We start from the raw sequence: 72,089 nt of genomic DNA on the forward strand, positions 1-72,089 counted from the left end.
TGTGAAGGACCAACTCCCGATCTCCCTTCAAGAATGGAAAGAGCTAGCAAAGAAACGTCCAGATCTTACTTTTGTCGACGACAGAGCAAAATCCCTGCTTTGGGAATCTCTCATGGTACATTTCACCCTACCAGATAATTTCATAGATGCAGATGCGCAGAAAATCAAGGACGCTGCTCTTAGGAAGATGGAAATTGCATTCAACAACCACAAGAAAACTATATGGACCAAGTACGTCGCAGGAGGAAAGAAGACTCCAGAATTGAAGGGAACACTAGAGAAGCAAAGAGATCACTGGCCTGCTTTTGTGAAATTCAAGGAATCAGAATTATCTAAGGAACGGTCGAGAAAAAACAAGGCCAATGCCGCAAAAAGGAGCAGTTCCATAGGCTGGGGCCCGGTGGCTACGCAGTGGCAATGCCTAAGTGGGATAAGTCTGAGCAAGAGATGTTGGCTGCAGAGGTCACTCCAGTTACATTGAGCTGGCCCCCCAGGTGCAGAACTTGGTTCTATGCGCATGGGGGCGTTAGACCCGAAGACAGGCTAGGTTTCGAAGAAGGCATGTCTTAAAGGAGCCGAAGATAAGTTACTTGAAGCAATAGAAGATGCTCGAAAGGGGGTGTTCACGCCCAATAGAGAGAACAACGAGCTTACGCGCGCCCTGGGAAATCCTGAACACCCGGGAAGAACACGAGGCAAGGGTGTTGTTCCGTGGTATGAGGGCTTTTCGGACTGGAACGCCGACTACAGAAGCCGTGCGGGAAGGAAGATGGAGGAGGAGAAGAAGAGGAAGCTGGAGGAGGAGCAGAGGAAGCAGGAAGTAGAACGCCTTCAAGGCCTAGAATCAGCGCACGCGGACTTGGCACTCAAATTCCAGCGGCAGCAGCAGCAAATCGACTCACTTAGCCAGGAAAGGGGGTCTCAGCAGCGGCAGGAGCTACCGAATGATCCAGCATTGGATAGCACCATCCCATCCATGCTGAGAAGCAGCGTGGGTTCCGCCCGGGCGACGCACTGCTGGATAGATACCCTGTGGATGACATCATGAAGAAAACTAACTGTGAGCTACACTTCAAAACGAAGAACATATCCATGAAGGTGGCGGACCCGGTTGCTTATACAAATCCCCCGAAGCAACCTTCCATTGCAACCCGCTTCCAGCCGGCTATGCTCGTGTCGTGGTTGATGAGGTGGTCGACCAATATTCGGGGCTAGAGCTTGACATTCCTATAGGTGACGAGGAGCACACACTGGGAGAGGCCATACATCGTATCATCCTATGGAGAAAGGATTGCATCATCTTTCGAAGGCCACCGACACCGTGTCAGCCGGCTCCTCGAAGTCCGCCACCGCGTCAGCAGACTCCCGCTCCTCCAAGTCATCAGCCACCGCCTCAGCAGAGTCCAGCTCCTACAAGTCCACCAACGCGTCAGGCCACTCCTCCTCCTCCAAGTCCGGCACAGCGTCAGGCCACTCCTCCTGCTTCAAGTCCACCAACGCGTCAGGCCACTCCTCCTCCAAGTCCGACACCGCGTCAGGCCACTCCTCCTGCTCCAACTCAGCCACGTCAGCCGTCTCCGCTGCCTCAGCAATCGCGGAAGAGAGCCGCCGCAGCTATGGTGCGTAGCGGTACAAGTCGAGGTAGTACAGGAGGTACACACGGAGGCAAGCGATTTCAATATGGTCCAAGCCTCGCGCCTCTTCCGCAGAGGCCTTATGACATGACCGAGGAGCAAAACAAAGCCATAGTGAAGGCCGAAGTGGACGCCCATTTTGGACCGAAACCGCCACCGCCGCCAAGGGAGAAAGTGCCTGAGGATAAGATTCACCACTTTATTCGTATGGCTAAAGCACCAGCTCCCAAGCCTGTTGACTTAGACTATGAGCGCCAAATCAGGAAGGCACATCGAGCACAACAAAAGAAGGAGTCGAGCTCGAGCTCGAGCCAAACAGCTGGCAAAAATGCGGGAAAACCGTTCCCCAGCTGGGAGAACAGGCGGCGCAATCGATCCCCCCGCTTGTTGTACCAACACATGAGAGTACCGACGCCGGTCAGCTGGTAATAACGGACGAGCATAGAAGGCAGGCTGGAGAGCTCGGTATCACTGTTGGACAACTCCTAGAGATTGAGCCCATGTCTCCGCTTAGAGAGGAGGACATAAAACGGAAATATGTCCGCGGCGAACCTTTGGTCAAGCCTGAGGAGGTCAAGAACCTCCCAACGAGAATTGCATGATTGGTACATGAAAATTACCAAGAGTTCCAATCGAGAGTCCCTCATGGTGAAAGTCAAGGAAGAGCATTACTTCCATGCGCTAGCTCTGTCCGTTGAGTATACAGAACTGTTTCAGTTATTCAATCAAGAAGCACTCGAGAGAAAAATCTCTCGTCAGTTGCTATTGTATGTAAGTGATTTCTTTCTATAATTTAAGTCTCAAGCTAGCTGTAGTGCTTATTGGTCGATCATTGCCTGTAATTATCCTCACTATATTCTTTTCTGTGGTATTATGCAGGATGAAGATGTATGAAATGAAAAAAGTTGGACGCTATGGCATTGGGTTCATTGACCCAAATACCATTAATGAAGACACATGGAAATTGCAATGGTATCAAGCAGATGTAGAGAAAAACATGCTAGAGTTCTTGAAGCGCCTCAATACCAATGTAGATATACTACTTCCTTACAACTTCCGGTGAGTCACACTGTCTTGTATTACAAATTCTGTTTTTGCTTACTAGCTAGCTAGGTGCTAATAATTAAGTGTATATGGTTTAGGGTAGTTGATGAGTGTTATGCACATGCCCGCTTAATTAAGACATGCAAACGTGTGTGCATGAATTTACCACTGGATCTTGTAAATCATTAAAGTTAAAGAAGGAACAGTTGAAGTACTGGACTCACTACTTAAAAAACAAAGTGACTACTCAATCTTGAAGGGGATAGTCGACAGGTAATTTCAATCATTATTAACTATATGTCAGCCTCTTTAGTTTGTCATTTCTTGATATCAACTATTTAATAACTCCTTTATTCATTTTCTTTGCTGGCGGGCAGGGCTTGGGAAAAGTTCATCAACGTGACTCCAGGCCAATGGCAAAAAAAAGTTGTATTGGTTTCGACCCAAGGTAAGTAATTAAGTAGTACTACCTAGCTACCATCTTTTTAATTCTTGTTTCAATACCATTAATTATCATGTTTGATTAATTATTATCTGATTAAATTCTATTCTCGTAAAGGCCCTGAAGCAGGCGCCGGGGACTAAAGTGTGTGCATACTGCGTTTGCGAGAACATTCGCATGATGGCGTCCGAAAGGAGCAAGTCTGATAGACAGTTATGGGTACGTTTGTTAGAAAACTATTCACAATTTTTGCATCATTATCGATATCTAATCACACAACTAATACATGCATATTGATCTTCTTCTGAAAAGTTCAATGAGACGATGCGGGATAAGCTCCTATCAATGGAGCGCATAGGAGCACTTCAAGAGGAAATAGCGGGATTTTTGCTCGACCAGGTCATAGATCCCAAAAGAGAATACCATTATCCGCTACCGCCCCCATGAACCACTCCCAGTTGTCATCGTGCTCCGAAGGCACCAAGGCAAATGCCATTGGCTCCGAAGACAACATGTAGGAGAAATTGTATATATATACATGTGTATGTGTGAATGGTGGTCGTGAGACATTTGATATATATATATATATATATATATATATATATATATATATATATATATATATGACAAATGTTTCCTACAAGCAGTGGTAGTTACCACCACTTGCGTTTTGTATGTTGTATGTAGTATCTGTCGAAACCAAGAGTATGTATGTGTAGTATGTAGTATATATCAATGATTAGGTAATATATATACTAATTTTTGGGTAATATGTACCATGTTTTGAGTAAGCTCTTTTTTATGTACAAATATGTACGTATTTCACTAATATAATAAAATCATGGGCCAACTTGCAATTTTTTCATGTAACTCAATTTGGAGTATCTAATATATAGTATATGAACATACTTAAAATGATAAAGTAGAATATATATTACCACATGGTAGTATATGAGACATGTGGGGTAACTACCCCCAGGTGGTAGGATGGATTTTCCCTATATATATATATATATATATATATATATATATAGAGAGAGAGAGAGAGAGAGAGAGAGTAACGTGTACAATATATAGTATCGTAAAATATCAGCAAACGAAAAAGAATTAAATGGAAAACACAAAATTAAAGGAAAAAGAAATCATGAACCCAAAACCCCCCAAACCTTTTAGTATCGGTTGGTGTTACCAACCGGTACTAAAGGGCTCCCCGCCCCCGACGTTGGCTCGTGCCACGTGGTGGCCCTTTAGCAGCGGTTCGTGCATAGCCGGTACTAAAGGGGGGACCTTTAGTCCCCACCCTTTAGAGCATAATTGGTTTGATGCCGACAATTGGCATTGCCAATATTTGGCAAAATCAAAAGTTGCCAAATGTTGACAACTTTTTATGAGGTTGAGAAGAAAAGTTGGTAGCCAAGCAATCACTAGCCAAAATTTGGCATTTGCCAAATATTGGCATGCCAACTTTTGGCATCGAACCAATCATGCTCTTAGTGCCGGTTACAGAACCGACACTAAAGGGCCTTACAAACTGGTGCTATAGCCCGGTTCTGCACTAGTGGAGTCACTCCACCAGAGATGAGGTGGGCACCACCCCTTTGAGGTGTCCAACCATACTGGCTTTGGAAAGCATGGTGGATAGGGGATCGACCACAATGTCAAAGAGGAGGTGTAAAATGGGATCACCTTGAGACATCCCTCGTTTGTTACGCAAGAATGGCCCACTTTCTCCTTTTATACAGATAGCAGTTTGCCCACCCGAGACAAGCTGAAAGATCGTATGGATAAAATCTGCATGGAACCCTTTCCTATGTAGCACTTCATGCAGAAAAGACCTACTAACACGACTATTGAGCCAGTTTAAGCAAGACTGTTGGAAGTTTCTTACATTTGAGTTCGTGGACAATTAACCCGCTTACCTGGCGTCATTAGAGCTAAGCTAATCCCGCCCAGAGACACTGACCCACCCCTTAATTAACCTCGGCCTAATTAACTGCAGCCTAACTAACTAACCTAATGTGCCACTGACATGTGTCCACCCCCACTAGTTAACCCCTGGTTAAAATTAAACCCTCTTTAAACCCCCTGTCAATGACAAGTGGGGCCACCATCGTCTCACCCACCAAGCCTCAATGACCAAGCTCCAAAGCCTCAGGATGTAGCGGCACTTGAACAAAGGATAAGGCCCACATTGGTGCACCAAATGCCCACTTTTTTTAGACAATGGGCAGCTGCATTTTATTCATTCAGAAACTGTCTAGTACAAATGATGGTCCTGATTACATCAGGTACTACATTAAACCAGCATGACCCAGGGTCTTGTTCTACACCTAACAAGAACATGAGCTGCCTCGTTACATGAACGGTTAACATGAATGAACACACAAGATTCAAACATAGGAGCCCTACTTTTAATATCATATATTAGGGCACCTATTTGAGATCTGTCAGCTGTCAAGTTATTCACTTTATTGATCACAGCAGCACAATCAGATGCCGTAATAATGGATTTGAAAGCCAGCAGCGTCGGTGAATAATAAGTATCAAGGCAATGGCGCAGAGCTATTGCTTCATCAAGTTCTGGCTTCTGGGTCTTCAATATGGTCCTTCAGCAAGTTCTGGCTTCTGGGTCTTCAATATGGTCCACATAGCACCTGCAGGCAGCCTGTACCATTCCCAGGTGGTCACGGATGACACGTCCAATACCCATGCGATGTGAATCTGAGAAGATTGCTGCATCGGTGGTATTATGAGAGCCGACCCCGTCGGTGGCGGAGACCACTTTCGGATTGATGCTTCGTCCTTGGCTCCTTGCACCTAGTAAGGCAAGTCGACCTGCAATTATTTAACATAACTAAGTCAACATATGCATTAATCTTTCCAATAACCACAGGTTGTGGATGAATTAGGCTCGCTTGTATTGATCTTCTTTGAAATTTATCGCCTGTAGGTAGACAATTATGTGCCATTCATTCTCCATAAGATAGTTTTCATTTTGTCCAGGCATTGTACCTTCCAAAGCTTCTTCCACATTTTTCTGTCGGCTTCGGTGTTTGAGGAAGAGCCTTTTCCATTTCCATCAGCTTCATTTTGTCCGGACATTGTACCTTCCAAATTCCACTGACAACGCCATTAATCTGCTGCGTCTCTAGTTCCTTTCGCGTGCTACGTCATGTACTCTAAATTTGACCTTGACAACTAACTACCCCCCAGGCTAGATCCCCTTCCTTATTTTGTTTGATATGATGCTCCTCCTCAAGATTCCTATAGCTCCTTCCGAAGCACCACGGCCAAGCCATGGCCTCTCGCCGTCGTCCGACCACCACACTGATATTAGGGAGAAAATTACCTGCACGTTGATATTAGGTAGGATATCAATTACGTGTTAATTATGAGGTTAATATAAATGTTGATATTTGGTATGCTATCAATTACACGCTCAACATGTTGAGAGCTCACCATTGAAGCAATCTATGTCGTTGGATTGACATGACTTGATCGCCGAGATTAATTGGATCTGCCTGTTTGGATCTTTTTATATTGGTATAGATATAGACAATGCTCCTCCTCAAGGTTCCTATAGCTCCTTCCGAAGCACCACGGCCAAGCCATGGCCTCTCCCCGTCGTCCGACCACCACACTAGTCTTTGTGTCGTTGCTATGCCTCTACCAAGCGCCACGCTGGGCCTTCTCGCTCTCCTTCAGCCTCGACTTCTCCGACCTCACTGCCGGCACGTCGATCCTCGTCGCCGGCGACGCCCTCATCAGTCCACCAGCGCTCCAGCTGACGAAAAATAGCTGGGCGTCGTACCGGTACAAAGTGCCTCTATGGAACGGCGCCACGGGCGAGATTGCTAGCTTCGCCACCGCCTTCTCCTTCCGGATCACCCCAGAGAAGGAGGACAGCCCGAACGGGATGGCCTTCTTCCTCGGCCATCTCCCTTCGTTGGACGTCCCCCGCAACAGCAGCGGCAGTGCCGGCGGCGGGACAGGCGAGAGCCGGATCGTGGCGGTGGAGTTCGACGCTTTCCTCAACAATGTCGGCATCGACGTCAGCTCCGCCAACTCCACGGCAGCATCCGCGTACGCGACGGCGACCTGGCCGGGCAAGAACCTCACGTCGTCCAGTGTGATGGAGGCCACCGGGAAGTACCACAATGACACCAAATTGCTGGCCGTCGGTCTCCTCATCGGCGATGCCCTGTACCAGGTCAATGCAACCGTTGACCTGCGCAGAATCCTAATGGAGGAGGTCGCAGTCGGTTTCTCCGCGGCGAATGGCGCCGCCGCCGGGCTGCACAGGATACTGTCGTGGTCGTTCAGTTCCAGTCTGCCCGAATCAAAGCGGGAAGCGCCGCCGCCTGCTGAACCTACTCTCCCAACCAGCAGCTACAGCCACAGGAAGGTAGCATTGGTCCTACTATTCATAGGAACAATCGCCATGAGGTGTGTCCGGATAGGATTTCAGGCTGGATTCAACCCATCACCGGGCCATGTTACCTTAGGCCCCGATTGGGATGCTGCATTTTTGCTACCCCCGTAACCTTTTACACCCAACAAATTCCTGGTGGAGAGTTGTAAAATATTTCAGGTGGTTGTAACATGCGCTTGGCTACCAGGCTGTAATACCAGTGTATTCAACAGATCACAATTCACCAAGCTGCACACTTTTCTTCCTCCCCGTCCCATCGGTTGGACGCGCCATGGAGTCGTTGCCGCTCTACCTGCTGCTCCTCCTGCTCCTGGACAATGGCCATCGTCCCACTCCTCTGCCTCAACCGCAGCGGCTACATATTACAAATATCAACAATTGACCACGTACATACATCAACTCCAAAACTGGGTTATCTACACCTAAATAAACTGGGCTGCCTACTTCTTTATTCTGTAAAGCCGGATAAATGCAACCCTCCACTGCCTGGTGCATCCGGACTTCTGGTGCATATGCCCCCGGTTTAAATTTTCAGAGCATCTCCAACTGACACGCGCAGACGCGGCACGCTAATTTTTTCTACAGCACCGAAATAGCGTTTTTGCGCGCCGAACTAGTTAGAGCATCTCCAATAGCGGTTGCAAAAACGTGCGCGCCGTAAAAGTGGCCTTTAGCACGCGCGGGGCAGTTTCGCGCGCTCCAGCGGGCGCCGGAAAAACAAGCGGGCGGGAAAGCATAGCGCGCGTGAAAAAACTGCCAGGCGCGCGCTAGTTTTTGCGCGCGGCGTCCGGCGCGCGTTATAAAACCCAGCGCTCACGCCGCTCTCTGCGCGCTCTCTCTCGCCTCGCCGCTCTCTCCCCGCGCTTTCTCGCCTCGTCGCCGCCGCGCCGCCGGGGAACGTCGGGCTACCGCGGCGTCCGCGCGCACCCCTCCGGCGCCTTCTCCGCCGAGATCCAGTCCGACGACATGCGCCTCGGCTTGCACCATCGACACCGCCCAAGAGGCCGCCCGCGTGTACGACGCGGCGGAGTGGCACCTCCGGCGGCCTCGTCGGGACCTCAACTTCCCTGACGTGCCGATGCGGGAGCGGGCGCAGGAGCTCGCGCCTCCCCCGCGGCTTATCACGGACGAGGATCGTCGCGACAACCGGGTTTCTCTTTTGCCAGTTTCTCTCCTTGTGGTCTTTTTGGCTTGGAGTAGGCAACCGAGTTTGGTGTAGGGCTCCTCTTGCCGCCATCACTTTGATGCCTCACTGTCATCATCATCCAAATCAAATAGTTGCATTGTGTTTGTCTTCACGTTTTTTCCATTTCTCTTCATCCTTCAACACCTCGTAGCAATGGGGCAACACAAATGCTCTCCCTTTCTTCACGTTGCCTTTCTTGGTATTCTTCTCTTCTCCATGAAACAAGTTTTGTGCAATATTGAGCTACAAAATAAAGAACAAGTCATCACTAGAAACACAAAAGATGAAGCATGAACATAGAAGAAATGATGAGCATGGGATGCATGGGAGGCATGGGAAATGGCACTTGCCCTATCTCTATCATTACTGCCACTTGGGTTTATCTTGTCAACCGCCATCATTGTCGCCGCCCACTTTTGACAATCTTTGTTGATCGTCGACCACCGAGAGCGAAGAAATCTTTCGATGCGCTCAATTCCACTCTTGTTGTGTGTGTCAAAGAACTCCTTCATCCGAAGCCAATATGTATCTCTAGTTTGGTCTGTTCCAACGGTGACATCCATAGACACATTCAACCATGTGTTGCAAAGTAACACGTCTTTGTCGACGGTGTAGTTGGAACCCCATCCTTTCGGTGGATCTATCCAACCCTCACCCTCATCACCCACTTCATATTCATGATCGTCTTCATCAACTGCATTGGTTTGAGACCAATTGTTGGAGCCAACACCCATAGTCGATATAAATGCCTCATCATTGAAACTACAAAGTAGTATGACAAAAGAAAACTAATCAATCTATCATATGTGCACATTTGTCAACAACAACAAAGCAAAAACAGAAAATATACCTTGTGGGCATTTCATTAAACAATATGTGTGCATCGGCCACCGGCGCAACAAATTGCGAGGTTTCCGACGCTTCGGGCGGCAGAGGTGCGGCCGGCCTCACTCCTGCCTTCTTCTTTATCACTGCTTTCCTCTTCTTTTGGGACGTCGTAGCCGTAGCCGTCGCCGTCGTCGTCGTCGTCGCGGTGGCCGCCATGGTTCGTTTGGAGGCGGAGCTCCATGGCTTCACGGCATGCGGTGGCGTGACGCCACCCTGCGCGCTCATCCGGGAAGGCATGAAGAGCCCGCGCGCGAGGCCGGTGTTCGCAGCCGCAGTGGCGCCGGCGGCGCCGGCGGAGGTCAAGCCCACGCTAGGCTTTGCGGCGGCGGCGCAGAGGTCGTGCATGTATGGAGAGGTTAGGAGGATGTCGGTGCCCCCGCCCATGGCTGGAGGTCGGCGGCGGCGGCGCGGGGGGGGGGGGGGGGCGAAAGCGGGCACGGGCAGAGAGTTCTGCGGCGGTTGCTCGCTCGCGTGCGAATTCTTTCTGTCGCGTGCGCGGTAACGGACGCCCGAAAAAAGCAGCGCGCGATGCAGTTATGTTTGGCGTTCGGAGTGGTCTTTAGCGCGCGTGATTTTTGCGCGTCTGCTAGAGCTGCCGATTCAGTCGCGCTCGCGCTAAAAAGCCGTTTTTCCAGGCGCATGGCTTATTTAGCGCCTCTGTTGGAGATGCTCTTAGAGGTTCCAACATGAATCTACTCAAAACTTAATATATAATGCAAAATAAAATGACAAATTGCCATCAATTGGTGATAATGGGCCACATTCAAAGCCCAACTTATATTAGGTACGGTACTCCCTCGGCAGACAAACAGTAATCTAAAACGTCTTATATTTGTTTACAGAGGGAGTATTATTTACTGCTAAACCGTCTATCTTTTTGTCTCGACCCGTGTTATGATTTTTCATTTAATTTATTGCGACATGATAGATACAAGTGTTTCCTATGGGACAGGTTTCCTTTACAAATTTCTAGAACTTTGATTTCCAAAACATTTAAGAAAAGAAAAAAACAAAGATCAGATTTATTTTAAGCCCAAGGAAAATGTGGTTCTTTTTATTATTATATAAATATTGAAAATTTAATAAAAATAAAAACAAAACCAGGAAAATTGAACATCGGACAAAAATAATCGAGTTCAGTTATGTGAGAAGTTCTAGAAAACCCCCAGAAAATCTCTCAAATCATTTAGTCAGAATTATGTAAATTTCGCAGCTGCGCTGCCCCAACTTTTCCAGCTTCTCAACAAACTGTTGACCTAACTTAGCCACTCATACGCTAACAACGTTTCGAGCGATTGAAGCCAGTGAACGAGTAGACAAAGACCCTTGCCGGCTAGAGCGAACGAATAGACCTGGCCCTTCCCGTACATGACACTATGTCTACTCCTAATAGAGCAGTTGATAGCCTGGAACTCCGGTTTTATTTCGTTCGGTTTTATTTACTGCCACCTCCCCCACCCCTCCCATTGATTTTTTCTCTTTCTCATTAAAAAACCAAATCCCATTAAAGGGAGATCCTATTCCTTGCTTACTTTGGCAGGTGTTGATTCATTTTAATCTCTACTCCTAATAGAGCAGTTGGTAGCCTGGTACTCCGGTTTTATTTTCGTCCGATTTTATTTCCTGCCACCTCCCCCACCCCTCCCATTGATTTTTTTCTCTTTCTCATTAAAAACCAAATCCCATTAAAGGGATATCTTATTATGTGCTTGCTTTGGGAGGTGTTGATTCATTTTAATCATGTAAATAATAGGTAATTAAGAATTTAGAAATCGCACCATATATGTGAGATCATCTTCCTAAAATATAGACATAATATTTTCTCGATAACCTTCCAAAACAAAATGAGATATTTCTCAATAAAGAAATCATTAATCTCACGCACTATACCATTTATTATTATCATTATCTCTACTATTAATTGACAATCATAAGTTTCATAATAATTTTTTTTTCTTATGGGCGTACCCATTCACGCGCCCCTACGGAGGGACGCCATGCACGACACATGGAGGACGCCGTAGCCGAGCTTGATGTCGGGGCGATACTCAAGCATGTCAGGGTGTGCATCACGGTGTCGAGGACGGTCGTGGTGGAAGGCGGGTCGTCAGACCGCCACGTACATGCGTTCGTGGACGCGGTCATATTATATTTCTTATCACTCATACAGAGAGACAGTCATGGCAGCTACATTCTCAAATCAAGTGTGACCATTCAAATGTTAAAAAAATTGTTAAGAAAATGTGTGCTACAATACTCGGTAGTCATCGTGGTCGTTCGTAATAGCCATTCGTGCAAAAATATTCTAGAAATCAAGTGCAGAATCAATTTGGAAAGCAAAGGATTAATGCAATTAATTAGCTAGAGAGTTAATTATGTATGCTCTTAATTAGGTCTATTTAAATAGAATTATTTTTCGCACCGAATCAATTTGGAAACCGAGTGATTAATGCAATTAATTAATTAGGTAGACACTTTATTATGCCTATACATAATTAGAAGTAGGGATTTTCCCCAATTAAGAAGATAACTAATTGATTTGGTTGGTAGTTAAGTAAGCGTGCAGATAATTAGGTAGGCTTTTAACTATTTGTGTAATCTGTACTCCTAAAGTCTCAGTATGTACGTCATTCGCTCGTTTCGTTCGTCCTCACCCCTCCCCATCGATCGATAGATGCCCCCTCCCACTGATTTTTCTTTCGCTGACCACCACCACCGGTTTTCACCTCCGGCCCCACCGATTTTCGTTGACTAGATAATTGCTGCTAAATAAGGGATACAAACAGAGTTTGGTAGTTGTGTGATAACTCATACAAACATATTCCAGCAAAATGGAAAGTACTAAAAAGTGTGCCATGACCCTATAGTTTCTCATGATGTGTGTCCGTTTGGTGACATGACTGATAAATATGTACCTTCTTATTTTCTTTGAAGTCAAACATTATGCTTTTCCATATGAAACTCTAAGAATATGTATATACATTTCATATGCGGATTCGATTTATGGCCAAGACAAGCCCAATTGAAATGAAGTTGAGTGCCAATCTGGGCTTAACATCTCACACTTTGTTAGCTATCTACTGTTGAATGTCTAAAATCTTTTCCACTGTAGCTTAAGCGGTGGCAATGGAACAAGTGTGAGCTTAAGCAGTCTTCCTATGCTGCACAAGATGCATATATATACACAATGAAGTCATCACGGGCTGTGAGAAAGGTAAAGCTTGGGAAGTCGTGTGGCTTTACAAACACAAAAACGATGCGATAGGAAGGAGTTGAACTTAAAGTCGAAGCACAAGACCTGTGCAGAGGATGAACCATGTGAAATCATCATGGTTTGTAGTAATTTTACGAAACTTCTCTCCATTCCTCTTATCTTGCATGCTAGCACATATACCCGACATTCTCGTAGATTCAGTGGCACACTTTTTTTTGGGCATGCAACAAAGGGTGATCGCCCACCTAAAATTGTATTAACATTTTAGTTTTGACATGGTTACAGGTTGCTTTACAAGGGATTGCAGCCAGGAATAGACATCAGGTTCAAGCAAGAGAATCACACAGAGGTTTAGGGTGGAGAGATCAACACGATTGGGGGGGGGGGGGGGGTTCTAACCACCGAAGACGTAGGTGGTCTACTATCGTCTGATGCAGCTCAAAGTCGATGAAACGCATAGTGTCAAAGACCATGCTGTTCCGAGACTTCCATATGCACCACAAGATCGCACCGACCACTCAGCCATGAAGTGCAACATCCCATGAACGGTGGCACGAGGAGAAGGCACTCTAGGCATCTTTGAGGTGTTCAAAGTGCGGCAAGCGACTGCGGCCATACATCGATCCAGGAGGCGTGGGCATTCAAAGAACAGGTCTTCCAGACGAGACACGTAATTTTGTTTTGTCAGATCGAAGGCCCCATTCATGGCTTGAACATGATGCTCTATTCAAAGGAAAATAATATGACAAGCAAGGTTGAGCACAAACTCTTCGAGTACTATAAAGCATCCATGAGAATGCAATTACCCCCTATTAGGATAATTTTGTCAGATCGATAGATAGCATTGCTCATGCATTGCAGTACACTGCACTCGGATGATTTTGTCGACGAAAAATTGGAAGCTCCTTGATTTGTCAAGAGGATTTGTGCAAAAAAAATTATGTAAGTATTAAAGTTTTGCATCTCAATTTTAGTACTTGTGTTGGACAGGAGGAAGCTTAAAATTCGCTTCGGAGACGGAACTTGTCAATATAGAAAAGTAATACATAGACATAATCAAATCTGGTTGGAGAAGCCGATTGTACCTTCTTCCCGGTTGCCCAATATAGATGACGATGTGATTCACATGCCTTGTTTTTAAAGAACACATGTGCAACACAACATTGCAAAGAGAATCTCATGAAGGAGGGAGAATAAGACATATTTGTGGAGTTGAAGGAGCACATGAAAGTAGATATGTTAGTGAGGGTGGAAATTGAAATGCATGCTTGGCAAAACATATTTATAGGAAAGCAAGAGATAGACAAGAAGTACTTGTGACAACATAGTCATAAGCATGGGATGTACACACTGCATATGATAATATTTTATATATGTTTGCATAGACAAGTTTCTTGTTTCAGGGCAACACACACGCATTCAACTAGATTTAGCTTCCTTGGATTAGGAATAAATTGGGAAGGTGATGTGGTACGGTCGGGTTGTTTTTTAACCTTTCGAGTCAACAAAACAACAACATGGAAGCTACATGCAGAGTCAAGGGACAATAGATTGAGAAGATGAATGATGTATGGACAAAGAAGATGACGGACGGCAAGTTCAACAAGAAAGACCGGCTAGAGGGGTGCCTGTTGTTTGTAAGAATAGAGAGAAGACGGTGCTTGCATTTGTGTTGTGGTTGAACATTCCATGCAATATGCTTGTTCATAGGGAGGAAAATGAGCATTGGTTATAAATTTATTTGTTGGCCCGTGGCAACGCACGGGCAATCTACTAGTGTATAATAGTCTCTCAAACTCTTGGGGCATTACATACAATTTCTACCAAATCCACAATTTTTATAGTTGCTCCAACCAAACAACCTCCAGCTTTCCTTAATTTTTATAATTGGATGCTTCTTGATCACCGTTTAATTCCTTCTTTCTGGATAGCCGGAAGGTGTATAAATAGCCGGATTTGCTTCCTATTTCACCGCACTGCACCGCTCCGCTACTCGCCTCGTCACCGTGCCCCGCTACGTCGTCGCGTCGAGCCCACAAGCCTCTACACCTCGCTCCTCCCACGGCGACCTGCGAGCACAGCGCGGCGGTCTATGGCGGCCCTCGGTCAGCATGCTGGCGAGACGCCCCTCACGGCCGATGGCCAGATCACCAATGGAGCAGTGTCCCGAGCTCCTCGATCATTCCCCGTCGCAGTGTCGGTGACCACTAGAGCTGACAGGGGTGCGGGCTACGACGCAACATGTACCTCGTCGTTGCCAGCCTCTCCCCTTGCTATATGAATAACACAACATTTACCACTGCGAGTCAGGGAAAATACACCTTGGGTGCTCCTCATTGTATTGCTATGAATATATAGCAGTTGTACATGTACACGGCGCTCAGCGCAAGAGAAAGGGATAGAGGAGGGGACGTGCGATGTGGGCAGGGAGAGTGGGGATCGTGCATGGCATGCAAACCCATGCGTACGTGATCGCTAACTGCTAACACCCCGCCGCAGTTGAAGCGTCCGGTGACCGGATGCACAAGTTGGACTGGAATTCTTGAAACGCTGGCGTCGGAAGCCCTTTCGTCATGACATCGGCGAACTGCTGCTTGGTGGGGAAGTGCAAGACGCGCAGGTGGCCGATGGCAACTTTCTCCCTGACGAAGTGGATGTTGAGCTCTATATGTTCCGTCCGCCGGTGATGTACTGGGTTGGCTGTCATGTAGACGGACTATATGTTATCGCACAAGACCGTGGCCTTGGGCAGGGCGATGCGAAGCTCGCCAAGCAACGGGCTTAGCTAGCAGCACTTGGCGACGGTGTTTGCTATGGCACGGTACTCCGCCTCGGTGCTGGAGCGCGAAACGGTGTCCTGGCGCTTGGAGGACCAGAAAACCAGGGAGTCGCCGAGGTAGACGACGTAGCCGGAGGTGGAGCGCCTAGTGTCGGGGCAGCCCGCCCAGTCCGCGTCCGAGTACGCGGTGAGGTAGAGAGACGCTGAAAACCCCTAAAATAATGCCCAGACATGACACAACGTGCGTTCGGTGTCGGATTTCGTTCATTTTTGGCGTGGGTATCGGGGTAGGGCCCCACACGCGCTGGCAAAAGTTGGGTACATTCCGTGAAAGCGCTCAGGTACTTTATGTGGAAGGCAGTGGTTTCGGTATGGGCGGAAGGGACCCTCCGATGCATGTCTCTCCTTCGGATCCACCAAACGGGCTCAATTTTTTCTCACGGGCTACAATGAGCATGGCAAGCATGCACGCTAAAATTTGTGGCGTTTCGGCGCTGTTTGCATTTTCTATGATTTTCCGGGTCGAAAAACTCTAAAATAATGTCCGGATGTGATGCAACATGCATTCGGTGTCAGATTTCGTCTATTTTTGGCATGGGGTATCAGGGTGGGGCCCCACACGCGCTGGCAAAAATTGGGTATATTCCGTGAAAGCACTCAGGTACTTCATGTGGAACGCAGTGGTTTCGGTATGGGAGGAAGGGACCCTCCGATGCATGTCTCTCCTTCGCATCCGCCAAACGGGCTCAGGTTTTTTCACGGGCTACAATGAGCATGGCAAGCATGCACGCCAAAATTTGTTGCGTTTCGACGCTGTTTGCGTTTTCTACGATTTTCATGTTGGGGAACGCAGTAATTTCAAAAAAAATCCTACGCACACGCAAGATCATGGTGATGCATAGCAACGAGAGGGGAGAGTGTAGCCCACGTACCCTCGTAGACCGTAAGCGGAAGCGTTATGACAACGCGGTTGATGTAGTCGTACGTCTTCACGATCCGACCGATCCTAGTACCGAAAGTACGGCACCTCCGCGATCTGCACACGTTCGGCTCGGTGACGTCCCACGAACTCTCGATCCAGCTGAGTGTCGAGGGAGAGCTTCGTCAGCACGACGGCATGATGACGGTGATGATGAAGCTACCGGCGCAGGGCTTCGCCTAAGCACTGCAACGATATGACCGAGGTGGATTATGGTGGAGGGGGGCACCGCACACGGCTAAGAGATCAATGATCAACTTGTGTGTCTATGGGGTGCCCCCCTCCCCCGTATATAAAGGAGTGGGGGAGGGGGAGGGCCGGCCCTCTATGGCGCGCCCTGGAGGAGTCCTACTCCCACCGGGAGTAGGATTCCCCCCTTCCCTAGTTGGACTAGGAGAGAAGGAAGGGGGAGAGAGGGAGGAAGGAAAGGGGGGCGCCGCCCTCCTTCCTAGTCCAATTCGGACCAGAGGGGGAGGGGGCACGCAGCATGCCCTGGCTGCCCCTCTCTCTCTCCACTAAAGCCCATTAGGGCCCATATACTCCCTGGAGGGTTCCGGTAACCTCCCGGTACTTCGGTATATGCCCGAACTCTCTCGAAACCTTTCCGATATCCAAACATAGTCATCCAATATATCGATCTTTATGTCTCGACCAATTCGAGACTCCTCGTCATGTCCGAGATCATATCCGGGACTCCATGTTGGAAATATGCCCTAGAGGCAATAATAAATGGTTATTATTATATTTCTTTGTTCATGATAATCGTCTATTATTCATGCTATAATTGTATTGTCCGGAAATCGTAATACATGTGTGAATGCATAGACCACAACGTGTCCCTGGTAAGCCTCTAGTTGACTAGCTCGTTGATCAACAGATAGTCATGGTTTCCTGACTATGGACATTGGATGTCATTGATAACGGGATCACATCATTAGGAGAATGATGTGATGGACAAGACCCAATCCTAAGCATAGCATAAAAGATCGTGTAGTTTCGTTTGCTAGAGCTTTTCCAATGTCAAGTATCTTTTCCTTAGACCATGAGATCGTGCAACTCCCGGATACCGTAGGAGTGCTTTGGGTGTGCCAAACGTCACAACGTAACTGGGTGACTATAAAGGTGCACTACGGGTATCTCCGAAAGTGTCTGTTGGGTTGGCATGGATCGAGACTGGGATTTGTCACTCCGTGTGACGAAGAGGTATCTCTGGGCCCACTCGGTAATGCATCATCATAATGAGCTCAATGTGACTAAGGCGTTAGTCACGGGATCATGCATTGCGGTACGAGTAAAGAGACTTGCCGGTAACGAGATTGAACAAGGTATTGGGATACCGACGATCGAATCTCAGGCAAGTAACATACCGATTGACAAAGGGAATTGCATACGGATTGATTGAATCCTCGACACCGTGGTTCATCCGATGAGATCATCGTGGAACATGTGGGAGCCAACATGGGTATCCAGATCCCGTTGTTGGTTATTGACCGGAGAGGCGTCTCGGTCATGTCTGCATGTCTCCCGAACCCGTAGGGTCTACACACTTAAGGTTCGGTGACGCTAGGGTTGTAGAGATATATGTATGCGGAAACCCGAAAGTTGTTCGGAGTCCCGGATGAGATCCCGGACGTCACGAGAGGTTCCGGAATGGTCCGGAGGTGAAGAATTATATATAGGAAGTCAAGTTTCGGCCACCGGGAAAGTTTCGGGGGTTACCGGTATTGTACCGGGACCACCGGAAGGGTCCCGGGGGTCCATCGGGTGGGGCCACCTATCCCGGAGGGCCCCGTGGGCTGAAAGTGGAAGGGAACCAGCCCCTAGTGAGCTGGGCGCCCCCCCTTGGGCCTCCCCCCATGCGCCTAGGGTTGGGAACCCTAGGGGGGAGCTTCCCCCTTGCCGTGGGGGGCAAGGCAACCCCTTCCCCCCTTGGCCGCCCCCCCCCCCCCTTGGAGATCCCATCTCCTAGGGCTGGCGCACCCCCCCAGGGGCCTATATAAAGGGGGAGGGAGGGCAGCAACTACAGCCTTGGGCGCCTCCCTCCTCCCCTGCAACACCTCTCTCTCTCGCAGAAGCTCGGCGAAGCCCTGCCGGAGACCCGCTACATCCACCACCACGCCGTCGTGCTGCTGGATCTCCATCAACCTCTCCTTCCCCCTTGCTGGATCAAGAAGGAGGAGACGTCGCTGCACCGTACGTGTGTTGAACGCGGAGGTGCCGTCCGTTCGGCACTCGGTCATCGGTGATTTGGATCACGGCGAGTACGACTCCGTCATCCACGTTCATTGGAACGCTTCCGCTCACGATCTACAAGGGTATGTAGATGCACTCCTTTCCCCTCGTTGCTAGTAGACTCCATAGATGCATCTTGGTGAGCGTAGGAAAATTTTAAATTATGCTACGATTACCAACACTCCAAACTACCTTCGTTACATCAAAACACATAAACTCATAATACCGATCATCACCGAACGTTAAGCGTGCGGACCCTACGGGTTCGAGAACTATGTAGACATGACCGAGACTCATCCCGGTCAATAACCAATAGCAGAACCTGGATGCTCATATTAGTTCCTACATATTCTACGAAGATCTTTATCGGTCAAACCGCATAACAACATACGTTGTTCCCTTTGTCATCGGTATGTTACTTGCCCGAGATTCGATCGTCGGTATCTCAATACCTAGTTCAATCTCGTTACCGGCAAGTCTCTTTACTCGTTCCGTAATGCATCATCCCACAACTAACTCATTAGTCACATTGCTTGCAAGGCTTATAGTGATGTGCATTACCGAGAGGGCCCAGAGATACCTCTCCGACAATCGGAGTGACAAATCCTAATCTCGATCTATGCCAACTCAACAAGTACCATCGGAGACACCTGTAGAGCACCTTTATAATCACCCAGTTATTTTGTGACGTTTGGTAGCACACTAAGTGTTCCTCCGGTAAACGGGAGTTGCATAATCTCATAGTCATAGGAACATGTATAAGTCATAAAGAAAGCAATAGCAACATACTAAACGATCAAGTGCTAAGCTAACGGAATGAGTCAAGTCAATCACATCATTCTCTAATGATGTGATCCCGTTAATCAAATGACAACTCATGTCTATGGCTAGGAAACTTAACCATCTTTGATTCAACGAGCTATTCAAGTAGAGGCATACTAGAGACACTCTGTTTGTCTATGTATTCACACATGTACTAAGTTTCCGGTTAATACAATTCTAGCATGAATAATAAAAATTTATCATGATATAAGGAAATATAAATAACAACTTTATTATTGCCTCTAGGGCATATTTCCTTCAGTCTCCCACTTGCACTAGAGTCAATAATCTAGATTACATAGATTCTAACACCCATGGAGTCTTGGTGCTGATCATGTTTTGCTTGTGAGAGAGGCTTAGTCAACGGGTCTGCAACATTCAGATCCGTATGTGTCTTGCAAATCTCTATGTCTCCCTCCTTGACTTGATCGCGGATGGAATTGAAGTGTCTTTTGATGTGCTTGGTTCTCTTGTGAAATCTGGATTCCTTTGCCAAGGCAATTGCACCAGTATTGTTACAAAAGATTTTCATTGGACACGATGCACTAGGTATGACACCTAGATCGGATATGAACTCCTTCATCCAGACAGCCCATCAGGCTTTGGGCCATCTTCATTTCCATGCCCTGACCTGCTGAAAAACATATGTGTATAATAGCCTGTTCGAATTTCCACGCCCCGGGCCTGAGCCCTGGGTGCCCGGGGCCCAACTCCGCCCCTGGATGCATGTCTGTCCTTCGCATCCGCCAAACGGGCTCAGTTTTTTTCACGGGATACAAAAGCCCGCGGCCAAGTTACACGTCATTGGAAACATTGAGCCACATGAAAATAACTAGCACAAATGCCCGTGCATTGCACCGGGACAGAGCGCCACGTCCTATGAATCATCGTCAAAGCTAGTGCAACTTCCTAACAGAACCATTCTTCATTTTTTTTATTTGGCAAGCAAAGGCATCCAGTTATGTGAACCTCTAGCACAGACAATGGTGATGAAATTAACGGACAATCTCGTCGATGGTAGCCTGATGGCCTAGTTCCACAAGAGCAGTTAAGAGTGTACCTCTTAACAGTGTATTCAAGTGACCCTCCCCACTCTTGGCACCCCAGCCACCTCACCAACAAGGGACGGGTTGCTGAAAAGCTAGAAGAGACTACACGATAAACTATCCTTCCAGTACAGATTGATAAAAGCAAATACTTACTGTGTGAATTGCTCAAGGAAGTCAAATAGGAACTTCTTCATATTAACCAACTCTTCTGGTGCAGCAATAGCCATCATCTCAAATATGCTCAGGCTTGTCTACAAAGGCAAGAACAAAAACGCTTAGAACAAGATGAAGTTTAGGAGCAACAAAAATTAATAGAATAGGAAGAGAGTAGTGCGTTGATGGCATGTGCAAGCACAGTATACTCAGTCTCACCCTTGTACGCAGCAATCAAATGCAACAACATGACCACCTTCTGTTTACCATCCATACAAAGGGTATGTGTCATCAAGTAAACCTGTATTGATTAGACAGTAATAATGTGAGAATAGTTGAACAGGGAAAGACTTGCAGTTGTAAGAAACCATGCAAAAGTTTTATCTGTCTGCTGCACTCATTGTGTTGGTCTCAACTGCATACCTAACTCGGGATGCAATTTCCTCATCATAACTCACTATATAGAAACCAGTCTGATCGACATTAAGTTTAAACCAGAAATCATCTTTTGACATTCTACGAGCCCTGACAAATTGAAATCCTCGATCCTCTAACTCCCCCAAAACAAAAATTTGCAAAGATAAAGAGCTTATACAACTGAACCCGTTTTGCCCTTTTTCTCTCAAGATAGAAATCATAGCACGAAGGAGATATGCAAAAAGATGGACTAAATGTATATGTAATTGCTATTTTAAGCAAAACAATGGCTAATTGCTTCACAGGAGGGTAGTAGAGATGCCACTATATTTGAAAAATAATATGACAGATAGAACTGAAAATTCCCTACCTGGGCAAAGAGGTGCGTGTGCACGCCACCCGCCTATATTTCAACTTCGATATATGTGCTTTAATAATCATATAATCTTGATTAAAAAAACCACATGCATAACTCAAACTGAATTGTGGATTTATTACACACTTTGAAGGATAGAAATACCATAACTCATGTGAGATCAACCATAGGGACGCTAAGTCAAGAAAAGACACTCACTCCAAATCAAGAAAAGGAAATCAGTACTGAGTTAACTATATATGTAATACAAAACCTATGCAAGGATCCACTTTTCTATACATCACCTTCCAGTAGATATATTCTGTTTATTTAGCTAAACTTCTAAAGTGCTTAAACCTTTACAAGCTACATCTTGTTCTCCTCCAAAAGAACAGAAAAGAAACAAGAAAATACAACTGTTAAATCACGAGATCTCAATCATGAAATCATTGTAAGCAATGTGATTCACGAGAGAGGCTCTGGACATCTTGGGTTCACCCTGCTGCAATTCATGAATCTATGATTGTTTGAGAATCAAGTGTGATTGTACCTCGAGACAATGTATTCTGCAGTTGCCAATGCTTGACGTCAAACCAGGGAATTCTATTCCAGCCCCAGAGATACTATGGAAATCCTCCCCCTGCAGTAGTTTGAGCGTTCAGGTTCAGATATTGACTACTTGAGATTAAAAATAAACTTTGAAGCTGATATAGTATGATGACAACCTGAATAATAACATGTGGCAAGTGAAATTGCATTGGAACCTGCTACATTTATCAGAAGTTTGGAAGCAAAATAATCTGTGGGGATACAGGAGAGTCTAGAGGATGGTTCTCCAGCTCTTTGCTTTCAGAAGTTTTGAAGGCTGTTCGATATATGTAGAACTGAATGTGCAACTTCAGTTGTGCATAAACACTACATCATGTGAGCTTCAACCACACGACCACCACACTCAATCGAACATCATTAACATCCAGAACTGTAACATCAAGCATTGTATAAAACAGCTCTGCCTAGTGCCTACATAGTCGTTGTCCAATTCCTTCGCTCATTTTCTTCAGTTACACGAGACGGCAACGCATAAGACCACTTTGATGGGTCACAACAAACAAAATAGATGGTGTGCACAACAGAAGACCAAATTACCTATAGTAGATTGAACAGTCCACACCAAATATTGACTGCTTTCTCATAGTAATTTTCAGGGACTGGTTTTAAGCTTTGCATAATTCTATTGTCGCAGTTGCATTGCTCTTTGCTACACACATGAATCAACCAATGAAATCAAGTGAAAAAGAAAGCAATGTTATTTATATGTAAAAGAATGACAGCAAAAATTTCAGATGCCTTTGACTGAAAAAAGTGATGCTTGTAATCATCACTAAGCTAATAATAAAGTTGATACCAACAAAAATTTAGCATGCAGCTTCAAGTAGCCCAACTATTATCAAAGAGGAATATAGCCGCTGCAATTCATCATAACAGAAAGGTAAATTTCTCAAGTTCAGTACCCTGTTCAGAACAGAAAAACAAATCTGCTTAATTAGGATGCACCTTATGCAGATGTATAAAAGTTAAGTACCCTGTTCCTCCTTCCCAAATCTGCAGTTCCTTTCTTTCCAAATCTACCAGACTGCTTAATTTTCAAACAAAGAAATTGTGATGCTTGCCATGGAAGAGATGGAGGCGGGGGAAACAAAAACATGTTGTTGTGCTGCTTGCCGTGGAAGCAGGGCCGGCCCTGAGGGGGGGCAGGGGGGGCGGCCGCCCCGGCCCCCCAAGATCGAGGGGCCCCTCCCTAGGTATACACATGTTAGCTATGGTCCAACATATTTCCGGTCATCAAAAAAATTCTGTGGACTAGACGGCTGGGCCTCAGGCAGCACGATGGATCGTACGCACGATGGTCCAACATATTTGCCGCTAGGAAGGAAGCCAGCGATCGATTCGGTCGTTCCTAGTTACTACGTGCACATTAAAAAAATGAACTGATTGATCCTTTCCGATTCTTTCCTTGATTAGTTCGTGCATGTCGATAAAAAAGGAACAGATTGATCCCTTCTTCCATCTCGCACGCAGTTCACGCAGCGATTCCCAATTTCTGAGCGGCCCTTTCCTTCTAAAACAAAATTTCCTCACTAATTCAGATCAACCGCCGATTTCAATTCCCTGCCTCCATGGGGGCCGTCGAAGCCCTGCCTTGCTCTCCGTCCGTCAACGATTCGACCATCCGAGGTATATCTTCTATTCATATTGAGGTTCCTAGTTTATTAGATGAATAGCCGACACATCGGTACTGTTCAACAATTGTCAATTGATGCAATTTATTTATTTATTTTCAGCATTGTGTCTTATATATCCTGTCATCCATAAGAAAGTTGTGGATGAATTAGTACAATCACAGAGTAGAAATATTCATAATTTTTTCTAAGAGAGTTGGCATTCCATAGAGGAAGGGCAACCAACTAATGGCAATTAAGAACTTGATCAGCGAGAAGAAAATATCGACACCAACAGCAACGATAACAACGTAAGGTGCTCTGACCTCTGAGTATGTAGGTAATTCATTGGATGTACATGTACAGTCAGCTAGTGATCATGAACAACCAGTTTATGCTACTGATATTTATGAAAAAATTAGGATAATCTTGATAAAAATACAAGAAACATCTTACTTGAGAAAGGGTCTATGAGAGAGGACAGAAAATGCCATACCATCTACATGATGCAGGAAGATGTTTTTCATATGGTCATTATCATAGGAAATTAAGAAATGGGGAGGAACATGATAAAATGACTAGTTTATTCAAAAGATGTCGACAAAGCTTTTTGCTTCCATTGTAAGACCTTCAAGTCTAGCATTAGTAGGAGTTTATTCCAAAGGTTGACAAAGTTTTTTGCTTCAACTATAAGATCTTCATGTCTACCATTAGCACGAATCAGAGATCATCAGCACATGATGGATTAGGACATTTTTAGGTAATATGTGTAAATTATTTGATATATATACTGATTTTGGATGCATGTAGGTGTTATTGGCAATATTTCATACATATGCAGATTAATTTTTATCGCTATTATGTCTACATTAAGGGCCCCGGGTTTTAGTCTCGCCCCGGGCCCCGAAAATCTTAGGACCGGCCCTGCGTGGAAGAGATGGTGGCGGGGGAAACAAAAACATGATGTTGTGCTGCTTGCCGTGGAAGAGATGGAGGCTCAAGATGCGCCCTGTGTAGTGGAAGAGACAGGTGCTCATGGGCTGAAGAGCGGACCACCTTGAGCGAGCGTTTGAGGAAAGGGACCTGCGCCACTGGTGGCCGTGTAATAGAAGCGACAAATTCACTCGAGGGAGAGGTACCGCCATACCAAGCCAAACAAGTCCGTCGCCGTCGCCGTCGCCGGCTCCGGCGAGCTCCTGCCTAGGTCGCCGCGCCGCCCCTCCTTTCTTCCTTCTTCTCCCCCTCACCTCCTCGTCTCCTTTCTGCCAAGGAAGCCGCGCTCTGACCTTCCTCGTCGTCACCGGCGATCCCTGCCTCACTGCTCGCCTCTGGATCCGCCTCCCCAGCCGCGCCGCCCGCAGCCGCTCGAGCCGCCGTCTTGACTCGATCTAGAAGGGGCGCTCGAGCGTCTGTAGCCAGTCCACCAAAAAAGATAAAATATAAGGGCCTCTTTGTAAGAACGAAACGTTTTCTCTGTTTACTAGAAGAACGCCTGTGCGTTGCAACGGGGCCACATTAATTTTAAAAGTTCAATATCAATTATGTTAATATTACATTTAATATTCTCATACATATTAAGTGACATTAACGACCTTTTACCATCAAATTCTCACACACACACTCTCTCCCTCCCTCTTCCTCACTCTCTCTCCCCTCTCCCTCACTCGGGAGGTGGGACGAAAATAAACCCGGAACGAAGACTACCAACTGAGACATTAGGAGTAGAGATCATTTAGTTGATAAGAATAAATAGAAAACAGTGTTAAAAAGGAGAAACATATTAGAATACATTGGAAAACCAAAAGGACGATGTAAAAGGGGATTCGCCCTGCCCCCGGGCCTTGCCACCGAACCGGCTCAGCGGTCCAGTCCCCGCGCGGTCGTCTTCTCCTGTTCCCCGAGCCGCATCGCTACAGAGCCGGGCTCCCGCCCGACCACCTCGCTGGCATCGAAGGGGAATGGATAAGGGTGACGCCCTTCCTTCCCTGCCCCCATGGCCTCACTCCTCCTCGACGCCCCCTCCCAAATCCACTTCTCCTCCTCGCTCGCTCGATCCCGTCGATCTAGACGAAGTCAGACCCCACGGCCACCATGACCGGCCCCGTCCACATGGCCACTGCCCTCCCTGCGGGCTAGGAGCTTGTCGAGGAGCTCCGAACGCCTTCGCTACTTCGTCTGCGCCAACGAGATCAAGTCCAGCACCCCCCGCATCGACGTCGTTGCTGTCTTCCTCAACCTTGGGCCACCGCGACATTGCCGTTCGATCCGCGCCGCCCCGAGCTCCCATGTCTTCCCCTAGGGCGCCATTGACACCGCCATGATCTCCTCTTGCCTTTCTCCTGTTTCCCCTCTCGTTTGCTCTCGTTAGGTATTTCGCCGTGGCCGAGAACCGGCGTCCGCCATGGCCATTGCAGGGGTAGCCACCGAGCTCCTCGGATTGACACCGTGGCACATGCCCGCTCCTATGCACGTCCATGCCCGAGCCTGCCGCTCTTCTTCCGCGCCCGCGGGGCCACTCCCTCTCCATGCCCACGCCTGTGCTACACCGCGTCGGTCGCGCCCGCCGCTGCCGTCGCGCTCGCCACAGCCACCGCACCACTGTGCCCTGCGCGACACACACCCTGGCCGCGCGCCACACTCTCGCTGGCTGCGCTCGCCCCGTGGGCATCTTCAGTCGTGGGCATCTTCTGTCGGCCGCCCCCTCAGCCACGCCGGCCGCATCTCTGCCCTCCACCGTCGGCCGCTCGCCTCGCCTGCTGCGTGTTGCTTCCTGCTGCTATGCGCTGCTCTACCGCTGGTACGCTGCTGCGCCATGCCCTCGACACCGCCATGGACAAATGTGGCGGAGGGATTGTTAATGGAGTACGAGAAGGAGGTGGCGGAGAAGGTGTGGAGAGGTAGGAGGTCTGGGGCGGTGTCACCTGGTTGTGGGGGAGGTGTTTATGCGAGAAGGAGCCGGAGTGGAAGGAGAGGTCACAATTGGAAAGAATCGCAAAAAAATCATAACCCGAAGATCTCAGTTCAAAAAAATGCTAATATCGATGGAGGGGTGATTTCCTTCAATAGGTGGAAAACATAGGAAATATTGGTTGTTATCAAGAAAAGTTAAAAATTTAGGAAAGTTGGGATTTTTGAACGGATTTCTATGCAAATGGGGTTTTATTGTTTGGTAACGTGATATCAGTACCTGCCCGTTTGTGACGTGTCTGATTAGGAAAGTTTGCAAATGTTAAGAAACTATTTATTGAGAGGAAAGTTGTGACGTGTCTGTTATTTGTTTCGTAAAACAAATTTCACTAATAAGAGAAATCGATTGATTTAGATAAGTTGGGAAAGTTAGATTAAAATGTATTATTTGTTTTCTGAAAACCTGTTATTTGTTTCCTAAGACAAATTGAACCAATAAAAGGAATAGATTGATTTGCATAATTTAAGGAAGTTAGATCCGTGATTTGTTATACGTTAGGAAAGTTCTGGTTGTAATAAAGAGTGGAGAGAAAAATAAACCGATGGACCAGGGTGGGAGGGGGTGGTGGGAGGAGAGACGAAAAAAACCAGCGAAAATAAACCGCGCAGACGATTCACCAACTCGTCCATTAAAAGTAGAGATTACCACTTAAAACTATAGTGCGGGTTAGTTACTGAAAATTAGAGGGTCCTTTTTGCAAAAAGCGCCGCGACGGTGAGCGCGCGGGCAGAAGGGATAGCCGCTTTATTATTAGGGAAAGAGAAAGATAACTAATAGCATCACATTTTTGACCGGCCCTTCTGCTCGTGTGTATGCAGGGCCGGCCCTGAGGGGGGGCAGGGGGGGCGGCCGCCCCGGGCCCCCAAGATCGAGGGGCCCCTCCCTAGGTATACACATGTTAGCTATGGTCCAACATATTTCCGGTCATCAAAAAAATTCTGTGGACTAGACGGCTGGGCCTCAGGCAGCACGATGGATCGTACGCACGATGGTCCAACATATTTGCCGCTAGGAAGGAAGCCAGCGATCGATTCGGTCGTTCCTAGTTACTACGTGCACATTAAAAAAATGAACTGATTGATCCTTTCCGATTCTTTCCTTGATTAGTTCGTGCATGTCGATAAAAAAGGAACAGATTGATCCCTTCTTCCATCTCGCACGCAGTTCACGCAGCGATTCCCAATTTCTGAGCGGCCCTTTCCTTCTAAAACAAAATTTCCTCACTAATTCAGATCAACCGCCGATTTCAATTCCCTGCCTCCATGGGGCCGTCGAAGCCCTGCCTTGCTCTCCGTCCGTCAACGATTCGACCATCCGAGGTATATCTTCTATTCATATTGAGGTTCCTAGTTTATTAGATGAATAGCCGACACATCGGTACTGTTCAACAATTGTCAATTGATGCAATTTATTTATTTATTTTCAGCATTGTGTCTTATATATCCTGTCATCCATAAGAAAGTTGTGGATGAATTAGTACAATCACAGAGTAGAAATATTCATAATTTTTTCTAAGAGAGTTGGCATTCCATAGAGGAAGGGCAACCAACTAATGGCAATTAAGAACTTGATCAGCGAGAAGAAAATATCGACACCAACAGCAACGATAACAACGTAAGGTGCTCTGACCTCTGAGTATGTAGGTAATTCATTGGATGTACATGTACAGTCAGCTAGTGATCATGAACAACCAGTTTATGCTACTGATATTTATGAAAAAATTAGGATAATCTTGATAAAAATACAAGAAACATCTTACTTGAGAAAGGGTCTATGAGAGAGGACAGAAAATGCCATACCATCTACATGATGCAGGAAGATGTTTTTCATATGGTCATTATCATAGGAAATTAAGAAATGGGGAGGAACATGATAAAATGACTAGTTTATTCAAAAGATGTCGACAAAGCTTTTTGCTTCCATTGTAAGACCTTCAAGTCTAGCATTAGTAGGAGTTTATTCCAAAGGTTGACAAAGTTTTTTGCTTCAACTATAAGATCTTCATGTCTACCATTAGCACGAATCAGAGATCATCAGCACATGATGGATTAGGACATTTTTAGGTAATATGTGTAAATTATTTGATATATATACTGATTTTGGATGCATGTAGGTGTTATTGGCAATATTTCATACATATGCAGATTAATTTTTATCGCTATTATGTCTACATTAAGGGCCCCGGGTTTTAGTCTCGCCCCGGGCCCCGAAAATCTCAGGACCGGCCCTGTGTGTATGAAGAGAGGTTTGAAGCGCCAGGCTATAGATGCTCTTATATTTATTTTTTTTGCGCATGGAAATTTCAAATCTTGCTGCGATTACGGATATCATTGTGAAATCACAATTCATTGATGAGGGCAAAGCTTGCTGAAGCTTTTAGCACATTATACGTTTGTTCTCCTCACATGGAAATTTCAAATCTTGCTCCGATTACGGATATCACTGGCTTCGCAATATCACCGTTTAATTGCAATTCATTAAGGAGGGCAAAGCTCGCTGAAGCTTTTAGCACATTGCACGGTACTGTACTATGATGATCACAATCTCATTCCGTTACTGAAGTTATCCATCAGGAACTGAATTTATCCCCGCAGAAGATGCCGGTTCCGGTAAATGCATAATTTTGACTGACTTCACAAAATTACAGTCAAGTTAGCCGTTCCGTAAATACAAACTCGAATTGCTTTGAGTGAATTATTATATTGATGCAAAATTCAGCTCGATTTTCAGGCTTTGCCCAAACCCAAACAGTGCCGTGAGCAATGATGTATGGGCTTTGCAACGTGGGCTGTGAGGGGCTTACAAAGCCCAATCAAAGTGGGGACTCACAAACCCTAAATCAACGTGGCAGGCCCATCGGCGAGCCGGCGCCGCAAACTCTGTTTTCCGTCGGGGAGCGACGCGGCGGCGACTCCGTACGGCCGCCCGCCGGCGCAAGCCCAGGCGGCTTCCCCGCGGCGGCCGCCCGCCGGTGCAAGCCCAGGCAATCTCAGGTCCGCTTCCCCCCGCGTGGCGACGTCGGAGCGGGCGGCCGCGGCGTGAGAAGCAGCGGCGACTCCCTGCGGCCGCCGGTGCAAGCCCAGCTCTGTCCCCCCCCCCCCCCCCCCCCCCCCCCCCCCCCCCCCCCCCCCCCCCCCCCCCCCCCCGCGCAGAAACGTCGGAGCGGGCGGCGGCCCCGCGGGGTGCCTGACCAGGTTCGCCCCTCAGCTCATCTATCGCAGCTCCCAACTCAACTTGGGGTTTCAATGGTGACCGACAGACTGAGCAACTATACATTTTCAATGGATCGGCAGGCTCGTCATGTCGTCCTTCACCGGCGTGTCCATCATCGACGGCGAGCAGTGCTGTTGCGAGGCGTCGGCCGTGGTGGATGCCGGCGGCGCGGACAGCGGGTACCACCTGCTCGTGGTCCGGGGATACTCGCGTACCAAACAAGAGTTGTCCGCCGGCGAGAGCATCACCTCCGATGTTTTCACCATAGGAGGCCATTGCTGGTACATCGAGTACTACCCCAACGGCGAAAACCCGGACTGCGGCGACTTCATTTCTCTCTTTGTTACCAATTACGACAACAGTCTCAAAGAGCCCCTGGAGACTAAGTTTTGTTTCAGCTTCGTTGACGAGGTTGAGAAGCAGACGCCAATGTACATTCGTGCGGCTGGTAAGACTTGCAGATTCACCGACGGCCATTGTTCCTGGGGCACCGACAAGTTTGTGAGAAGAGATGCCCTTGAGCGATCATCGGACCTAAAGGGTGATTGCTTCACCATCCGGTGTGATGTCATGGTCATTCGCAAGGACCCCAAAGCCGAGGATGCCGGTGGCCATGACACCAAGGTGCTCCTGTCTGACATAGACCAGCATTTTAACACTCTCCTTCAAACCAAGGTGGGTGCTGATGTGACATTCGAGGTCAGCGGCGAGACCTTCGCCGCACACCGGTGTGTGCTCGCTGCCCGATCCATGGTGTTCATGGCACAACTATTTGGCCCCATGAAGGAGACGTCCCCCGTCATACAGATCAAAGACATGGAAGCAAAAGTGTTCAAGGCACTGCTTAGCTTTATCTACACAGACTCATTCCCTGTGATGGAGAAGGACAGCATGGAGGAGGATGCAATGGTAGAAGTTATGGAAGATGGGCAAGAAAAGGAGGCAGCAGAGGATGAAATGTTGCTGCAATGGCTTCAAGACTTGTTGGTAGCGGCTGACAGATATGATGTCCAACGGCTCAAGTGCATCTGTGAGAAGCAGTTGTCTGAGAACATAGGTGTGAGCACGGTGATGTCTGCTCTTGCTCTAGCCGAGCAGCACCACTGCAAGGGATTAAAGGAGGCGTGCTTGAAGTTTATCCAAGTCCAGTCCCCCTCGTGCTTGCAAACAGTAATGGCAACGAATGGCTGGGATCATGTAGTTTCGACCTATCCCTCGGTTTTGAAGGAGCTCTTTCTCAAGTTTGCTTCGAACCAGCGAAAGTAACACCCTGCATACGGTACGTTATGCATGTTCCTTAGTTAGACCTGAATTGACACTCTTTTGTATATATGTGGGATCCTCTAGAGAGATGGTAATCTGTGTGTATTGCTTTTGTCTCATCATGTATATAATTTGCCCATGTGCTGAATCAGGGAAATCCTAAAATATGGCAAATTGTCTTTTCATGAAATGGATGGTTTGTAAATTCAGGAGTAAGTGTCAAATTTATCGGCATATCAGTAATGTGCAGCTTCCTAGCTCGTCATTTTATCCTTAGTTGTCTGCATTAGTTGTCTTGTATACTGTTGCTTTGTGCCTTCCCTGTTATGTTTAACCCTTGGTTATCAAAAAGAACAATGTAGATGTTTTGGAAAGGCATTTTATGAACCTGAATTTAGGGGAAACAATTTTTTCTTATTATAATCACAGCGTCAGTGTGAAACCTTGATCGAGTACCCAGGAACCTTCTCCTGGGTGCTTGATGTTTTCATTGTGCGGCGCTTCCCATGGGGGGTGAATGGGGGAGCTTTAAATGTTTTTGCAAAGTCCAATGCTTTAGTTGTTTTCTGTACCTGAAAATATTACTTTCATCCTGGTATATTTTGGAGCACAGATGGTTGCTGTCAGTTTAGAAAAGCTGGGGAAAGCTTTGAGTGCACAGACAGGGCCACAGGGGCTATACTTTTTCTTTATGTAACAAATAGCTTTTGGTCAACCTATTTGGAGGTATGCTGGTGTTGATGTCTGAGCTAGTCTTGCTGTGTTGGCTGCCACATTTTCCCCCATTTCATCACAGATGAGTTGGTTCCTGCCTTTATGCATTTCACCTTATATATCGTAGACGCCCCTGAAAAGCCAAAAAATTAAAATGCCTGTGCAACGTATGCAAGGAAACCGGCTGATTGGATAATCAATGGGAGGTATCTTCGAGAAAATATGAATCATTCACCCTTTTTAGGACATGATGAATGGACAAGCAGTGAATGTAATTTCTGTTCCTATTTATTACTATCATGCAAACGTGTACTGGTGTGAGCTATTACCTAGAGCATTGCTTGACCACAGAAGTTCTCATTGGAGATCAACTACCAGGCTTGTAGTGCTAACAGCTAAGCAATCAGAATATTCCGCAAAAAAAGAAAAAAGCTAAGCAATCAGAACAACCACATTTTTTTAATTGTATTCATTACATCTTCCGACTTGCCATCATGGCCCCATTGATACATTTTCCAGTTGTTTTTTATCGGAATTTGGTGTCTCTTGCAATTTCCAAGTATCTTGATGCAGATATGTGCACTTACCTACTCATTGTTTCCAGTGGGATGGGTCCAGATTTTCAACATACATATTATATAATTTTTCTTTATATAATAAATATCATTTCGTCAGCTTACTTGGAGCTATGCTGGTATTAACATAGGTTTGAATTAATTGATCCCACCTAGCTGCTCCTGTAAAAAAATTCCAGGTTTATACATGTTATTTCCCATACTGCAGGACACTAGAATCAAAACATTTATCAATGAACACATTGTTGTTTCTTAATGTCAGTTTGCAGGAAATCATATGAATCATCACTCTTATCTGTTTGCATGTTCCGTCAGGCTCAGTATTATACAAACATATACGAGTTGGTGTCCGTTGCATCTTAATTTCTTTGCGTCTTTGTGTTTTTACCCACACACCTAATTATTTGAACTGACATTTGCTGCCCATGCTAATGCTTGTTGTGTCTCTGTTCAAAATCAGTGGCAGCATCCTGCTGCAAATTGCACCCTGGGGCACCTTTCGCATGGCTATTAATCTCCAGACTAGTAGTGCTTGTGAAGATGTCTCTGAGGTAAGCCAAGGGCGTTTTTGGGAGCTTGTACCTGGTCATGCTGTTGGTTGCTTCTCCTCTTCTGATCTGGGTAAGACCATGTTTCATGACAACTTAAGCTCACTTGTCGATACTTTATGGTACTCGGATGACTGAACCGGTGCATTGGCTGTGTGTATGTATAGGTGAAGAATGGCGGCGGTGACCAGTCGGTGCTTGGATTACGTGTATGGATTGTACCAAGGAGGATCTGCGAATACATGGCCTGACCATCCATCCAAATTGAAGAGTTGTAGATGCAAGCAACAAGATATCTTTGCTTGTCTAGTGTAGAAGTTGTTCATACGTGCTAGAAAGACCACGAAATTGTTGGAGCTGCCTGTTACTCTCTCCATTGACATTACACTAGTGTCAAAAAACTTCTTACATTATGGAACGTTCACTGTTTTATCTGAATACTGAATATTAGTACCTTCAAAGATATTGTTCATCAGGGTATGAACAATTACGGGATATACTATGTAATATGGCTAATGGTTTGCCAGGTCATTTTTTTTTGACTGGTCAGTGACCGGTTCGTCCGCCCGGGTGTTTGAGGGGTGTTTAATGCACCTGGCTGTAGATGTTGTTAGAAAATTTCTGTTTTGGTGATAGAAAAGATCAGGCAAGTTGTGTTTACCATTCCATAAACACTATTTTTTTAATGTAATATGGCTAATTGTTTTTGACTTAATTGTATTATTGCATCGCACAAAATTCAGCGCGATGGGTTTTGCAGTTGGGGCCTTGAGGCCCAATGACGTGGTGAGCCGACAGCGCATTGCCTCAAAAAAAAAAAAACAAGCTGACGGCGCACCACTTTCTGTTTCCGGCGGCGTTGGCGGCGCAGCTAGTGGGGCGGCGGCGTGAACTCCCTTTCAGGCAGCACGAGCGGCCCAGCGAGCGGCGCGTCTTAGTGCGGCGGCGAATCCGCCAGACGGGTCCAGCCCCTCAGCTCGCCGCAGCCTCTGTTTCGGGGAGAAGCGGCGGTGTCTTCGTGCGGCGGCCACTCCGTGGGGTGCTCGCGGCTGCCGGACGTGGCTAGGTTTGGCCCCCACCCACCCACCCACCCCCCTCCGAGTTGCGGCGACGGCTATGGCGTGGTGGTGGTGTTGAGGTCGAGTTGGTTGTTTCCTAGCGGCGGCTGCTTTTGACGACGTCGATCTAGTGGCACGGCGGGCGTTTGAGACCTCGCATGGGGTCTTTTGTCGGCGCTACTCTGGCCCCGGCAGCCCAGGACCTACATATTCCGGCGTCTATGGTTTGCCAGGTCGTTTTTTTTTTTTGACTGGTCAGTGACCGGTTCATCCGCCCGGGCATTTGAGGGGTGTTTAAGGCACCTGGCTGTAGATGCCGTTAGAAAATTTCTATTTTGGAGATAGAAAAGATCAGCTACGTTGTGTTTACCATTCCATAAACAATTTTTTTAATGTAATATGGCTAACTGTTTTTGACTTAATTGTATTATTGCATCGCACAAAACTCAGCGTGATGGGCTTTGCAGTTGGGGCCTTGAGGCCCAATTACCATGTGGCGAGTTGTTTGTTAACCCTATGCAGGCCCAGGTAGCACGCACGCACGCACGCAACAAGCCGACGGCGCACACTCTCTGTTTCCGGCGGCGTCGGCGGCGGCGCGAACTCCGTTTCCGGCAGCGCGAGCGGCGCAGCAAGTAGAGAGTCGTATTCGTGCGGCAGCGGATCCGTGCGGTGCGTGCTGCCGCCGGACGGGTCCAGCCCCTCAGCTCGCCGCAACCTCTGTTCCGGGGAGAAGCGGCGGCGTCTACGTGCGGCGGCCGCTCCGTGGGGTGCTCGCGGCAGCCGGACGGGACCAGGTTTGCCCCCCACCCACCCCCCTCAGCTCATCGATCCCGAGTCTGAAATTTGTGGAGTGTGAATGGTGACTGAGCAGATTTACTCTCAATGGGCTAGCAGATTCCGTCATGTCGTCGTTCGCCGGTGTGTCTGTAGTCGACGGCGACAAGGAGTGCTCTTGCGAGACATCGGCCGTCCACGCCGGCGCCGACAGCGGGTATCACCTGCTCATGGTCAGGGGCTACCCGCGTACACAGGAGGGGTCATCCACCGGCGACAGCATCACCACTGGTATTTTCAATGTAGGAGGCCACTATTGGTACATCCGGTACTACCCTAACGGCTTAACCCCGGATTGCGCCGACTACGTTTCCCTCTATGTAGCCCTTGTCTACGACAACGACGATGCCGAGCGTGGCCTGGCCGTGGAGGCCAAGTTCAGTTTTAGCCTCGTCGACCATGTTGAGAAGCAGAATCCAATGTACATTTGTGAAGCTAGCAAGACTTGCACCTTCTCCGGCAGTGCTACCTCGTGGGGCTGTGACAGGTTTATGAGAAGAGATGCCATCGAACGATCATCGGATCTGAAGGGTGGTTGTTTCACCGTCCGGTGCGACATCATGGTTGTTTGCCAGGATTCCAAAACCGAGGACGCCGGTCGCACCCTGTCTGGCATACACCACCATTTTAACAATCTTTTGCAAACCAAGGTGGGTGCTGATGTGACATTCGAGGTCAGTGGCGAGAGGTTCGCTGCACACCGGTGTGTGCTTGCAGCCAGGTCTAAAGTATTCATGGCATAACTCTTTGGCCCCATGAAGGAGGGCACCACTACATCCACCGTCATACAGATCAAAGACATGGAAGCAAAAGTGTTCAGGGCTTTGCTTATCTTCATCTACACGGATGTATTTCCCTTGCCTTTGAGAGAGGAGCACAGGATGGGGGAGGATGAAATGTCAGTAGTTATGGAAGAAGCAAAAGAAGCGGAGGCAGTTCAAGATGAAATGAGGCTGCAATGTTTGCAACACTTGTTTGTGGCAGCAGACAGATATGATCTCCAACGGCTCAAGTTCATCTGTGAGCAACAGCTGTCTGAACACATAGGTGTGACCTCGGTGATGTCCACTCTTGCTCTAGCCGAGCAGCACCACTGCCAGGGATTGAAGGAGGCGTGCTTCAAGTTTATCCAAGTCCAGTCTCCCTCGTGCTTGCAAACAGTAATGTCAACTAATGGCTGGGACCGTGTATATACGACTTATCGCTCGGTTTTTAAGGAGTTCATTGCCAACCTTGCTTTAAACCAGCGGTAGTAACACCCTGTGTACGGTATGCATGTTCCTTAGTTAGACCTGCAGTGACAATCTTTTGCCTTGCGCCTTCCCTGTCAGCTACCTCTATGATGTGTGTGTTGCTTTTGTCTCGTCATGTAATTTGCATATATGCTGAATCAGAAAAATGCGACATATGGGCAGATCGTCTCTTCATGGAATGGAAGGTCTGTAAATTCAGGTGTAGGCGTCAAATTGATTGGTGCTACAGTAATGTTCAAGTTTCCTAGCTAGTTGTTTCATCCGCATATATTTCTCTGTCCGTTAGTTGTCTTGTATATTGTTGCTTTGTGTCTTCCCTTTTCTTGATGTTTTCGTAAAGGCATTTTATGAATCTTGATTTAGGGGAAATAATTATTTCTGATTACAGTAATAGCGTCGGTCTGAAATCTTAATCCAGTAGCCAATAACCTTCTCCTGGGTGCTTGATGTTCTCCTTGGGTGATGCCTCCCATGGGAGAGGAAGGTCGGAGCTTGAAAGGTTTTGCAAAGTCTGGAACCATACAGTCAGAATTCATGGAAAGCCGTTCGGGCCGTTCGGGCCGAGAGTTGTGTCAGTTTTCAGTTGAAGTCACCACCGATAATAACTGGAGTGGTAACTAAAGCAATCTTAGCGCGGCTCACTTGCGTGGCAACAGTGAGGACGAAGCGCTGAGAAAGAAACGGCTGAAGGACCAATTAGAAGTAAACCACCCAAATGGCTTGTCGCTAGCACCCATTGCCACGTGAATTTCTCTTGAGGGTCAATTGATTTGAGATCAAAGTAGGAGAATTCGGCCCTGATCGTTTCTTGGAGCGCAATGCGATCAATATTTTCTTGGGACATATATATTCTTTCAGCTGGATTCTGCGTCTCGTTTGCCTAAAACCCCTTATGTTCCAGAACAGGATCCTCATTGGAGGATTCTTTTACGGAGCCGCACCCCTTTGGTGCCCATGAATTTTGCTTTGGCAGCGGCGAGAGACGAGGGCACACTCGGCCCAGCTGGTGCTTGGTCTGAGACCACAAAAAAACCTATAGCAGCCGTCGATGGTGTCGTCCTCTTCGTCGACCTTCCGCCTGGGCGGCGGCGAAGCAGGAGGAGAGGGCCGTGCTGAGGCGTTCATACATGCAGCGGTGCAATTGGGGTTAATCGTGAGCGAGGCGATCGAGGCCGTACGACGGCGAACGATTAATTTTCGTTTTCCTGCTGATTGATTGCAGGAACTGAATCAATCGTGGCCTTCAGGACCCGATGTACCCACGGGGAAATTAAGAAGCTGTCCTCGACCAAATCCTAAGCCGATCTATATCAACCATTGGATCTAACTTAATACTGCCCCTCCAATTTGGTAGTATGATGTACCGTAAAAAATCTCTTTAGTTTCTATGCTATTTTTAAAGCCAACAAAGCGATCCCGTAGCAACCCGCGAGGTATCATCTAGTTAATTACAGTGCTACTGCCTCTGCCATGACAAGAATCGCGTAGGGCGCCGTTTCAGAGATCGGGGAACCAGTCGTCCTCGCCGTCGTCGTTGAGGTAGCGGCGGTAGCGGTCGAGGTCCTCGTCGGGGAGGCCGTAGCGGCGGCGCCAGTACTCGAGCCTCGCCTCCGCCTCCCGCATGTTGCTCCTCACCCTCCGGTACGCCGCGTTGATCCGCTGGAAGTCCACGCGGTCGCTGTTTTCTTGGCGCACGACGTCCGGGTGGTACTGCAGCGCGAGGCGGTGGAAGGCCTTCTTGACCTCGCCCCTGGTGGCCCCCGGCGCCAGCCGCAGCGTCCGGTAGTGGTCCTCCTCCAGAGCCACGCCCGGGGTCGCCGCCGGCCTCTTTTCCCGCGTCGCCCCGCACCTCACCGCCGCTGACGACGACGCCCTACGCCGCCGCCCCACCGCCGGCCACGCCGAAGACGACGGGCCGCGCAGGCTCAGCACCACCCCTCCTCCGGCGGCAACCGCCATGGATGTGCGCGCACGCGTGGCAAGAAACGTAATCGCGAGGTCGATCTGGAGTTCTGGGCGAGTTCTGACGGTGCAGGCTCTGGGAGCTCGGATCTGGAATTCTGGATGCGTTTGTTGTGTTGACCGCGTGATGTTTCGCTGGAATGGATGAGGCTGCCGCGTAGTGGCGCGTGGAATTTATAGGGAGGAGGAGGCGGCTGCCGTTGGTTCGGGCTCGCCGGAAGGAGCGGCACGTTTGGGCAGGCTCGCCGTTGTTTCTCACGTTGCCATTGCTCGCACGTTTCGGTACAGACAAAAACTCGACGATACGGAGAGAGGGGACACCGCGGCGTCCATATCCGCTCCGTTGCCGCAAGCGTGACTATTCCTTCCTTCTGGGAAAAAGAGGAAGCTTTCACGTTATGTAAAATATGTGTTCTACAATTTCAGCACTCAACAATTGACCGGGTACTTTTCTATTTTTTTGTGCAAAAGTACATATTGCAAACCGGATAAGTACATACCTTGTTCCCCCTCGGTATCTGGTACACCCGTTTCTGATTTATATACTATATATACTACTCCGTCCAATAATATAATACGTTTTTGCAAGCTGTTTTAGTTTGCAAACAACATCCTATATTATGGACAGAGGAAGTACTTTATAGTAAAAAGTTATGAAAAAACTGGAAAATATATGATAGTTTTTTTAATACTAGCACACATGCTCGTGCGGTTATAAAAATTGCACTATCTGACTAACCATGGCTCAAGCACCACGCATGTTCACGTTCTCCATTTTAACACATCAACCCACCCGTGCTGCACCATATGAGTAGTACAACTCCTCACGTATGCCGAGTGACATCCTTTCATATGGTTGAGATTGCGCCCTGAGTCCTTGCAAAAAAAAGATATTGTGCCCTGAGAGAGAAATTCTTTTCATGTCCCCCAATAAATTGAATTAAAACAGCGCCTTAATACTGAAGAATACAAGAAAATGCATTGAATAAACACTAATCCAAATCTTTAATTTTGTGATCGAACATGACATCAATTGCATGTAGATTTAATATGTAGGTAAGAACCCAAGCACTGCAATGGATACAGAATATATAAATATGTCTTTACAAACTTGAAGAATAATTTACCACTCAAACAACACGGCCAGTACAAAAGATTAAAGAACATTTATCATGCCCATATAGAAAGTTGTCCACCATCCGATCAGTATTACAACAAAAACTAACAAATACTAAATCCAAGATATGTTCGGTAGCATCCAAGATCTGAATTACGACAAAGCATTTGAAAGAAAACATTGGTAAGATAATAAACATAAGAGCTTGTATGCTAAACTTTGAGTTCGTAATGATGTAACATCAAGTTCGGATAACTAAAAGGCACAATATGTTGAACACGGGAGAAAGGTACACCTTCAGTTCACCAATGGAAATGAGGTGATTCTCAACGCTAATGGCAGGCTCAGACAATTCGACCTGCACGACATTCGTCAGCCTCGGATAAAACACGCAACCTGGTACAATAGATCGCAAAATTGAAAATTGTTTGTGTGCTTTCATTGTAAAAGATTTTTTTCCATCATACTCAACACACTCACCCTCTATTTCTCGAAATCTCACGAAAGCTCCAAATTTCTTATTTCTCTACATTTTCAATTTATGAAATAAAGGTTAAGAGGTGAAAACACACATTTCCCCTCCGTTTCCTTAACAAAACATTGACTTTAAATTGATTGTTGTGTATTGGAATTCCCTGACCGCAGCCCCATTATGGTACTGCCATTTAGGTGATGTATTCCCACTTATCGTGATTGTACCGTTTATTACGTGATATATGTGGAGATGTAAATAGGGCAGTACTCCCTCCGTTCCCTAAACAAGGCCACAAACTCAAATTACAGGTACCAAGGTAAAATTTAATGACTACTTTGCAAGCCAATTTTTCTTCTTGTTAGCCAGGATCATTAATATGCCCGCATGCATGCAAGGAAGAAATGAGAAGGAAGTAACATATTGTCATTATGACTAAATACATGCAAGTATTAAACTAGTTGCTACTACGAGGAAACATCATTAATTTTTTCCTCGACTACTGTTAGTAGCCTTGTATAGATGCAAAATGTATTTTTCATAATGGCCTTGTATAAGGGAATGAATGGAGTACTACACGTGTGTAGGGTGATAAGTTGATTAGATCGTCTGCCTCGGCAACCATCGGATGCCGCTCGAAATAGTCATCTAGTCTGCTCCACAAAAGCCCAGCGAACTGTAACAAGCTCAAATGCTCAATGTTGCGTTCATCTATATGCAACAATGGCAGTGGCGGGGCGAGCATCCATACGTTGTGATGTCACATGGATCTGGTGCAGTTGATTTTTTCAACTTGTTTGATCAGCAGTGGTATACACATACATGAGGTTCTCCTGTATGCCAAATTCATCTGTAATCACTAAACTACACAGCTACAACGTGGCTTCGCCACTGAACAACGGCCTTGTTGGTAAAAAAAAGAACTCATCAAATCATTGCAACAAATTCCAACGGCAACGCGGGGTATCATTTCTAGTATAATACTACCTCTGTAACATAATACTGTCTCTATATAAAAATATAAGATGTTTTGGTAATCTAAAGTAACCTATCAAAACGTCTTATATTTGGGTACGGACCTCTCTCCTGCGACCGTGTCACGCCCGTGGGCGACCGGCCACACCCCCAGCGCCTCCTTCCCTTCCCCTTCCCCTTCCCTCCCTCCCCACCGCCGTCATTGGCGTCCGGCACCGGGCCTGGCCTGGGCGGCGCTGGCGGCGGCCCTTGGCCTTTCCCCTCTCGGTGTCGCGCTGACGCGGGGCGGCGCGGCGCTGCAGGGTGCTCCTAGGCGGCGGGGCCCTTCGACGTGGTGGCGGGCGATTTGCTGGGCGGCACGCTGCCGTTGGCAGCGGGGTGGTGCGGCGGCGTGATCTGGCGGCGCCCGCTCGACTCAGATCTAGGCCCCGTCTAGGTGTGGGTGGGCCGACGGTGCGAAGGGTCGACGGCATGGCTTCCAGGAGGCGGGGGAGTGGCGATGGGCGAGTGGGTGTTGGCGGCGCCGGCGCCAACCTGCTGCAACATTTTGCGGGCCCGTTCTGGGCCTGGCCGGGCCAGGGTGGGTCTGGTATGCCCTGCTGCCGCTTCCGGATGGTGATTGCGATGGTGCCGGAGGCACGGGTCTCCCGCACAACGGCGGTGGAGATGGTTCCCTCCCGCGCAGCTCCAGTGTTGTTTCTCCCATCGCCTAGTGCTTCTTTCTCCGTCCTCTTGGCCTCGTGGTGGTGACAACAGTGAGGTGGTATGGATGGCGCCTAGACCGCGGGTGGCGCATGCTGGTGGGCGGCGAGTTGGCTAGTTGGCTCCGGCCCGATTGGGCAGTGGGGTTTGGAGTACAGGAGCAATCCTTGCCGGTTCTTCCGGCTCCGATGCGGTGAAACCCTCGGGTGCTGCCATTTCTTCCTGGAGGGTGTCGCGTTCCTTCTTGGAGGTGCTGGTTGGTACGTGGTGGATTGGAGCCTTGTACTGTGGTGGGTCGAATCCGGAGGGCGCGGCGGGGGCGGGTCATCCTCACTTTGTCGAGCTGGCGTTATTGGCATTTGTTTCTTCTTTTTTGTTCTATCTTTTTTTTGGACTTGTTGTGCTACTCGCCCCAACAATTGACATGTGATCGCTGTTAGTTACTTTGCAATACAAAGCGAGAAAATCTTTTTTGGTATATTTGGGTACGGAGAGAGTACAAGATACTCCCTCCTTTCCGGTTTATAGAGCTTATCTTAAAATTTTAGTTTTTTTTATAAGGCTCAATTTGGTTGTTCCCCATCACATGTTCAGATTTCAAGGTGCATTAAATCATTGCATGCAAGTATTAAGAGAAAATTGACCAATGTACTTTATGCATGCACGCATTGCAATGCATTGATAAACATATTTTTTATGAGAAAAACATGAGTATTAATTAGATTTTTTGCAAACTATAAAAAGTATTCCATCACTCACCATCTACCTTGGTTGGTGAGATTTTTAAATTGAGCCCTATAAACCGAAAAGGTGGGAGTATTATTGCAGTTTAGATTATATGGCTAGGGATAAGAATTCCTGTGCAACGAGCTGGGTGGAGACGAGTCCAGCCGGCAACGTCGCAGTCTCTTGAAACATGCACGTAGTGTCGTTTTTTAAAAACAGAGTGTACTTTCACTGGAGTATATATATTTTACTTTTCGTACGCACGGGCAGGAGCTAGCGGGGTTCCTAAACCCTAAACCCTACAGACATAACACTGTTCCGACGACCCTCCCTCGGCGCTTCCACACGGCAGCGACTCGACCGGCCGGGCAAGGGGAGGTGCATTCTCCCTGTTCCCGACTGATCGCCGGGTCCTCCACGCTTCTACTAACCGCGGCTCGATTGGAACCGCCTGCCCGACTTGGATGTCAATGTGAACCCCGGCTCGATTGCTTTGCCGTATCGGACGAAACGAAAGAACCGCCCACGCAGTTTCGCTGTGCTGGTCCGTGGTGTGCACGTACCACTAGGAGGCAAATCGTACGCAGACCTAGTGTGACTAATTTTTCGACAAAGCGAATACATTAATATCACGGAGATGTCACTCCCGTGCAACTAACTGAATGAATGCTTGCGTCGGTCATGGAGTGATGCCTCCACAGGAACTTTTCAATTGATGGGAAATAGTACTTCCTGGAGGTTTTAGTGCAGACCAAGCAGAGCAGATTGGGTGCGCGTGATCGCCGGACAAAGCTGATGTTGAAGCGACTTTCACAAGTCAGATGGTGTTCGTCGAGGAGAGTCGTGAGTACTTGATGCCATAAAGGGAGCTTGCGAGTTTGATGGTCTCTTTTTGCTGTTTATGTGGGAATCTGCCATAATGCAGAACTCTGTCAGATCATGAGTACTATGATGTGCAACTACCACACCGCCACCAATTCATATGTTTGAGTAGCATCCGCCCCCTAATGAACCATGCAAACCACAAGTTCGTACACAGACAAAGAAAAACCCAATAATTAAAATAATGATTTACTTATAAACCATACTTATGTGTTGGCCTACGCACATCAGCTTCACACCTTAATTCGGCATCTGACCTTTAGACTATTTTACATCACTTCATGAATTCGTGACTTCTGACTGTGGGCTTGCGGCACGAATTTTCTGAGAGCATCTACAATCCTGTGCCTCAAACACCCCTCAAACGCCCGGGCAGGCCATCCGGTCACTAAACGGTACAAGAAAAATCAACTCAATCGGACCCCTCAAACTGGCGTCACATGCCCGGGCTGTCCGGCGTCCTTCATATCCAGCCAAATGTTGGGTGGATATAGGGTGGTCCGGGTGCACCCGGGCGCTTCCGCCACGTCAGTCCGGCCCACCCGACCTCACAAGCATCCCATCTGATGAAAATCCTAGACAGCAGTCCGCTAAGTCCACTCCACTCTCTTTGTCCACTCCTCTTTTCAATTCACCACTTCCTCACCATATCTGATCCACGACGGATGACCGCAGCAGCTCTGGCTCCAGCGGCGACGAAAGCGACGTCGATGTGACCGCTCTCCGCATCGCTTACGCCACTCACGTCTAGATCGGGGCGGTAGTAGCGGCGGCGGCTCCCCTTCGCCCGTCGTCACAGTGCGGGCGACGTTGCCGGGCCCTCCCGTATGCCGCGCGACATCGACAGTAGCACCGCCCGCTCCACCCAACTCCAGGTACGCTGTCCACTGACACCGCTTGGTGCTTGTGCCCTCGTCGACGTTGGGCCAGTCGAGGACGCCCGAGTCGGAGGCGCGGGCCGCGTGGCGCGAGTGACAACCCGCGAGGCCCTGGTGATGGGCGACGCGTCGGCGGCGCATCATGGATCGGATTTGAGTTACAAGGGTGCGGATGCACCAAAATAAGGAGTGACCGGTCACTGTCCTCTCACGCGTCCGGACGCGTCCGCGGACGTGTAGGGGGTCTGATATGAAAATCACAGTTGTAGATGCTCTGAGTCTGAAGTGCAATTGTTGTATCAAAATATTTACGATGGGTTTGATCAATCACGTCAGATTGAGTCCTAGAGCAAGCTAGCTTACAAACAGTAGAAGCAGCCCAAGGGAATCGTTTATGGAGAGTTTTGTGCTAGCTGTGCACGTATGGATCAAGTTATTTTGATTTTTTTTATATCGCAAGTATGGATCAAGTTATTCCACGAAGCTATAGCTTAGTGGCTAGAACATTATGTAGTGAAGGGCAGGTGTTGTGTTCGAATCTCAGCATAGAACCAATTTTTTAGCTGGTCAATGGAGCCGTGTACGGGTATTTCGAGCAGGCCCATCAATATGTCTTTTACCTGACGATAAAAAAAAGGCAAAGACCCATGACGGACAAAAAATCAGCCGGGTCCCACCATAAACGAAAAAAGTGGAGAAACACTCCATCCTTTAATATTAGATATAGATAATTCTCAAAAAAATAAATATAGATATAGATATAGAATTGCTTAGGCCTGCTTGCTGAGATCGTACATTTTTTCCCGCAAAAAAAAGAGATGGTATTATTTTTCTTTTGTGAAACAGATTGTCTCTTTTGTTCGCTGTATGAACGATATTATACATGCCAATTTTACTTTTAGTCACGACCATTCTAATTATAATCATCGAAATATATTATCATCAGCTTATGCTTATATTAATTAAGTCTTATTGCGCAATGCAGAACATTATGTCTATGATGGAAAAGGAGAAGGTAAAGGAGGAAGGGATGTCGTGGCCACTTGAATGTCTTCTGAAGAAGAGGATTTTTTACACGCAGTCTTGCATTCATCCAAAGCTGTGTAGCAGTGCTCATCTACAAGACAGCAGAAGCAAATAACTGCAGTGGTGCAAGGACTGAAACGCTTGCATAGCCCGGCAGGTAGATTGATCTTCTCGCTATGAGTCTTGGCCATGGTACCGCCTATGTAAATAACAAACGTATAATTGTTATGCCATTATTCTCAACAGATTAGTCAAGACACAAAAAAGTAAGTCTTCAGTAGCTATAGTACATACTTCTTAGAAAAGCGAAAGAACATTTTTTTTTGCGAAAGAGAGAAGCAGAAGAACAACACATTCATAACCGGTGGACTAAATTCAAGAAGAGTTGTAAAGAAAGAGAAATATCAGCCGGTGTGCTTACATTGAGCAATAGTAGCAGAACATACGAGTAGTCCAAGCATGCACATCGTGTACTTGTCCATACTCGCATACATCAATACGCAGGAACCCAGTTTTGATTCTCGATGAGAAATATTTGTTCGACTATATTTTGCTGGCAATCAACATATGACTCGTATAAATAGGAGATCTCTACTCCTAAAGAGGGAGTTCGTACGTCGTTCATCGTTACCCAGTCATTAATACGAACAGATTTCATCGGTTCTCAGTCATTAATTCAAACAGATTTCGTCGGTACTCGGTCATTAATGCAAACAGAGTTCATCGGTACTCAGTCATTAATGCAACCAGATTTCATCGGTACTCAGTCATTAATACAAACATAATTTGGAAATGAAGCACCAAAATCAATTGGAAAATCAAGCCATTACCTACATCTAAGTAGGGATTTTTTCGCGCCAAATCAATTGTAAAATTGAGCCATTGATGCAATTCATTAATTAGTCAGAGACTTAATTGAAATGCAAATTAATAGTAGGAAGTTACTTCAATCGTATCTCTACTCCTAAACGGGCAGTACATAGGTCAGTCGCTCGTTCATCACACCTCCCACCGGTTTTTGTTCCACCTCACACCGATTTTTTCAACAAAGGAACAACCCCACCGATCTTTTTTAAGCGAACCCCAGCTTTGACTGGGGTTTTTCTCTTCTCAGATTGTTTTCGCTCCGTTCCGATTTCTTTTCATCAATCCTTCCCGATCCATCATATAAAAAAACACATTCCGATCCATTCCCAATTCATTTTTCTTTCCAAACCCAACGCCCATCCGATCTGGATCTACATGAGGGGTTTCTCCCGTCCCTTCTACAAGCCATGGAAGCGAGAAGGAGGGATAGCAAAGGCGAGCACGGTAGCCTCTGGGCCGTCTTGTACATGTTAGCCGGCAGTGGGGTTGACCGCCTAACCCACAACGATATCCCCGTGGCCTTCGGCGCCTTTGGGGTGGTCGTGGGGGTCACCACACAGCGGTGCACGCGTTATCGCCCAGTTCCGTGATGGGCACGCTCCACTGAGCTATGGAGGAGAAGAACACGAGAGGCCTGAACTTATGTATTTATCAATCGAGTGTGCGTATATATACAGAGAACATGTAAACGCAGGTGCGTCCACTACCCTAACTACGTCAGGAGCTAACTACACTGATGAAATACAAGCAATCACAGAACGTTTGGGACTAGGTCAAGGTGTGTTAGTTACAGAGGTACCAACGTGAGAGGTAATCACGCGTGGGTACTGCAGCCGGTCTTCTAGGTATATTCCAACAGGGGCTACTCTGTGGCCGTCTCCGCTTCCCGCTGTGTCCGTCGTCACTGCCACGGGGAACAAGTCCCTAAACCGGAGTCTCAGCCGTTGGAGCCTAGCTTGACTGCTACTAATAAATTTGAGTTGAGTAGAATGTGTGATTTTGCTGCTTCTGCAGGAGCTTCTTGCAGGTATGGACGATAGGTTGTTGACTCGTGCGGCTGCTGTGTTTGCCACCGCTGCCTCACGCTGTCGTCTGGTGCCGCTTTCCCGGAGCAGCGTTGGTGGGTTATTTACCCCTCACGACCCCAAGTGTGGTAGTGGCGATCCGGTTAGGGAGCACATGGAGCGGCGGCTCTAGCAAGTGAGTGCTGATCGAAATAACCCTTGAGCATATTTACGCTGATTTTCATGATTGCTCTTCTGACATACTCCCTTGGTTTTAAAATATAGTGCTTCTTCTATTTCCGTGCTTTAACTTTGACCATAAATTTAACCAAAAAGACCGACTGCGCCGGGAGCGAAAATTATACCAGTGAATTCGTATTCAAAAGAAGTTTTCAATTATATAATTTTTTCTCCTGCCGCAGTCAGTCTCGTTGGTTAAATTTACGGTCAAAGTTGGACCTGGGAAGCGTGGACGCACTATATTTTGGAATAGAAGGAGTACAACAATGTTCATCGCACTTTGACCAAACAACTACATGTTCATGTTCCAGATTTATTTTTGTATAGTCGAATCCTCTTCTGTGAATGACTTAATTTCAATCACAAACGACAAGTGCCAAACTATATATTTTTTAAATTTCAGACAGCATGTTGTTCAGGTCATGTGGAACATATTGAGCTCATAGAAACATATCTCCAGTGTTGGAAATATGAGCAATTTACGGAATGATTTTATTGACAGAAATATTAGATAAAGCATGACTAATATAGCGGAGATAAAACAAGTCATGAATTCGACTGAGAGAAGGTAAATAGCATTTGCATATATGAACTGTAGCCTAGCATATGTAGAGCAGACAGTAGAGGTAGTTGCATATGTGGAGTAGAACCTAACACATCTAGGGCAAGTACTAGTACGAGAAACTGTGGTGGGACATCTAACAGAAAGAAGAAGAACACATACGTGACAGCAGCAGCAGCAGTACTGGACTTGGGGTCGGTGTCCTCGCCAGCCATGTCGTCAAGGAGGTTGTCGACGTCAGGGAAGTAGTCGTCGTCGGGGAAGTAGTCGTCGAAGTCCGGGGCGTTCGTGATGAAGGAGTCAGTATTCGCGCTGAGCGCTCCCCAAAAACCTTATCACCCTTCTCTCGTACAGGACTCAAAAGGTGCAGTTTCGGAGGCCTACTGTCCCGACCTGCGGTGCACGCCGCACGTCGGGATGAGGAAGATCGTAGCAGCAACGCAGTGCTCAGGAACTTTGTGGCGAGAGGAAGAGGATCTTCTGGTGTGTCTCTCTGGAGAGGAGCGACCTCTCTTATATAGGCACAGGAGAGGAACGCGAACGCGCCGTTCGAATTCAGTGTCCACTACAGAAAATGTTTCATCTCCCGTGTGACCTTTCGTATACCCGTGGCTCATTCCCGCAACCCGCGGCGCGTCGTGACGAGGCGTGGCGTGGCGAGGCGGGCGGCGGAGGAGGAGCGCGCGTGGATGTCCCTCTTTTTCTCATGCTCATACATGTGGGGAAAGAACCTCCCTTATAAAGAGGTCCAACTCCCTCTAAACTAGCAATGTGGGACTAAACTTTAGTACTGCCCCTTGCCTTGCACGAATGGGCTAAGTGGGCTGATGACCCACAAGTATAGGGGATCTATCGTAGTCCTTTCGATAAGTAAGAGTGTCGAACCCAACGAGGAGCAGAAGGAAATGATAAGCGGTTTTCAGCAAGGTATTCTCTGCAAGCACTGAAATAATAGGTAACAAATAGTTTTGTGATAGGATAATTTGTAACGAGCAACAAGTAACAAAAGTAAATAAAGTGCAGCAAGGTGGCCCAATCCTTTTTGTAGCAAAGGACAAGCCTGGACAAATTCTTATATAAAGGAAAGCGCTCCCGAGGACACATGAGAATTATCGTCAAGCTAGTTTTCATCACGTTCATATGATTCACGTTTGGTACTTTGATAATTTGATATGTGGGTGGACCGGTGCTTGGGTGCTTCCCTTACTTGGAAAAGCATCCCACTTATGATTAACCTCTATTGCAAGCATCCGCAACTACAACAAAAGTATTAAGGTAAACCTAACCATAGCATGAAACATATGGATCCAAATCAGCCCTTTACGAAGCAACGCATAAACTAGGGTTTAAGCTTCTATCACTCTAGCAACCCATCATCTACTTATTACTTCCCAATGCCTTCCTCTAGGCCCAAATAACGGTGAAGTGTTATGTAGTCGACATTCACCTAACACCACTAGAGGATAGACAACATACATCTCATCAAAATATCGAACGAATACCAAATTCACATGACTACTAATAGCAAGACTTCTCCCATGTCCTCAGGAACAAACGTAACTACTCACAAAGCATATTCATGTTCATAATCAGAGGGGTATTAATATGCATAAAGGATCTGAACATATGATCTTCCACCAAATAAACCAACTAGCATCAACTACAAGGAGTAATCAACACTACTAGCAACCTACAGGTACCAATCCCAGAGTTGGAGACAAGAATTGGATACAAGATATGAACTAGGGTTTGAGATGAGATGGTGCTGGTGAAGATGTTGATGGAGATTGCCCTCTCCCGATGAGAGGAGCGTTGGTGATGACGATGACGATGATTTCCCCCTCCCGGAGGGAAGTGTCCCCGGCAGAACAGCTCTGTCAGAGCCCTAGATGGGTTCCGCCTCGTGGCGGCGGAGTCTCGTCCCGAAAGGTTGCTTATGATTTTTCTTCGGATGAAAGACTTCATATAGCAGAAGATGGGCACCGAAGGGCCAACTGGGGGCCCACGAGGCAGGGGCACGCGCCCAGGGGGTAGGGCGCGCCCCCCACCCTCATGGCCAGGTGGAGGCCCCCCTGGCGTATTTCTTCCGCTCAATATTTTTTATTATTTCCAAAAATAACTTTCGTGGAGTTTCAAGACTTTTGGAGTTGCGCAGAATAGGTCTCTAATATTTGCTCCTTTTCCAGCCCAGAATTCCAGCTGCCGGCATTCTCCCTCCTTATGTAAACCTTGTAAAATAAGAGAGAATAGGCATAAGTATTGTGACATAATGTGTAGTACTGCCCATAATGCAATAAATATCGATATAAAAGCATGATGCAAAATGGACGTATCAACTCCCCAAGCTTAGACCTCGCTTGTCCTCAAGCGAAAGCCGGTAACGATAAATATGTCCACATGTTTAGAGGTATAGGTGTCGATAAAATAAAATACAGACATGAGGGCATCATGATTATTCTCATAAAAGCAACATATATGGATATTGTCATATGATTTCTTATGCTCAAGTAATAATCTATTCATAATGCAAAGTATGAATCAGAAACTTTATTGAGAACCAACAAACCATAATCTCAGTCATTGAAGCAATTGCAATTTATCATAACATCAGAAAGAGTCCATGTCAGAGCTTTCTAGCAAGTCCACATACTCAACTATCATTTAGTCTTTCATAATTGCTAACACTCACGCAATACTTGTGGTTACGGAGTTTTAATCGGACACAGAGAAAGATAGGGGCTTATAGTTTCGCCTCCCAACCTTTTACCTCAAGGATAATGTCAACAATAATAATTCATGCTAACTTACATCCAATTAGATATATCTATCAGGATCTTTCCAACATCCTGTGCTTGCCAAAGGATAAAATATAAAAAGGAAAGGTGAAGATCACCATGACTCTTGCATAAGGTAGAAGATAATAATAAAAGATAGGCCCTTCGCAGAGGGAAGCAGAGGTTGCCATGCGCTTTCAGGGTTGGATGCACAAAATCTTAATGCGAAAGAACGTCACTTTATATTGCCACTTGTGATATGAACCTTTATTATGCAGTCCGTCACTTTTATTTCTTCCACATCGCAAGATCGTATAAAGCTTATTTCCTCCACACCAATCAATCACACATATTTAGAGAGCAATTTTTATTGCTTGCACCGATGACAACTTACTTGAAGGATCTTACTCAATCCATAGGTAGGTATGGTGGACTCTCATGGCAAAACTGGTTTAAGGGTTTTTGGAAGCACAAGTAGTATCTCTACTTGGTGCAAAGAATTTGGCTAGCATGAGGGGGAAAGGCAAGCTCAACATGTTGGACGATCCATGACAATATACTTTATCTCAGATATAAGAAAACATAACCCATTACGTTGTCTTCCTTGTCCAACATCAACTCTTTAGCATGTCATATTTTAATGAGTGCTCCCAATCATAAAAGATGTCCAAGATAGTATATTTATATGTGAAACCTCTCTTTCTTTATTACTTCCTATTAATTGCAACGATGACCAAAGCTATGTTTGTCAACTCTCAACAATTTTTAATCATCATACTCTTTCTATGTGAAGTCATTACTCTCAATAAGATCAATATGATCTCTTTGTTCCTTTTTATTCTTTTTCTCTTTTCTTTTATTCACTCAAGATCATAGCAAGATAATCAAGCCCTTGACTCAACACTAATCTTTATTATATAGCTCACGGACTCGATTACAAAGAGGGATCATAAAGCAAAACTCAAAACTAGATCATACCAAAACTTTATTCTACTAGATCAAGATACTACTAAAAGGATCGAACTAAGAAAAACGGTAAAGATAGGAGATGTGGTTGTGATACGATACCGGGGCACCTCCCCCAAGCTTGGCAGTTGCCAAGGGGAGTGCCCATACCCATGTGATTATATCTCCTTTGCTGGTGAAGAAGATGATGGTTTAGTTGATGGCGTAGTCTTCTTCCTTAATTTGCGCTTGAGGACAGAATTTTGATCCCTCAAGCCATCAATCTCCTGCTCCAGGCTTAATATCTTTTAGCATTATTCCTGCTTGTTTTCTTGCAAGAGACGAAAAGGGATAAACTCGATCTTAAATTTCTTCGCTCTATCAGGGAGGCTTGACTTTTTGAACTCCACATGCATGTCCCCAGGTTGAGGTAATGGGACTTCATCTTCGTCTGAGCTCGTCTCCTCCTTTCTCTTGGGCTCATAGTCCTCTTCTTCTTTCGTAGTCCAACCATAATGCTCCACATCTCCATAAACCTTGGGATTTGCAAGGTAATCAGCCACATAGCTTTCTCCTTCAGAATCCTGGGACGACATGTTGCTCTAATCTGCAGCAGGACAGCTCGAAACGAAAACAGAGGATATTTGCGTGATACCGTGGTCAAAACCTTCAGGAGATTATATAATGAATTTTTACCGACCAGAATACGTATCGTGCAAGAAAACGGAGTCCGGAGAGCACACGAGGTGCCCACGAGGCAGGGGGCACGCCCTCCACCCTCGTGGAGCTCTCGTGTCCTTCCCGGACTGCTTCTTATTTTTCTATTTTTCTAAATATTCCAAAACGGAGAAAAATTTCCATTAGAACTGTTTTGGAGTCGGTTTACTTACCGTACCACGTACCTATTCCTTTTCGGAGTCAGAAACGTTTCGGAAAGTGTCCCTTATGTATTCCTCCGGGGTTACGGTTTCAATAACATTGGTTTCAACATTTATGGGATTACCTGAGATATAATGTTTAATTCTTTGACTGTTTACCACCTTCGGATTTGTGCCTTCGAAGTTATTGATTTTTATGGCACCGGAATGATAGACCTCCTCGATAATGTAAGGGCCTTCCCATTTAGAGAGAAGTTTTCCTGCAAAAAATCTTAAACGAGAGTTGTATAGAAATACATAATCACCTACATTAAACTCACGCTTTTGTATTCTTTTGTCATGCCATCTTTTAACTTTTTCTTTAAACAACTTGGCATTTTCGTAGGCCTGGGTTCTCCATTCATCAAGTGAGCTAATGTCAAATAACCTCTTCTCACCAGCAAGTTTGAAATCATAAGTGAGTTCTTTAATAGACCAATAAGCCTTATGTTCTAGTTCGAGAGGTAAGTGACATGCTTTTCCATAAACCATTTTATACGGAGACATACCCATAGGATTTTTATATGCGGTTCTGTAGGCCCATAATGCATCATCAAGTTTCTTGGACCAATTATTTCTAGATCTATTAACAGTCTTTTGCAAAATTAATTTGAGCTCTCTATTGCTCAATTCTACTTGACCACTAGACTGCGGGTGATAAGGAGATGCAATTCTATGATTAACATCATACTTAGCAAGCATTTTACGAAAAGCACCATGAATAAAATGTGAACCAGCATCAGTCATTAAATATCTAGGGACTCCAAACCTCGGAAAAATTAACTTCTTTAAGCATTTTAATAGAGGTGTTATGATCAGCACTACTAGTTGGGATAGCTTCTACCCACTTAGTAAAGTATACAACAGCAACTAAAATATGTGTGTATCCATTAGAGGCAGGAAAAGGTCCCATATAATGAAAGCCCCAAACATCAAATGGTTCAATAACAAGTGAATAATTCATAGGCATTTCTTGACGTCTACTAATATTACCAATTCTTTGACATTCATCACAAGATAAAACAAACTTACGGGCATCCTTGAAGAGAGTAGGCCAATAAAAACCGGATTGCAATACCTTATGTGCAGTTCTGTCTCCAGTGTGGTGTCCTCCATAAGCCTCGGAGTGACACTTGCGTAGGATCTGTTCCTATTCATGCTCAGGTACACAACGTCTAATAACACCATCTACTCCTTCTTTATAAAGATGTGGGTCATCACAAAAGTAATGTCTCAAGTCATAGAAAAACTTTTTCTTTTGTTGGTATGTGAAACTAGGTGGTATAAATTTAGAAACGATGTAATTAGCATAATCAACATACCATGGAGCAGTACGAGAAGCATTTATGACATTTAATTGCTCATCAGGGAAGCTATCATCAATAGGTAGTGGGTCATCCAGAACATTTTCTAACCTAGACAAGTTGTCTGCAACGGGGTTCTCAGCTCCCTTTCTATCAATAATATGCAAATCAAATTCTTGTAACAAGAGAACCCATCTAATAAGTCTAGGTTTAGCATCTTTCTTTTCCATAAGATATTTAATAGCAGCATGATCAGTGTGAATAGTTACTTTAGAATCAACAATATAAGGTCTGAACTTATCACAAGCAAATACAACTGCTAAGAATTCTTTTTCAGTAATAGCATAATTTCTTTGAGCATTGTCTAGAGTTTTGCTAGCATATTGGATAACATTTAATTTCTTATCAACTCTTTGCCCTAGAACAACACCTACAGCATAATCACTAGCATCACACATAATTTCAAAGGGTAAATTCCAATCAGGTGGCTGAACGATAGGTGCAGAAATCAATGCTTTCTTAAGTATTTCAAATGCTTCTACACAATCATCATCAAAGACAAATGGTATATCTTTTTGTAATAAATTAGTCAGAGGCCGAGAAATTTTTGAGAAGTCCTTAATGAACCTCCTATAAAAACCGGCGTGACCAAGGAAACTTCTTATACCTTTGATGTCCTTGGGACATGGCATCTTTTCAATAGCATCAACCTTGGCTTTATCAACTTCAATACCTCTTTCAGAAACTTTATGCCCCAAGACAATACCTTCATTAACCATAAAGTGGCACTTTTCCCAATTCAAGACAAGATTAGTTTCTTCACATCTCTGCAAAACTCGGTCAAGGTTGCTTAAGCAATCATCAAAAGAGGATCCATAGACGGAGAAGTCGTCCATGAAAACCTCACAAATCTTTTCACAAAAGTCAGAGAATATAGCCATCATGCATCTTTGAAAGGTAGCAGGTGCATTACATAAACCAAAAGGCATACGTCTATAAGCAAAAGTACCGAAAAGGCAAGTAAAAGTGGTCTTTGATTGATCATCGGTTGACACAGGTATTTGAGAGAAACCAGAATAACCATCTAGAAAGTAAAAATGTGTATGTTTAGATAATCTTTCTAGCATTTGATCGATAAAAGGTAAGGGGTAATGATCTTTTTTAGTAGCCTTATTTAATTTGCGGAAATCAATTACCATCCTATAACCTGTAATAATTCTTTGCGGGATCAATTCATCTTTATCATTAGGAACGACAGTAATACCTCCCTTCTTAGGGACACAATTGACAGGACTTACCCACTGACTATCAGCAACGGGATAAATTATACCTCCCTCAAGGAGCTTTAGTATTTCCTTTCTTACCACTTCTTTCATCTTAGGATTCAGCCGTCGTTGGTGATCACGAACTGGTTTGGCATCTTTCTCCAAATTTATTTTGTGCTGACATAGAGTGGGACTAATGCCCTTAAGATCATCAAGAGTATATCCAATAGCAGCATTGTGCTTCTTCAGACTTTTCAATAATCTCTCTTCTTCATGCTTTGAAAGGTTAGCACTAATAATAACAGGATATATCTTCTTTTCATCAAGATAAGCATATTTAAGAGTATCAGGCAATGGTTTAAGCTCAAACACGGGATCACCCTTAGGTGGAGGAGGATCCCCTAGGATTTCAACAGGCAAATTGTGTTTCAGGATGGGTTCCTGTTTAAAGAATAGTTCATCTATTTCCCTTCTTTCATTCATAAACATACCATTTTCATGGTCTAGCAAATATTGTTCTAAAGGATCACTAGGAGGTACGGCAATAGAAGCAAGACCAATTATTTCATCCTTACTAGGCAATTCCTCTTCACGGTGTTGTCTACCAAATTTAGAGAAATTAAAATCATCAGACATATCACCCAAACCAATAGTAACAACATCCTTTTCGCAGTCTATCTTAGCATTAACGGTGTTCAAGAATGGTCTACCAAATATAATGGGACAAAAACTATCTTGTGGGGAACCAAGAACAAGAAAATCAGCAGGATATTTAGTTTTCCCACACAAGACTTCAACATCTCTAACAATTCCCATTGGTGAAATAGTATCTCTATTGGCAAGTTTAATTGTGACATCAATATCTTCTAACTCAGTAGGTGCAATATCATGCTTAATTTCTTTGTATAAGTCAATAGGTATTGCACTAGCACTAGCACCCATATCACATAAGCCATGATAACAATGATCTCCTATTTTAACAGAAATAACAGGCATGCCTACCACAGGTCTATGTTTATCTTTAGCACAAGGTTTAGCAATTCTAGTAGTTTCATCACGGAAATGAATAACATGCCCATCAATATTATCAGCCAAGAGATCTTTAACAATAGCATATTAGGTCCAACTTTAATTTGCTCAGGAGGTGTATAAGTTCTAATATTGCTTTTACGGACCACAGTTGAAGCTTTAGCATGATCCTTTATCCTAACAGGGAAATGTGGTTTCTCAACATAAGAAGTAGGAACAATAGGATCATTATAAGTGATAGTCTTTTCTTCAACTTTAATAGGTGCAGCTACTTTTACTTCTATGGGAGGATGATATTTAAACCACTTCTCCTTAGGGAGATCAATATGAGCAGCAAAAGATTCACAAAAAGAAGCTACTATCTCAGAGTCAAGTCCATATTTAGTGCTAAATTTATGGAAAACATCGGTATCCATAAAATATTTAACACAATCAAACTTAGGTGTCATACCTGACTCCTTACCTTCGTCGAGATCCCAATCTTCAGAGTTGCGTTTAATTCTATCCAATAAATCCCATTCGAATTCAATAGTCTTCATCATAAAAGAGCCAGCACAAGAAGTATCGAGCATGGTGCGATTATTATCAGAAAGCCGAGCATAAAAATTTTGAATAATCATTTCTCTTGAGAGCTCATGATTGGGGCATGAATATAACATTGATTTAAGCCTCCCCCAAGCTTGAGCGATGCTTTCTCCTTCGCGAGGCCAAAAATTATATATATAATTGCGATCACGATGAACAAGATGCATAGGATAAAATTTCTGATGAAATTCCAATTTCAATCGTTTGTAGTTCCATGATCCCGTATCATCACATAGCCTATACCATGTCAATGCATCTCCCTTCAAAGATAAAGAGAAGACCTTCTTCTTAATAGAATCACCGGGTATACCTGCAAGCTTAAATAATCCACAAACTTCATCCACATATATTAGGTGCTCATCAGGATGCTTTGTTCCGTCTCCTGCAAAAGGATTAGCTAGCAGTTTTTCTAACATACCCGAAGGAATCTCAAAGTAGACATTTTCATTTTCAGTAGGTTCAGTAGGTTGAGGAGTAACTCTTTGCTCTACTGGTCGGGGTGAAGATACCCCGAACAAGCCCCTCAGAGGATTACTTTCCATACACTACAAAAAAATACACTTCCGTGATGATACGTGTTTGTCACAGTAGGTCGCGTTTTCTGTCATGCATGTACATCCATGACAAATTTATGACAGAATCAAGATAGTCATACCTGTGATGTCGTAGAAGTGTTCCATGACATTGCCAAAATTATCATCACGGAAGTGTCCACTTCCATGACGATAAATCGCGCGTCACAGAAGTGCTTTCGTCAAGGGTGACCGACACGTGGCATCCACCGTAACGGAACGCCGTTAAGCTATCGGGTCGGATTTTGGATCCGATAACCCGTTAACAGCCACGACCAATGCCGATTTTCCACGTGTAAAATTCTCATTGGCTGACGGATCCACGCGTCAGCTCCGCGTTGGCACAGGTGTCACTCATCCAACGGTCGAGATGGGCCTATGATATGTTGACACGTGGACCGGCCCAAAAGTGGCCCACAAAGTTTAAATGGGCCGGCCCAACCGAAGGCCCATAAGATTTAGCGGACCATAATGGGCCGGCCCAACTAAAGGCCCACAAAATTTAGCGGACCATAATGGGCCGGCCCAGCTAAAGGCCCACACGATTTTGCAGACCATAATGGGCCGGTCCAGCTAAAGGCCCACAAGATTTTGCGGACCACAATGGGCCGGCCCAGCTAAAGGCCCATAAGATTCTGTAGACCATAATGGGCCGGCCCAGCTAAAGGCCGAACATTCTGTGTCAAATCGGCCTGTCAACGGCCTGTCATCAACGCGGCCCATGGTCACTTCTGGCCCGTTAACAGTCCGCTAAGTAATTGGGCCGAATTACGGCCCGGTGTATTTCCGGCCTGTTAAAGGTCCGGCTTCATTTGGGCCCATTTACAGGCCATCAAAACTTTCGGCCCATAAACGACCGTGAAGGATTTGGGTCATATTCGGCCATGTCTGACTTTCGGCCTGTTAGAGGCCCACTATAGCTTTGGGCCACTTTCGGCCTGTTGTCATTTTCGGCCTGTTAACGCCGGACGTAAACCATGGGCCATATGTGGCCCAACGTCATATCGGGCCCATTAACGGCCCATATAAAAATGACGATAATCTAGCCCGACCGAAGTTCCGGCCTGTTAAAGGCCCATGTATTAGGTCGGCGCATTTACGGCCTGTCAAAGATCCGCATCGTAAATGGGCCACCATTTCGGCCTGCTAAGTCCAGTGGGTGATTTGGCACAATTAGGGCCCAATCTCACTTTGGTCTATTAAAGGCCCATGTTTTTTATGGGCTCGAGATATTTACACCTGTAAACGGCCTATTTTTACTGAGGGCCCAAATTATGTTTAGGCCTATTAAAGGCCCACTATGGGCACATGCCTACCAGAAAAATATGAAAGCTTATGCTGATTTAGGCCCAGATATTTTTAGTGGGCTACATGCCAATTTTGGCCCGTAATCATTTTTAGCCCAATTGGAATGGGCCCGACGAATGTTGGCATGTTGGGCTCCTACGAAGCTTTCGGCCGAATACATTACTAAGATAAACCTACACTATACAAAAATAGCGTCATAATTACTGCAGCCTGAGGCAGCATCATAAATGTTGTATCACAAGAAAATAAATTCGAACCATACAACAAAAGGCCTGTTGGCATAAAGTTTACAGTCCTTCCTGATAAAAGCACCATCAGATGTATAGAAGCACAGATCATTTGACCTGAGTGCTAATGTTTCAGGATGTAGAATCTGATGGAGCAGCACAATCTCCACCTTTTTTCCGCCATTGCTCTTGAACAACGAAGCGAATGTCTGATAGTCTGGTTTCAAAACCATTCATATCTTGACGACATTTCTCAACCACTATTCTTGTTTCCGAAACAACGTCCATTAGGGATTGGACTTGTGTCTGGAGCACAGATATATCACTCTGTCTAGCAGGAAGATTTTGTTCAGTAGGCGATTTGGACGAGATTACCTTGACAACCAACCCAGAATTACACAGGAAGGTGCTTTTTGCACTGTTAGTGGAGAGATACTGACACACTGCAGCAAGAGGTGACATTGTGCCTGTAGTAGCCTCGTCACCTTCAGGTGGTTGTGGCTGTTCAATCATTTGTTCCATAGCTTCCTAAAAGTTTGAACTTGTAGATTAGTGTAGCAGATAAGTTACTAATGAGACAACAACAAACAAAGTAGGTTAAACGTTTATACATAACTTATTTTGGTGAACTACTGTAATACATTAGCATGTAATGTAGTGCCAACTACATAATAAAATCACTTTCGGAACATATGTCCATGTAGCATGCCTACTATATTGTCTATTTCCTCACATTCGTTGACATCTAAGGATAAAGAGACATGGTTTAAAGTAGGATGAACATAGTATGACATCATTCATATCATGGGCAAACAGATATAAAACAAACATGCTATTTTATCATTGTGTGCGCACGTGAACATAACAACTAGATTATAGATCAAGACCAAAAGAATATCCTTCATCTCTTTTAAACCATGTAAGGTGAAATGATACGTTAAGACAACTGTGAATAAAAGTGAACAGAGTAACTGACATTGGCTGCAAACCAAGTAGTTAAATGAACACATCACAATACCAATCAGTTCAAGGCAGGAGGAGTAAGGACTTACAACAGCGGCTTGAACTGGTGTGCTCATGCCCTTCATCTTGCTGGTGTGGCAATCCTTGAAGATTTGCACTGCATTCGGTTCAGGTTCTTTTTGGTCCGCACGGGCTTTACTCTGTATTTGGAACACGTCAATATAGATACGATAATATGGCACAAAAAAAGAAGGAAGTAGCAGCTATTTACAAGAGCCTCGCAGTGTGCAATATAGCTACGAGATCCTGTTGTCTGTTGGAATTTCACTTTAGAACGGTTGGTTTTGTTCTTCAAACAGTTAGCCTAGAAGAAGATACACTTGTAAGGCACATACATAAATACAAGTTCAATATGTGGTCTGATCAAATACATATAGCCTACCTGATACTTTGGATCAGACCAGTGTTTAACGAGGGCTGTCCAGTCTTCATCTGTAATATATTCCACTGGAGATGTTTGGGCGATTTCATTGTTAGCCTTGCCTTCAAAGTGAGATTTTCTAAGGTGGTACCGATACTGTCGTAGAGCAGACTGAAAAACATGAGTGCATGCTTGTTTAGTTGCATCATCTTTCGGATCCAACTTGAACCTCATCTGTTGAAAAAAGAATGTGAGTCTTATTAGGAGGAAGCTAGAAAGTATGGGACAGAGCAAGACAATATTACTAATTGCGATGAATAACATTACTTATGGATAAATGGTCAAGGAAGGTGTTAAACTGGGTATTGTCTTTCTCATTCCTGTACTGGATCCACGTTGGGAGGATACGTGCATGACACCTAACGGCAACGGCTGCCTCTGATACTAACTTGGCTGACTTTGTAGCATCACGTGGCCTTTTTAAACCTGCCTCAAAATGGATCTCCATTCTTCCTCCTTTAGATTTTGTTAATCTGTCAAGCATTATCCCTGATGTCTGTTTCCGCTTGCGCCGTGGTGCTAGTTCAACAACGAATATGGAAAGTGTTAGTGTACATCAAACTGTGAGAGTACATATAAAGGAGCATGCAACTGCAACTTGACTCGGTCAGGTACCGTCTTGGTGTTGATGCTCATGAGGTTCATCTGATCTTGCCAAGTCCTGTTGTGTGAGCAGTGCTTCGGAAGTAGTGTTAGGTGTGAAGGCAGCTTGGGAACTGGCCAGTTCCGGAGCAAACGAACGAGTGACTGGTTGAGATGCTGGTACAGTTGAAGCGGATGCTGCAGCTGGTGGAGCAGGTGATACTGTGTTTGTAGATTTAGCTGGTGGACTTGGACCTTCTACTGCACTATAAGTACCAGCAGAATCTCGACGGCAGAACCTTTTCCGTTTCACCCGACGAGTAACAGCACTCCCTACTATATTATTTTCCTTGCTCTTTATTGACTTTGCCATGTCAAGCTGTACCCACAACACAAAAGAATAAAATCACTCTTCAGAACTCATTGATTCATGATACAAACAAGCAATAGTTTGATGTAAGACAACCGTATGAGGATGGAATATGTAAGAAAAACAGGACGGCATGACATATTCACAGCTACGATGTGCAAACTAAGCAGAAGGATTTTCAAGAAAATAGAAGTAATGCAAGCTAGACACAGTATGAAAGATGCAACCAATATTACTCTGCCAAGTTAAAAGTGTCTTGTCATAAGTGGCAATTCGAAAAATTAGAAGCAGTACAACATAGAAATCAATGCAAGATGCAACCACTATCAAACTGCCATGTTAAAAGCGTCCAATCATGAGTGACTGATGCGGGATACACAACATCAGTACTTTGATGTAAGAACATGGTATGATAGATAGATGCAGTGTATTCTAGACACAGAAAGCCATGTCATATGCACATGTATAACGTATGAACTCAGCACGTGCAACTTAATCAAAATAGAAGAAATACAGGCTAGACAACATATGCAACATGAAACCAATTATCACACTGTCAACTTAGAGCAAGCACCTGCTATGGTGGAGTATGGGAGATGAACTCATCATGTAGACTTGGGACTTCAACTTCATTAGCAGTAGCAGTGGCAAATCTAGAGAGTCTCTGTTTGCTCGGTACGGAGGACCACCAACATCCCCTAACTTACTCTTTTCCTTCCTATTTTCTGATATTGCCTTATGAAGTCAAAACCACAAGAAGATGAATAAAATTAGCTCTGCATAACTGGTTGATGCATGATACAGACGAACACTACTTTGACGTAAGGCAAGCGCAGGATAGGAGGATGGAATATATACAAAAAAAGACAGCATTTCATATTCACACGTACGATAGGAGGATGGAATATGTATGAAAAAACAGTAAGCGAAAGGCGTTTCAACAAAATTAGAAGAAATGAAAGCTAGGCACCATATGAACATGCAACCAATATCACTCTATCAGGTAAAAAGTGTCTCGTCGTAAGTGCCATTTCAAGAAATTAGAAGCAGTACAAGCTAGAAGACAATGCAAGATGCAACCTACATCACAGTCCCAAGTTAAATGTGTCTTATGGGTAAGTGATCATTGCAGGTATAAGTTGTAAGCTACGTAGATGCAATTCAACATAATCAGAAGCAATACAAACTAGACATCATACGGAAAACGCAACCACGTATAACAGTTCCAAGTAAGAGCAAGCACCTGTGATGGTGGAGTAGGGGAGATGTGCTCATCATGTACACGTATGTTCTAGAAACAGGAACACGTGTCATATTCACAGGCATTATGTGTAAAGTAAGCAGATGCAATTCAAGTTAGAAGCAATACAAGCTAGACATCATACGCAACATGCAACCACATATAATAGTGTCAAGTTAGAGCAAGCACCTGTGATGGTGGAGTAGGGGAGATGTGCTCATCATCCACACAGCTACGTTGACTGTCCAGCCTTGTGCTGTCTTGCGAATCTTGTTGGGAGGATGGCGGAGTAGAATCTGTAGAGACCCCCTGTTTGAGTTGCTCCGAAGGACCACCATCATCCACTGCCGGACTAATTTCCTTCAGCTCTTCAGAACTCATTCATGCATGATACTGACGAACACTACTCAGATGAAAGGCAAACACATGATGCGAGGATGGAATATGTATGAAAACAGGATGGTGTGACATATTCACACCTATGATGTGGTAACTAAGCAGAAGGCATTTCAACAAATTAGAAGCACTGCAAGCTAGACACCATATGAAAGATGCAACCAATATCACTCTGCCAAGTTCAAACTGTATGGCGTTTCAACAAATTAGAAGCAGTACATGCTAGAAATCATATGCAAGACACAACCAATATCACCGTGGCGACTTAAAGGTGCCTTATCATAAGTGACTGATGCGGGATATGCAAGAATAGTAGTCTGATGTAGAAACAGGAACATATGTCATATTCACAGGCATTATGTGTAAAGTAAGCAGATGAAATTCAACAAAGTTAGAAGCAATACAAGCTAGACATCATACGCAACATGCAACCACATATAATAGTGCCAAGTTAGAGCAAGCACCTGTGATGGTGGAGTAGGGGAGATGTGCTCATCATCTACACAGCTACGTTGACTGTCTAGCCTTGCGTTGTCTTGCAAATCTTGTTGGGAGGATGGCGGAGTAGAATCTGTAGAGAACCTCCGTTTCAGTTGCTCGGAAGGACCACCATCATCCAATGCCTTGCCAATTTCCCTCAGCTTTATTGATTTTGCATTGTGAGGTCATACCGACAAGAAAAAGGAATATCATTCACTCTTCAGAACTCATTCATGCATGATACTGACGAACACTACTCTGATGAAAGGCAAAGTCATGATACGAGGATGGAATATGTACGAAAAAATGGACGGCTTGACATATTCACACCTATGATGTGGTAACTAAGCAGAAGGCACTTCAACAAATTAGAAACACTGCAAGACACCATATGGAAGGTGCAATCTATATCACTCTGCCAAGTTAAAACTGTCTCGTCATAGGTGGCGTTCATCAAACTAGAAGCAATACATGCTAGAAATCATATTCAAGACGCAAACCAATATCACACTGCCAACTTAAAGGTGTCCCATCATAAGTGACTGATGCAGGATACACAAGAAGAGTAGTTTCATGTAAGAACATGGTGTGATAGACAGATATAGTATGTACCAAAAACAGGAAAGCGTGTCATATTCACATGTATCATGTGTAAGCTAAGCAGATGTAGTTTACACTAATTAGGAGCAATACGAGCTAGACACCATATGCAACATGCAACCAGATATCACACTGCCAAGTTAGAGCAAGCACCTTGGATGGTGGAGTAGGGGAGCGGAGACTTGGACCTTGTAATGCACTATCAGTACAAGGAGAATCGGTACAGATGCTCCGTTTACGTTGCTGCAGAGGACCACCATCATCGCCTTCCTTACTCTTTTCCTTCCTCTTTCTTGATTTTGCCTTGTCAAGTCAAACCCACAAGAAAAAGGAATAAAATTTGCTCTTCAGAACTCATTGATGCATGATACCGACGAACACTACTTTCATGTAAGGAAGCCACATCATAGGAGGATGGAATATGTATGAAAAACAGGACGGCGTGACATATTGACATGTATGATGTATAAAGTGTAAACTAAGCACAAGGTGCTTGAACTTGTTAGAATCGATGCAAGCTAGAAACCATATGAAAGATGAAACCAATATCACTCTGCCAAATTAAAAGGGTGCCCTAACAAATGTATTTGACCAAATTAGAAGCAATACATGGCAACAGGCTAGAAATAATATGCAATATGCAACGAATAATGGTGACTCATCGTAAGTGATTGATGCAGGATACAGAAGAGAGGTAGTTTCATGTAAGAACAAGGTTAACACATAGATGTAGTGTGTACCAAAAATAGGAAGGCATGTCATAAGGAAGGAGTAATCAAAAAAGACTAGAACTACCCGATCCATTGAAATACGATACGAAGGAAACGGACTTCAATATCACATGTATAGTGTGTAAACTAAGCAGATGTAATTTACCCTAATTAGAAGCATTACAAGCTAGACAGTGTATGCAAGATGCAACCACATATCACACTGTGAAGTTAGAGCAAGCACCTGTGATGGTGGTGTAGGGGAAGTGCGGTCTTCAGGTACAGAGCTACGTTCAATATCCTCATTTAGGCTTGCTATTTCTTGAGAATCATGTGGAGAGGATGAAATTGCATTCTTTATAAGAGTATTGCGTCTCATATTAACCCACGCGCCTGACTGTCTCATCATAAGCGATAGACGCAGGATACACAAGAACCGTAGTTTGATGTAGGAACATGGTGTGATAGGCAGATGTAGTATGTACCAAAAACAGGAAGGCGTGTCATATTCACATGTATAATGTGTAAGCTAAGGAGATGCAATTTAACAAATTAGGAGCATTGATGAGGGATACACAAGAAAAGTAGTTTGATGTAAGAACGTGGTTAATAGAAAGACGTAGTATGTACCAAAAACAGGAAGGCATGTCATATTCACAGGTACAATGTGTTAACTAAGCAGATGCAATTTACCCTAATTAGAAGCATTACAAGGTAGCCACCATATGCAACATGCAACCACATATCCCACCGCCAAGTAAGAGCAAGCACCTCATGTGGGGGAATTGCGGTGATCAACTAGAGAGCTACGTTGACTATCTTCATTTAGCCTTACTGTTTCTTGAGAATCATGTGGGGAGGATGACACTGCACTCTTTAAACGAGTAGGGCGTCTCACAGTAACCCACTCGGGTGACTGTCTCATCATAAGTGATTGACGAGGGATACAAAAGAACATTAGTTTGATGTACGAACATGGTTAATAGACATATGTAGTATGTATCAAAAACAGGAAGGCATGTCATTATCAAAGGTATAATGTGTAAAGTAAGCAGATGCAATTTAACCAAATTGGAAGCAATACAAGCTAGACACCATATGCAACATGCAACCACATTTGACAGCGCAAAGTTAAAGCAAGCACCTGGGATGGTTGTGTGTGGCAATTGAGATCATCAACTGCATAGCTACGTTTACTGTCTCCAACTGCTGACACTGCACCCACTAGAGCGCTAAAACGCTTAGTGCTTATCTTCGAATTACACTGGAGCGACTTCTGTCTTTTCTTTTCTGCATTCATCAACACTGCGTCAGAGTCTGAAATACCCATGCATAAAAAAACAATAGTGTGAGTATGGGTGAAGTGTGTGCACAATTAGTACAGTGTAAAGGTAGCAGATAGCAGGTCGGTGAGAAATAAATGACGGGAGACATGTGATAGCTCTACAACATGCATGGCACACTAAATTACTATAGGATTTTATGAAAATAACAGTCGACTGAAAGCAAATAGGCCAGTCCATTTTTTCTGCACCGTCCGATGTACAAAGAACGGGCAGATCGCCTTCATCTACCTCCAGCCAGTCAGTGTTGACGATCTTCCTCGAAACACCAGCGACCACCGGCCCAGTATTCCTCCCCTGCCTGCGCCCTCCCCTCGACCTCACCGCACCGCCGTTCTTGGCACCGCCCCCCGGCCATCAATTCAAGTCCCGCCGACCTCCAGATCGGGCGCAAGCAGCTCCTGCGCCCCACACCCCTATGATAGACACTGATGCGCCGCTTCCCCGGGGAACATGCGGACTAGGTGCTCCACGCGCCTAAGCGGGTGCTGCTTCTTTTAACTGCGGTTCGACTGACCCTGAATTGAAATCCAGGCGGGCTACTGACCTCTAGCAAAGGTGAAATAGTAAAAGGGAGGAAACCTTGTGCATTTAGTATCACGAAGAAGATGCAGTAAGAAGCGCTCAACTAGTTTCTTTCGTGGGATGAATACGGTGTGAGCGGAGACGTAAGATTTGCACGAATAAGGGAAGAGGAGTACCTCTTTCTGCTGGCAGTGCTGTGTCCTCCTTCTGTTTTTCCGATGATCTTCTTGTTGTTCGCCGGAAACTAGAAGTTGTGGAGGACGGTGCAGCCTTGGACGAACCCATGGCCAAGTTGTTGAGTATGGTGCGGTGGCCGTCTGTCGGCAGCGGGGAAGCAGATCCGAGGCGGCGAACGACGGCGTAGCGGGAACAGCTCCGGTGCGGTGGACGGTTGCGATAGTGGAGCCACAACAGTGAGGCACAGGACGACGTGGTTGTAGTGGTTCTGGTACGGCGCATGTCAGCGTCGGCGTCGTGGAGGCAGCTCTGCCTCGGCTTCAGCTGCTAAGTCCTTGAGGGCGTTGCGGTTGCAGTTGCGTTGGACGACGACGTCGGGGTACCAGCTCCAGCGTGATGGAGGAGGGCGGCGGTGGATTGGCCGCTATGGGGTGGAGGACGGAGGAGGCTGGGGTTTCGCGGCTGGTGGAGAGGGCATTTTCCCGCCCACGGAGTATGAATGGGGAAACGGAGGGAGGCGGGGAACTAAGGGGGAACAATGTTTCGGTTTGAGACGCGCTTGTTTGAAAGTTGGGGAAAGTTACAAACTTTGCCCCCATCTAAAATTTCGAACATATTGCGGGTTGGGGGTAGGACAGTCATGTTAGGTGTCCCAAATGTGGGCGGGATAGATTTCGGCCGAGCGCATGGGTAGGCGCCCACGGCGTATGAATGCTTCTCGGAGGCGGTTGAGACTGGCGTCTTGGTGAAGTTACAAACCTACCCCGGTTTAGACCTTTGGACATCGGGCCGATAGGCTACAAGGGCCAGAGTCAGGACAGTAATTTCCTACCACCAAAACATTAGTCTCGCGCGGTTTCGGGTGACCAGAGGCCTATTTGGCGCTTCGTTCAATATTTGGGAGCAGAAGCATTAACGTTTTCGGTTCTCTTGAATTGAACTTTCAGGATTTGTCAAACTTCACAAATCTTTACTCTTGAAAATCCTAAAGCTACGATTATTTTGGAATGGAGGGGGTACATTTGAATATACATTGTACACAAGTATATATTAAAAAATATGCAACTTACCTCAGTTCATGCATGGTTCCAGATATAATCTCCTTGGTTGCAAAAAAAAGTTAGATATGCGTATGAATATATATAGCATGTTCAAACTCACAACAAAGATTGATGCCCCCTTTTACATCTGATTTACAAATGCCATTATCTCGGGTTCAAATAGATGAATGCACTTCCTATGAATTCGAATCTTCGAAACCCCCTTTATGTTGAATTCGACATGTATTCTATTTCGTAGCTAGCAATTTGGAATGTATCCATGCAAGTGACAAATGTATAAAGTGCTTCAAACTAACAACATGGAGTGCACTAATTAATGTTTATATATGAATTGCAAAAGCATCCATTGCCTGTATTTCAAACCGCTCTCACTCTATGGATCGATAATATGAAATAAACACATGCACATGCTAGAATTCAATAGAGTATGGGTGTCTGATAGACCGATTTTCGTCCATACGCAATTTGCAAAATTCATGATCTCATCCAAAAATAATAATGCCATTTATATTTTAATTTAATGCGTAGAACCGCCTTTTACACGTAGATGCACTATGCCTCGCCCCGTTCTCACAAACACGTTATATATCTCTCTATCTAACGCATAAGTGCACACACTTTATATGCATCGGCATTTCTCTCTCACACATGCTCACAATCTCTCTCAGGGTGTCGGGGTGTCTCACGCACATGCTCTCTCTGTTTCTCTCTCTCTATTTCTGACTACTATGTACCACTCTTTTCACTAATCTCAGTTGGAAAACACTATTTCTCTCACATGCATATATACACATGCACGGTCTCTACTAGCCCTCTATATGCACATATATGTGCCTACGTGTCTCCCGCACGCACATTATCTTTAGGCCTCTCTCGCACACATTGCCCCCCCCGACACACCTCTGTCTTAGTAGTTGGCAGATATGATTTCATCATATCATTCGGTAGGATACCCCTGGCTGTTAGGCTGGATGGTAATACGAGGCAAAGTTTTACCCTAGTTCGGATCAGACCCTTGCAGTTGAAGAAAGAGCCTACTCCTGGTACTGTATATTAGTGATAGGGTTGGGTACAAAGTACACGTGAATACCAGGCATTGTGCAGGTGTGTATACTATCGATGAACTAGCCCCCAAGCTTGTATAACATACTAAGGGCCTAGAGTTACAAATCATATATAGTCGGCTTATCACCAGTGGAAATAGAGTCCTCCGCGACTCTGGTAGCTTCGTGTTGTACGCCGAGTCCTCCACATGGGTCTTCGTATAACACGTCTCGGTCCAACCTATATGTGGCGCAGGATGGAACCGACCCATGAATCTTCATGTTGACCCACCACAACTAGAAATGATGTGCCCACCACACCACACACGCAATCGGCCACTAAGAAAATAAGCATATACAATAGTACAACGGTATCTAGCTCACGATACGTCTCCATATTTTGTTGATGACACTGACGGACTTTGCATTTGATGCATGCTCCGTATTTTGTTGACGACACTTACGGTCATTGTATTTGAAGCGAAAGCACGATATGGTCACTGGACTTCAGAATAAGCTCATCACGGTCACCACATACATTTTGTCGTGCTAACCAACATGTGGTTGGATGGTTAGAGGACAGTGGTTTCTTGAGCCCACCAAGGTTAAAGTCCCGGTGCTAGCATTTATCTTGTGCTAATTTCAGTATTTTCCGGCGATGCACGTTCAGTGGGAGGAGATGTTCCACTCGACTACGAGGCACCTATGGTGACTTCGTAAAATCTCAAGATCATATATGCTGGCCCACTCTCTCGAAGGTGCTCATAGGGGTAGGGTTTGCTTGTGTGCGCTTATAGCGGTGAGTGCTTGCGCGTATATATGAGCCCTTGCGTCTGTACCGTGTTAAACAAATACATATCATGATTATACGGTCACTGGCTCACTCATACAACTCCGTATTTTGTTGATGACACAATCAATTGACCAGTCAAACGTTCCACGCAGCGCAACTAGTGTTGCACCATCGGGGCGCGTAACCGTGGGGCCCACCTGTCAGCCCGTATATGAAAGAAAGAAATGGTAGTTTGAGTCTGTACTATCACTACTAGGAAAAGGCCTACTAGTGGCGCACCAGTTTTGCCTACTAATGGCGCACTACTGGTGCGCCACTAGTACCACGCCACTAGTATTTTTTACTAATGGCGCACCACTGGTGCGCCATTAGTATCTGGTATACTAATGGCGCACCAGGCAGTGCGCCATTAGTATAGGCCAAGGTGCGCCATTAGTATGCCTCCCAGGGGGCCATATTTACCAATGTGCTTTGCCATACTAATGGCGCACTGCGGGGTGATGCGCCATTAGTATCCTTTGGCATACTAATGGCGCACGTTGGGGTGATGCGCCATTAGTATGTATATTAGGAATTTTTTTTCTTTTCTGATATTTGCACAGATTACAAAATATATTATTGGACAGAATATAAATAGCACCACACAGCAACAGCAGATTCATCGAATACAATAGAAGATTAGTCTCCGAATACAATTCATCATATTAGTCTCCAAATTCAAAAGACCGAACAAAGATAGAACATTACAAGTCTCGAGACCGCGAGTAGCGAGTTTGTCGAAAGTAATACTAATCCTAACAAGTCCTACTAATCATCATCATACAACTTCTACTCGTTATTAATAACAAGTCATACGATCATCATCCTGATAGTCATCGAACCAACCCTACTTAATTGTTCTTAGCACATGATCATCAGTATTAGGCAGGACCTAAATACCCTATTTAAGGTAAAATAGCATAAAACAATATAGACCCTGACTCTCCATTATGGAGAATGGAGATCATCCAGTCTCCAATTCTTGCGCGGTGCTTCCTTTTGCTTCTTAGAACCTCCTTACGACTGTCCATACATTTTTTCCATTCTCTGATTAGCATGTCTCCACTTCTTTTAGAAATCCGGTATGGACAGTTCAGATTCGTAGGATGACCTGGATATATGTTCAAAACACGTAGGCTGCCATTCTGATACATCAAATGAGGCACACAATCCTCTGGGATTCTCTGTTGAAAAACATAGTAATAACTTCATAGTTAGCAATGATGTACTAGTTTTAGAAGTATGCAAAAGATGCACGGATGTCGTAATAGTAAAAAATCTTACCAGGGTATCTCCATGGTAGTTACCGTAGTTCAACACGTGCACTAGTGGCACGTATTGACCATAATGTTGAGGAGTTTGATTGTAGATATTGTAATTCTCAAGATCAGTACAAAATCTGACCTGATGATTTTTCTCCTGATAAGTTAACTCGGAGCCATCGGTGTAGTGGGTTTTGTCTACCATGTTCCGCACATTTTTTGAACAATCAAAATAAGCTGTCAATGGAAATAAGTTGTCAACTATTTTGAAATAAACAATATAAATTAGTTAATAATTAACTATGTTTGAGAAACTCACATAGCGGTAGAACTGGAGGCGTATCAACAAGGACCCAAATGTCCATATTGTCTTGGTCGATGTCAGGATCACCAAGATCCATGGTGACAAGCATACCCTCATCAAAACCATACATCTTGCAAAATGCTTCCCAATTTTTGCAACCAAAATGGGTTACGCTCTCAGCATTATATAGATTTACTTCAAAATCCACATCATGATGTGTCTTTAGGTGAATTTTCTTTGTTTCAAAATTTTCATGATCTTCAAAATCCATCCTCTCCAAGACATAGCGTCTTGCATGGCATGGGATAAACTATACTCGAATTGTAAAAGATGAAATTACACGTTGAAATAGTTGAAGTCATGCTTAATTATGAAAAAAACACTTATCGTCGTTGCGTACCGTTTCAACTTCGAAGGTCTCCTCGAGCTTAATGCTGAAGCGCCGATCATCGTCCAGGTGAGGCCTGTCGCACAGACCTCGACCGTCGTGGCACCAGTCGCACTCCCCCAGAAGACTTTCGTCGTCCGATGACGACATTTCCTATGTTCATAATTCAAAACTACATCATCTCTGTTGGGTCCAATAAGATAATCCACAGTGTGGTGAAAACACGCCCTTCGAACTGGTTTGAGCAATTGGTGAATGGAGATGGTCTAAGATTTTCAGTAGTAAGAAGTGAAGTGGTAATTTTGAGAGCAAATGGTTAGGATGAGTGGTTCCTACTTAATTAAGCACTAAGACCCCGGCCCATGCATTAGTCACAAGTACCCCATATGTCCTATTTTTAGCAAAGTCATGCTAAAATTCATGGAAAATTTCAGCATGACCTTTGCTGAAAATAGGACATATGGAGTACCCGAATTTGCCGGAACGGAAGTTAATCGACATTCCAGCAAACTCAAGGGCCTCTCGGGGTACAGCAGCAGCATCACAAGTTGACAAAATTCCCAAGTAGTACAGTAGCAGCATCACAAGTAGTACCAATGAACATATAGTCCAGCACATTCTTGTTGGGGAATGTAGCAGAAATTTAAAATTTTCTACGTATCACCAAGATCAATCTGTGGACTCATCTAGCAACGAGAGAGAGGGGAGTGCATCTACAT

General features: G+C 45.5%; 4 protein-coding genes across 4 annotated transcripts; 3 read left to right on the forward strand and 1 right to left on the reverse strand.

Moving 5' to 3' along the window:
- Positions 1-6,730: 6,730 nt before the first annotated feature.
- LOC123165130 (lectin 9-like) lies at positions 6,731-7,663 on the forward strand. Its single transcript, XM_044582764.1, has one exon. The coding sequence runs from the start codon at positions 6,731-6,733 to the stop codon at positions 7,661-7,663; it is 933 nt and encodes a 310-aa protein (XP_044438699.1).
- Positions 7,664-29,932: 22,269 nt separating this feature from the next.
- Positions 29,933-33,833, forward strand: LOC123165074 (BTB/POZ and MATH domain-containing protein 2). The gene is made up of 4 exons (XM_044582702.1): positions 29,933-30,007; positions 30,107-31,305; positions 33,039-33,199; positions 33,294-33,833. The coding sequence occupies exon 2, from the start codon at positions 30,114-30,116 to the stop codon at positions 31,290-31,292; it is 1,179 nt and encodes a 392-aa protein (XP_044438637.1). The 5' UTR covers positions 29,933-30,007; positions 30,107-30,113; the 3' UTR covers positions 31,293-31,305; positions 33,039-33,199; positions 33,294-33,833.
- Positions 33,834-34,702: 869 nt separating this feature from the next.
- Positions 34,703-36,534, forward strand: LOC123165075 (BTB/POZ and MATH domain-containing protein 4). Its single transcript, XM_044582703.1, has 2 exons — positions 34,703-34,981; positions 35,082-36,534. Exon 2 carries the CDS (start codon positions 35,090-35,092, stop codon positions 35,762-35,764), a length of 675 nt encoding a protein of 224 aa, XP_044438638.1. The 5' UTR covers positions 34,703-34,981; positions 35,082-35,089; the 3' UTR covers positions 35,765-36,534.
- Positions 36,535-37,635: 1,101 nt separating this feature from the next.
- LOC123167457 (chaperone protein dnaJ 8, chloroplastic-like) lies at positions 37,636-38,419 on the reverse strand. Its single transcript, XM_044585296.1, has one exon. The coding sequence runs from the start codon at positions 38,231-38,233 to the stop codon at positions 37,772-37,774; it is 462 nt and encodes a 153-aa protein (XP_044441231.1). The 5' UTR covers positions 38,234-38,419; the 3' UTR covers positions 37,636-37,771.
- Between the last annotated feature and the right edge of the window lie 33,670 nt (positions 38,420-72,089).

The sequence above is a fragment of the Triticum aestivum genome, chromosome 7D, assembly GCF_018294505.1.
Source record: "Triticum aestivum cultivar Chinese Spring chromosome 7D, IWGSC CS RefSeq v2.1, whole genome shotgun sequence".
NCBI lineage: Eukaryota > Viridiplantae > Streptophyta > Magnoliopsida > Poales > Poaceae > Triticum > Triticum aestivum.

What these genes read in the sequence shown, in the direction of transcription:
- LOC123165130 (XM_044582764.1), top strand. Translation starts at nt 6,731, where the DNA reads ATGGCCTCTCCCCGTCGTCCGACCACCACACTAGTCTTTGTGTCGTTG.
- LOC123165074 (XM_044582702.1), top strand. Translation starts at nt 30,114, where the DNA reads ATGTCGTCCTTCACCGGCGTGTCCATCATCGACGGCGAGCAGTGCTGT.
- LOC123165075 (XM_044582703.1), top strand. Translation starts at nt 35,090, where the DNA reads ATGTCGTCGTTCGCCGGTGTGTCTGTAGTCGACGGCGACAAGGAGTGC.
- LOC123167457 (XM_044585296.1), bottom strand. Translation starts at nt 38,233, where the DNA reads ATGGCGGTTGCCGCCGGAGGAGGGGTGGTGCTGAGCCTGCGCGGCCCG.